Source organism: Ahaetulla prasina, chromosome 2, assembly GCF_028640845.1.
Source record: "Ahaetulla prasina isolate Xishuangbanna chromosome 2, ASM2864084v1, whole genome shotgun sequence".
Lineage (NCBI taxonomy): Eukaryota > Metazoa > Chordata > Lepidosauria > Squamata > Colubridae > Ahaetulla > Ahaetulla prasina.
The window spans coordinates 26,806,908-26,878,996 of record NC_080540.1 but is presented as its reverse complement, the minus strand read 5'-3'; the positions used below and the strand labels follow the sequence as shown (position 1 = coordinate 26,878,996).

At 44.0% G+C, this 72,089-nt stretch overlaps 2 protein-coding genes and 1 pseudogene across 11 annotated transcripts in view; 2 read left to right on the top strand and 1 right to left on the bottom strand.

Moving 5' to 3' along the window:
- The first annotated feature begins 16,691 nt into the window (after positions 1-16,691).
- LOC131193421 (zinc finger protein 595-like) lies at positions 16,692-37,347 on the top strand (annotated as a pseudogene).
- A 13,991-nt stretch (positions 37,348-51,338) lies between these two features.
- Positions 51,339-72,089, bottom strand: part of LOC131193422 (zinc finger protein 420-like) — a 24,696-nt gene continuing 3,945 nt past the window's right edge. The window contains exons 1-5 of one of the 6 annotated variants that reach the window (XM_058173554.1): positions 66,631-66,769; positions 64,410-65,839; positions 56,664-56,746; positions 54,264-54,390; positions 51,339-54,068 (exon numbers count right to left, since the gene is read on the bottom strand). In XM_058173554.1, the coding sequence (XP_058029537.1) occupies positions 51,778-54,068; positions 54,264-54,390; positions 56,664-56,738 (2,493 nt within the window). In that variant the 5' untranslated portion in view covers positions 56,739-56,746; positions 64,410-65,839; positions 66,631-66,769 and the 3' untranslated portion in view covers positions 51,339-51,777. Of the gene's footprint in view, positions 54,069-54,263; positions 54,391-56,663; positions 56,747-59,578; positions 59,700-59,920; positions 60,210-64,409; positions 66,468-66,630; positions 66,770-72,089 lie in introns of those variants that run through there. The other 5 variants (XM_058173551.1, XM_058173553.1, XM_058173548.1 and 2 more) reach the window with 5 other exon arrangements.
- The window catches only part of LOC131193415 (zinc finger protein 665-like), an 81,281-nt gene continuing 63,264 nt past the window's right edge, over positions 54,073-72,089 (top strand). The window contains exons 1-5 of one of the 5 annotated variants that reach the window (XM_058173531.1): positions 54,073-54,091; positions 60,786-60,906; positions 69,341-69,423; positions 70,112-70,238; positions 71,638-72,089. The exon at positions 71,638-72,089 is cut by the window's right edge and continues 2,486 nt beyond it. In XM_058173531.1, coding sequence (XP_058029514.1) covers positions 60,807-60,906; positions 69,341-69,423; positions 70,112-70,238; positions 71,638-72,089 — 762 coding nt within the window. In that variant the 5' untranslated portion in view covers positions 54,073-54,091; positions 60,786-60,806. Of the gene's footprint in view, positions 54,092-60,139; positions 60,582-60,785; positions 60,907-69,340; positions 69,424-70,111; positions 70,239-71,637 lie in introns of those variants that run through there. The other 4 variants (XM_058173530.1, XM_058173528.1, XM_058173529.1 and 1 more) reach the window with 4 other exon arrangements.

Below are 72,089 nucleotides of genomic sequence, written 5' to 3'. Positions count from 1 at the left end.
AGCTGAGGGAGGCCACTGTTCCTCAGATTGCCGGCTGTGAATCCCTCTATGTGAGGTGGGGCCATAGGAATCAGTTGGGCTTGTTGATCGCGTACCTGGCTCCTTGCTGCATGACCACAGCCCTGCCCGAGCTGTTGGAGGTACTTGCCGCGGTGGCGGTTGAGACCCCCAGACTTATAGTCATGGGGGATTTCAACCTACCATCAGCTGGCTTGTTATCGACTGCAGCTCGGGAGTTCCAGGCTTCCATGACAGCCTTGGACCTGATTCGAGTAAATGATGGCCCTACACACATGGGGGGAGGCACGCTGGATTTGATTTATATCTCTGGACAGTGGTTAAATGATCTGGAGTTAGGTGATTTAGTAACAGAACCTATGTCATGGTCCGATCATTTTCTCCTTCGCCTAGACTTCCAAACCGCCACTCACCATCGCAGGGAGACGGAACTTATACGTTGGTTCCGTCCCAGGCGCCTGATGGACCCTGAGAGGTTCCTGACGGAGCTTGGGCCATTCCCTGAGGATCTGGCCCATGGCACGACTGAGGAACTAGTCGCGGCCTGGGAACAGGCCGCGGCTGGGGCCCTGGACCATGTCGCGCCTTTGCGGCCTCTGACCCAGCGCAGATCTCGTCCGGCCCCTTGGTTCTCTGAGGGGCTGAGGGAGATGAAACACTGGAGAAGACGCCTAGAGAGCACCTGGAGGTCCAGTCGTTCCGAAGCTGATCGGACACTAGTTAGGTCCTATACTAGGACCTACCTAGTGGCAATGAGGGAGGCGAGGCGTTCCTACGCCTCCACCCTCATTGCGTCGGCAGATAACCACCCAGCCGCCCTGTTTCGGGTGACCCGCTCCCTCCTTCATCAGGAGGTGCGGGATGACCCTTTGCAGGGACGTGCCAAGGAGTTTAGTGGTTATCTATACGATAAAATCGCTCAGCTCCGGGATGGTCTGGACCGAAATTGGGATGATCCAAGCGAGGAGGAGGCACGTCTTGTTGAGCCTGTTTGGGATGAGTTTGACCCTGTGGCTCCCGAGGACGTGGACAGGTTGTTGGGGAGGCTTCACGCCACTACATGTTTAATGGACCCGTGTCCTTCCTGGCTGGTATTGGCCACTCAGGAGGTGACACGAGGCTGGCTCCAGAGGATTATCAATGCTTCTTTGTTGGATGGGGTTTTCCCTGCCGCCTTGAAAGAGGCGGTGGTGAGACCCCTCCTCAAGAAGCCCTCTTTGGACCCAGCTATTTTGGGTAATTACCGTCCAGTCTCCAACCTTCGCTTTGTTGCGAAGGTTGTAGAGAGTGCTGTGGCGTGACAGCTACCCCAGTACCTGGATGAATCCGTCTATCTAGACCCGTTCCAGTCCGGCTTCCGACTCGGATACAGCACGGAGACAGCTTTGGTCGCATTGGTGGATGATCTCTGGAGGGCCAGGGACAGGGGTTATTCCTCTGCCCTGGTCCTATTAGATCTCTCAGTGGCTTTTGATACCATCGACCATGGTATCTTGCTGCGCCGGTTGGGGGGATTGGGAGTGGGAGGCACCGTGTATCGGTGGTTCTCCTCCTATCTCTCTGACCGGGCGCAGACGGTGTTGACAGGGGGGCAGAGGTCGACCACGAGGTGCCTCACTTGTGGGGTGCCGCAGGGGTCGATTCTCTCGCCCCTTCTGTTCAACATCTATATGAAGCTGTTGGGTGAGATCATCAGTGGCTTCGGGGTGAGTTACCAGCTGTACGCTGACGACACTCAGCTGTATTTTTCCACCCCGGGCCACCCCAATGAAGTTGTTGAAGTGCTGTCCCGGTGTTTGGAAGCTGTACGGGTCTGGATGGGGAGAAACAGGCTCAAGCTTAATCCCTCCAAGACGGAGTGGCTGTGGATGCCGGCATCCCGAAGATTGATTTTCATCACTCCCTATTAGTGGGTGCTCCGACATGCCTTCCTCCTGGCCTTCAGCTGGAACCTGAGGCATTGCCAGAAAGGAGGGTCCTGGAGAGAGAGGCCTTGTCAACTCCTCCCCATCACTTTCAGAGTCATCTTCCTCCATGAGGACAGGTTCGGGAGCCAGAGTCACAACATCAAGGTAGTCTTGGAAAGAAGCAAAGGTTCTTAGAGATTTTTTCTTTTCTTTTTTAAAATTTGTTTTATTGAGTTTTTACAATTAAACAATTCTTATTCACATAATGGTCACATATCATCACACTAGTATTCACCTATACTCTATACATTTTCACTAAATCTACATTCTATTTTTCCCCCTTTTTTCTATTTTCAATGCAGTTGTACCATTTCTCCCATACTATGTAAAAATCCGAGTCCATCAATCCTTTCAATTCAAGTGTCAATTTGTCCATTTCGGCGCAATCCAATACTTTTTTTAATTATTAAGTCTTCAGAGGGTATATTTGAACCTCTCCAACATTGTGTGAAAGCCAAACTTGCCGAGTTGTCATGTGTAAAATGATATATGGTGTTTTTTTTTCATATTTCCTTTTTGTTATCCCTAGAAGAGACAATTATGATGTGTATTCTATCTGGGAGTCTGTTACCTCCTGTATCCAACTATGTATTTTCATCCAATATTTTTTTGTTTCGGAGCATAACCACCATGTATGAAAGAAGGTACCTTCTTTTGTCCGCATTTCCAACAGTTGGGATTTAAATTTAAGTATATTTTTGCCAATCTAGAAGGTGCCAAATACCAACGGTAAAACATTTGATATTGATTCTCTTTATATTTCGCCGATCTGGTTAATTTGTAATTTCTATTTCAAATTGTTTCCCAATCCTCTTATTCAATATTGTGCCCAACACTTTTTGCCCCCAAAAATGTTGGGCCTAGAGATCTTTTCTATGAAGCTTTTTTGTCATTGAAATATTTTTTCCTCTCCTTTCTCCCTCTTCTTATATTTAACTTCTCACCTTTTGGTCCTAACAGTCCTCCAGAGAAGGAGCAAAAAAAGACAGGAAAAATCCTCCAGAAAGCAAGACTTTTTGGCAAACAAAGCATGTCTTGCTTCAAACTCTTCTTCTCCCAGCTACCCTTTCTCTCTTGATCAGCTTTGATGACTTACTTGTGCAGGCAAGCCCTTACACCAACATGCTCTCATAACTCCTTCTCTCCTCCTCTCTCATACAATCAGACACACAAAGTCTTAGGTTTGAGTTTTCTGAGCTCAAAATATGACTCCCATACTATAAATTATAATTCCCACTATATAGATTTATGGAAGGTGTTACACTTGTGCTTTGCAGATGCAGACCACTGCACCAGATGTCCAGAAGATCAACATCAGAACAAGAACCGAGACCAATGTATCCCCAAAATCATCACCTTCTTGTCGTATCAGGAGAATTTGGGGGTCATCCTTACCTCCTTTACCCTCTTCCTAATCTTAACCTCCAGTTTTGTTTTGGGAATCTTCAGTAAATACCGAGAAACTCCCATCGTCAAGTCCAACAACCAGGATCTCTCTCATGTTCTCCTGGTCTCCCTACTGCTTTCTTTCTGCACGTCCTTCCTTTTCATTGGTCGGCCAAGGAGGGCCACTTGCCTTCTTCGACAAACAGCCTTCAGCATCATCTTCTCAGTTGCTGTCTCTTCTGTTTTGGCCAAAACAATCATGGTGGTGCTGGCCTTCCTAGCCACAAAGCCAGGGAACAGAGTGAGGAGATGGTTGAGGAAAAGTGTGGCCAATTCCATCATCCTTTCCTGTTCTAGCATCCAGGTCATCCTTTGTTCCATCTGGTTAGGAGTCTTTCCCCCCTTCCCTGGTTCTGACATGCATTCCCAGTCTGGGGAGATCATTCTGCAGTGCAATGAAGGCTCCACTGTTATGTTTTACATTGTTCTCACCTACATGGGCTTCCTGGCCACCATCTGTTTCATGGTGGCTTTCCTAGCTAGGAACCTCCCAGGGGCCTTCAACGAAGCCAAGTTGATCACTTTCAGCATGCTGGTCTTCTGCAGCGTCTGGATATCCTTTGTACCCACCTACTTGAGCACCAAGGGAAAATACATGGTGGCAGTGCAGGTCTTCTCCATCTTGGCTTCCAATGCTGGCCTGCTGGGATGTATCTTCATCCCCAAGTGCTACATTATTTTACTAAGACCAGATCTGAATGCAAAAAAGCAGCTAATATTGAAAAGTGAAATGGGAAACTGATTCTGATTTATTTATTTTATTTATTTATTTATTTATATTTTTATACCGCCCTTCTCCCGAAGGACTCAGGGCAGTTTACAGCCATATTAAAACAATTTTTACAAACACTAAAATGATTTAAAAAGAAATATTTAAATTTAGGCTGATTCCTTAAAACCCATTTAAAATTCCCAATTAAAACTATCAGGCCTGTCCTGCATGATGAAACAGCCATGTTTTCAGCTCATGTCTGAAAGTCCGGAGATCAGGGAGTTGGCGAATACCAGGTTCCAGAGGGTTGGGGCCCCCACAGAGAAGGCCCTCCCTGTGGGGGCCACCAGCCGACATTGTCTAGCCGACGGCACCCCGAGAAGGCCCACTCTGTGGGAGCGCACTGGTCACTGGGAGGCCGTCGGTTGCAGTAGGCAGTCCCGTAAATAGCCAGGTCCCATGCCATGAAGCGCTTTAAAGATGGTAACCAGTACCTTGAATTGCACCCGGAAGATCACCGGAAGCCAGTGCAGTCTACGCAGGAGTGGTGTTATATGGGAGCCTCGATTAGCTTCCTCTATCACCCGCGCGGCTGCATTCTGGACCAGCTGAAGCCTCCGGGTGCTCTTCAAGGGGAGCCCCATGTAGAGAGCATTACAGTAGTCCAGACGGGAGGTGACAAGGGCATGGGTGACCGTGCATAGGGCATCCCAGTCTAAAAAGGGATGCCCTATGCTGGCAGATCAGGCGGACCTGATAGAAAGCTCCTCTGGCGACGGCCGTCGTTTGATCTTCCAATGACAGCCGTGCATCCAGAAGAACGCCCAGATTGCGGACCTTCACCATGGGGGCCAATGACTTGCATCCCACAGTCAGCGATGGAATCAGCTGATTATACCGGGATGCCGGCATCCACAGCCACTCGGTCTCGGAAGGGTTGAGCCGGAGCCTGTTTCTCCCTATTCAGACCCGCACGGCCTCCAGACACCGGGACATCACTTCGACGGCTTCGTTGGGATGGTTTGGGGTGGAAATGTACAGCTGCGTATCATCAGCGTACAGATGGTAATCCACCCCGAAACCACGAATAACCTCACCCAGCAGCTTCATATAGATGTTGAACAAGAGGGGTGAGAGGACCGACCCCTGTGGCACCCCACATAGGAGGTGCCTCGCGGTCGACCTCTGCCCCCCCACCAACACCGTCTGCGATCGGCCTGAGAGGAAGGAGGAGAACCACCGAAAAACAATGCTTCCCACCCCTAACCCCTCTAGCCGCCGCAGCAGGATACCATGGTCGATGGTAGCGAAAGCCGCCGAGAGATCCAATAGGACCAGGGCAGAGGAACAACCCCTATCCCGAGCCCTCCAAAGATCATCCACCAACGCGACCAAGGCCGTCTCCATGCTGTACCCAGGTCGGAAACTGGACTGGAACGGGTCCAGATAGACAGTTTCATCCAGGTACCGGGGAAGCTGTCGCGCCACCACACTCTCGACAACCTTCGCCACAAAACGAAGGTTGGAGATAGGACAATAGTTCGATAAAATAGCTGGATCCAGGAAAGGCTTCTTGAGGAGAGGCCTCACTTCCGCCTCTTTCAAGGCGGCCGGGAAGACATTCTCCATCAAAGAAGCATTAACAATTCCCTGGAGCCAGCCTTGTGTAACCTCCTGTGTGGCCAGTACCAACCAGGAGGGACACGGGTCCAGTAAACATGTGATTGCTCTCAACCTCCTCAGTATCCTGTCCATGTCCTCAGGAGCCACAGGATCAAACTCCTCCCAGCTGACAACCTCAAAACCTGCCCCCGTCCACCCATCTGAATCTACCCAGTCTGTGTCCAGCCCCTCCCAAATCTGAGCGATTTTATTGTGCAGATACTGTCCAAAATCCTCAGCAGGACCTTGCAAGGGGTCCTCCCTCGCCCTATGAGAAAGAAGGGAGCGGGTCACCCTGAACAAGGCGGCTGGGCGGATGCAATTTTCTTAACAGTGTAATTCCCACCCAATGTTTTAAATAATTAATTATTATTCAGGGAAAAGTCTGTTTCTCTGGCTATTTTTCTAGGTGATTATCTATAGAGGAAGCCCTTACCCAAAAGCTGAACAATTACTATAGTACAACTTTATAAGGCCTTGGTAAGATCGCACTTGGAATAATGCATCCAGGTTGAGTTGGCATGATATAAATAAGATGTTGAGACCAGGGGTGGGTTGCTACCGGTTCACCCCAGTTTGGACGAATTCACTCCAGTTCAGGCGAAATAGTAGCGGCGACAGTGGGAGACTCCACCCATCCACTCAGACATCATCAAAAATTCTGCGCATGTGCAGAACCTTCTGTGCATGCGCAGAAGCACCACGCGCTTGCAAACTGAGCACGCACACCTCCTCGCTCCCAACAGTGAACTGGTAGTACCAGGATTTGAATCCCACTACTGGTTTTTTTAAATTATTATTTGCATTTATATCCCGCCCTTCTCCGAAGACTCAGGGCGGCTTACAATGTGTTAAGCAATAGTCTTCATCCATTTGTATATTATATACAAAATCAATTTAATTGCCCCCAACAATCTGGGTCCTCATTTTACCTACCTTATAAAGGATGGAAGGCTGAGTCAACCTTTTTTTTTTTTTAATTTGAATTTATATCCCGCCCTTCTCCGAAGACTCAGGGCAGCTTACATTGTGTTAAGCAATAGCTTAGGGCCCGGGTACTTACGGGACCGCCTGCTGTTACCTTATGCCTCCCACCGACCTGTACGCTCACACAGAGAGGGTCTTCTCAGGGTGCCGTCCGCCAAGCAATGTCGGCTGGCGGCCCCCAGGGGAAGGGCCTTCTCTGTTGGAGCACCTACCCTCTGGAACGAACTTCCCCCTGGTTTGCGTCAATTACCTGACCTTCGGACCTTTCGCCGTGAATTGAAAACGCACTTGTTTATCCAAGCGGGACTGGTTTAACTTTTTAAACTTTTGAATTTTAATAATTTTAATTGGGGTATTTTATGAATTTTATGGGTCAAATTTGACGGTTTTAAATTTTCGGCCATTTATAGAATATGTTATTTTAATTTTTGTTTTAATTTGTATATTGTACTGTTTTTTAATCTGGCTGTACACCGCCCTGAGTCCTTCGGAAGAAGGGCGGTATAAAAATCTAAATAATAAATAAAAAAATAAAAAAATAGTTGGGCCTTGGGCCTGGTGGGACTTGAACTTGCAGTAATTGCAAGCAGCTGTGTTAATAACAGACAGACTTAGTCCATTGAGCCACCAGAGGCCCCTAGAAGAGTGCAGAGAAGAGCAACGAATTGGGTATGTCTAGTTTAATGAAAAGAAGGACTAGGGGAGACATGATAGCAGCATTCCAATATTTAAGGGGTTGCCACAAAGAAGAGGGACTCAAGCTATTCTCCAAAGCACCTGAAGGCAGGACAAGAAGCAACGGATGGAAACTAATCAAGGAGAGAAGCAACTTAGAACTAAGGAGGAATTTCCTGATTGGGAGAACAATTGATCAGTGGAACAGTTTGCCTCCAGAAGCTGTCAACAAAAAATCCCCTGTGAAGTCCCGCTTTAGCCACGAAAACAAGGTGGGCGGGCTTGGGCCAGTCACTCTCTCTCAGCCCACCTCGCCTCACTGGGTGGTTGTTGTGATGAAAACAGGAGGAAAGTATGTTGAATAGGTGTGCCACCTGAGTTGTAAAAATAACAAAAGTGGGATATAAATGAGAGAATAAACACACAAACCAACCTGATTAGCTGGTCTTGTGAAACATTCATCTCTATTCATCTTGCCAAGCATTAACATTTTTGCAGATCATCATGAGACAACCTGGCATTTCCTGAGTTGCTAATTCTGATTGGGAGAAACGCTTGAGAAGGAAAAGTGTTGTTTCTCCTGATTGCACTTCACACACACAGGCGATATTCCTGCGCCAGCTTTTGGCATTTCTTAGCAGCAAGAGCCACTATTTACTGAATCTGCACTACTATTAATCGTTTCATAGTTCCCATCACCAATCTCTTTCCACTTATGACTGTATGACTATAACTTGTTGCTGGCAATCCTTATTATTTATATTGATATATTGATCATCAATTGTGTTGTAAATGTTGTACCTTGATGAACGTATCTTTTCTTTTATGTACACTGAGAGCATATGCACCAAGACAAATTCCTTGTGTGTCCAATCACACTTGGCCAATAAAATTCTATTCTATTCTATTCACTAGGGGGCTCCCTCTACCAAGATCAGAAATCCTGGCAGCCTTGGAGCTTCAGACCCTGGAAATTTTGCCAGAGCTTGTTGCATAGGGGGAATATTAAGGGTCGCCCCCTGGTGTTTGTGGAGGGGGCCAGGAGCAGGAAATGGGAGTCCGCATCCAGAGTTTGGCCTATCTGGGAGGAAGCCCTCATTCACCTTCACTTTTGGCTCCTAGAAATCAGAGGCCACCCGCAGGAGAATCTTTATTTTATTTCATCAAGCATGTATTAGGTAACAGATATAAGTATAGACATAATTATGAACACATGAGATGGATACGTATAAAAGGGAACATTAGGACAGGGATGGTAGGCACTTTGGTGCTCTTATGCACACCCCTTACCAGACCTCTTAGGAATGGGGTGAAGTCGACAGTAGACAGTCTAAGGTTAGAGATTTGGGGGTTTGGCAACTGGTGTTTTTTTTTTACTACCTGTTCTGTGGGCATGGCTTAGTGGGCGTGGTGTGGCTTGGTGGATGTGGCTTGGCGGGCTTGGCAGGGGAATACTGGGGATACTGCAAAATCTCCCTTCCCACCCACTCCTTGGAGAAGGATATTGCAAAATCCCCATTCTCACCCCACTCTGGGGCCAGCCAGAGGTGGTATTTGCCAGTTCTCCGAACTGCTCAAAATTTCTTCTACCGGTTCTCCAGAACCTGTTAGAACCTGCTGGAGTTCACCCCTGCTCCAAGGTCCCTTCCAACTCTGTTTTTCTATGTTTCAAATGGAGCAAAAGATATATATTTTTTATTGAAAAAGTTTTACAAAGATTTACCCTTCCTTCCCCTTCCCCCCTCCCCAGCCTCCCCTCTTCCCCCTCCCTCCCTCTCCCAAATCCCCCCCCCCCCCGGAACAAAATACAGGGTATTAAATCTAACAATCATAAGCTAAATTATGCTAACTATCTGTAAACTCCCATCCTCCCCTAGAACCTTAACTCTCCTTTTACAAAGAAAAAACATAAACATAATTCTTGTAAACTGTTCATTCAAAAGCTATTTGGTATTTCTTAGTCTGGCATCTATTTTGAATATAGTCAATCCATCTTCTCCATTCCAATATGTATCTTTCTTGTGAGCAGTCTTTCAGGAATACTGAGATTTTCGCCATCTCTGCTAAGAATATCCATTGTTCAATTGTAGGCAAATGTTCCTTGCACAACCAACAGTCTGGCTGCTGATGTTAAATTTAAGATCAATTTAGTCTCTATTTTCATACAATCCATAATTATACCCAATAAAAACAATTGTGGAGTAAATTTTATCTTCTTTTTCAAAATATTTTGTATAGTCCACCAAATTCTTATCCAGAATGGCTTAATTTTTTTACAAGTCCACCATATATGAAAGTAAGTAACTAAGTAAGTAGCATCATCCCATCACATGATCCCATCCCATCACCCCATCATCCCATCACATGCCTGGAATTTGAAACAACTTGAAACAGCTTTTGGAAGTTGGAGCCCTGCGGTGTTTGGGTGCCCAGTGGATCCCTTTTGGGCCTTGGAGTCCTGTTGTTGGGGGGTTGTTATTTCGGGGTGATGGCTGCATTTTGGACCATCTATGACGCCGGCGATGACGATACCCTTATGGGGACGGCGACAGCGGCGACAATGACAGTGGCTCCCCCCCCCCATGGAGCTTTGGTGGCCGCTTGGGGATTCCGTTGGAGGGTCCCGGAGGGCTCCTTGAGTGGTTGCTGGATGCCGAGGTGGTGATGGTGGCGATGGCAATTGCGCTATCGTGGATGACGTCCCGCGGCGGCGACGGTTGCTGCTCTTTTCCTTTCTCCATGAAACCTTCGTGAGACCCTGGGTGGCAGACCATCTTAGTTCCACCCAGGTCCCTACCATCTTCATCATGTACTATTAAGAACTTTCCGTTCTCAGCTGGTGGGCCATCTAGCCTAGATACTGTTCGTTTAACATCTCGACATTCCAGGACTCTACCATTCCTGAAGACTCTTATGACTTATACGTCAAACCAGCTTCTTGCACTGCAAGATGCCCCCCTCTCGCGGGTGTGGCCCTCCTCTCTATCGAGGGCCTACCTCGATGACAGATTTTGGAATCCCGAGAGGTGGCATGCTTCTAAGAGAGGGTTAAGGAGGTTTTTAAATGTATTTTTTAGAAAACTTTTAATTAAATCAAATAATGGGTTTAGGGGTGGGGTGGGTGGGGGAGGACACCCACAGGGGGTTAGGCTGGGCCCTTCTAAGGTTCACGATTTGGAGGTCTATAAAACAGAGGTACTTGAGGAGGTGAAGACTCGACCATGTATGGGCATTCCTATCTGCACAGTATGGGGGAGGGACAGATATGGCAGAAGTGGGGGCTCATATCATGTTCGGGGAGTGCGCTCTCGCTGTTTGCAAGCGATTGCGCACTCCGGGCCCCCAGACTTTACTCGGGCCCTGAGTGGCTTTTTTCCTCGGAGCCTGGACCTTCGGCTGATGCTATGCAATGCCAGGTCCATTATTTATTTATTTATTTATTTATTTATTTATTGTTTATATTTATATACCGCCCTATCTCCCAAAGGACTCAGGGCGGTTTACAGGCATTTAAAAAACAAAAAATACAATAAATACAATTCTAAAAACAATTAAAAAACTTATTCAAAAGCCTTAATTAAAAATATAAAAATTAAAATTAAAACCCAAGATAAAAACCACAAACTAAAAACTAACTCAGTCCTGCGCAGTTAAATAGATATGTTTTAAGCTCTGTTTTAAGCTTATTATGAATAAGGCCCCCCTCATAGCCGATCTTATTCAAGAGGGGGGTGCAGAACTAATGGGCATTATGGAGACCTGGTTGGGCGCAGAAGGGGGGATTCCCCTCACTGAGATGTGCCCACCAGGCTTCCATGCATTTCATCAGCCGAGGGCCCAGGGTAGGGGTGGGGGGGTGGCGGTTGTTATCAACGAGAGTCTGGAACTGAGGGAGGTCGCTGTCCCACAGAAAGCCGGTTGTGAAACCCTTCTAGTGAAGTGGGGCTGTGGGGTGCAGGTGGGCTTGCTGATTGCGTACCTGGCTCCTTGGTACGTAACGGCAGCCCTGCCCGAGCTGCTAGAGATGATAGCCGGGACGGCGGTTGAGACCCCCAGACTTATGGTTTTGGGGGACTTCAACTTGCCGTCGGTGGGCGACTCGTCAACGGCAACTCGGGAGTTCATGGCTTCCATGATGGCCTTGGACCTGACCCAGTTAGTTAACAGTCCCACTCACACTGGGGGTAACACACTAGACTTGATTTTCATCTCGGGACAGTGGCTAAATGATCTGGAGTTAGGGGAGTTACTATTTAAACCCTTGTCATGGTCAGATCATTTGCTCCTTCAGCTAGACTTTCGAACCGCTGCACCGCACCCCAGGGAGACGGAACCGGTTTGATGGTTCCGTCCCAGGCGCCTGATGGACTCAGAGAGGTTTCTGACGGACCTTGGGCCGTTTCCGAGAGAATTAGCCCATGGCTCAGCTGAGGAACTGATCGCCGCCTGGGAAGAGGCGGTGGCTGGGGCTTTAGACCGTGTCGTGCCTTTGCGGCCTCTGACCCGGCAATGAACTCGACCAGCTCCTTGGTATAACGAGGAGCTGAGAGAGATGAAGCGTCGGAAAAGACACCAAGAGAGCGCCTGGAGGTCCAGTTGCTCCAAACCTGACCGAACACTAGCGAGGTCGCATATTCAGACCTACCTAGTGGCGATCAGAGTGGCGAAACATAACTATTTTTCCGCTCTCATCGCATCGGCAGATAATCGCCCAGCACCCCCCTGTTTAGGGTGACCCGCTCCCTGCTTACGCAGGAGGCTCGGGAGGACCCCTTACAGGGGCGTGCTGAGGATTTTGTACAGTATCTGTCTGATAAAATCGCTCGGATTCGGGACGGACTGGACACTGATTGGATAGATCCGGGTGGGTTGGCGGGGACAAGTCTTGAGAGTTTTATCTGGGCTGGGTTCGATCCTGTGTCTCCTGATGACATGAACAGGCTATTGGGTAGGCTGAATCCCACCACATGTTTATTTGACCCGTGTTCCTCCTGGATGGTACTGGCCACACGGGAGGTACACGAGGCTGGCTCCTGGGAGTTACCAACACTTCTTTGTTGGGGGGCAGTTTCCCCACCGCCTTGAAAGAGGCGGTGGTGAGGCCCCTCCTCAAGAAGCCCTTCCTTGGACCCAGCTGTATTAGCAAACTACCATCCAGTCTCCAACCTTCGCTTCTTAGCGAAGGTTGTTGAGAGTGGGGTGGCATATCAGCTTCCTCAGCACCTGGAGGAAACTGTTTATCTGGACCTGTTCCAGTCCAGTTTCAGACCCGGGTACAGCACCAAGACAGCTTCGGTCGCGTTGGTGGATGACCTCTGGAGGGGTCGGGACAGGGGATGTTCCTCTGTCCTGGTCCTGTTAGATCTCTTGGCGGCTTTTGATACCATCGACCATGGTATCCTGCTGTGGCGGTTGGAGGGATTGGGAGTGGGAGGCACCGTTTATCGGTGGTTCTCCTCCTATCTCTCTGACCATTCGCAGACGGTGTTGGCAGGGGGGCAGAGGTCGACCCCAAGGCGCCTCACTTGTGGGGTGCTGCAGGGGTCTGTTCTCTTGCCTCTCCTGTTTAACATCTATATGAAGCCGCTGGGTGAGGTTATTCGTGGTTTCGGGGTGGATTACCATCTGTACGCTGATGATACGCAGCTGTACATTTCCACCCCGAACCACCCCAACGAAGCCGTCGAGGTGATGGGCCGGTGTATTGAGGCCGTGCGGGTCTGGATGGGGAGGAACAGGCTCCAGCTCAACCCTTCCAAGACTGAGTGGCTGTGGGTTCCGGCGTCCCGGTACAGTCAGCTTATGCCATCACTGACTGTGGTGGTGGGGGGAAATACTGACCCCCAGGGGAAGAGTGCACAACTTAGGCGTTCTCCTGGACGATCGGCTGTCCTTAGAAGAACACTTGACGGCCGTCGCCAGGGGAGCATTTTATCAGGTTCACCTGATTCGCCAGTTGCGCCCCTTCCTTGATCGGGACTCCTTACGCACGGTCACTCATGCCCTCGTCACTTCCCACCTGGACTATTTCAATGCTCTCTACATGGGGCTCCCCTTGAAGAGCACCAGGAGGCTCCAGTTAGTCCAGAATGCGGCCGTGCGGGTGATAGAGGGGGCACCGCGTTGTTCCCATATAACACCCATCCTGCGCGGCCTGCACTGGGTGCCGGTAGCCTTCTGGGTGCAATCAAGGTGCTGGTTACCACCTTTAAAGCGCTCCATGGCTTAGGACCGGGGTATTTGTGAAACCGCCTTCTGCCACCGATTGCCTCCCAACGACCTGTGCGCTCCCACAGAGCGGGCCTCCTCAGGATGCCGTCGACCAAACAGTGTAGGTTGGCGGCCCCCAGGGGGAGGGCCTTCTCTGTGGCGGCACCAGCCCTATGGAACGAGCTACCTCCGGGGTTACACCAACTCCCCGACCTCCGGGCCTTCAAACGTGAACTGAAGACATTATTATTTCACCAAGCGGGACTAGCCTAAGAACGTATTTTAGCAAAATTTTAATGGGTTTTAATCGGTCTTTGACCGTTTTAGTGATTCGGCCACTAAATATTTGCTTTTAATTGTTTTTAAATAGTGTGTATTTATTATATTTATATTATAGTGGTATGTGTATTTTAATATTGGCTGTATACCGCCCTGAGTCCTACGGGAGATGGTGCAGTATAAAAATGTAATTATAAATAAATAAATAAATAAACATCTGTTGGAAGAAATATCCATCTGGGTTCAGATCCAAGTGGGGACAAAGACACTGAAAACATGGAGGCTGCTTGAAAATTAAATTTTTACAAATTAAAATATTATTATTATTATTATTAAGATGGTTTAATGGTGGCCAGGATCACATGGCTTGAGTTCCTGAACAGAAAAGGGAGGAGATCCTGTGTGCTCCCTGGTTTATGCTTTTTCTGAGCTTTGAACTTTCTGGGACACAGGAAGAGTATCCTGATTGGTTGTCAAACTCCCAGGTGGTCTAGGGGTCTTAGCTAACGTTGTAGGTTGTCTCTCAAGCTTGCTTGAGCCTTGCCATGTGGTGAGTTTCTGTTGCTAGATGAGTCCTTTTGTGTTGCAAATGATGATGGCAAAGGTGGGGAGAATGAGTTTCTACCTCTGACCCATTGACAAAGGTGGGGGGAAATGAGTGAGCTTGGCTGAGGCTTTAATGGCCCATTGACAAAGGTGGGGGGAGTCAGGAAGCTGCTTTGTCTTTAAAACATGTTTCTCCATTTCTCATCCAGGGAAATATATTCTGCCTTTTAAATATTTTCTAAAATATTTCATTCTTCTAGGAGGTTGGTGGGTGCTAACTTCCTACAGTATAAAATAATGGCATGTTGGACAGTGAGTCAGCCTCAAGCCTTACTTTTTGACTGCATGTCCGATTGACCTTCATTGCAAGGTGGGTGTTGTGTAAGTACTTGCTGTTTGCCATAATTTGAAATTCAATAAACCACTTAGGATCCTTAATAAAGGATCCTAAGTGAGACGCCTTGGGGTGAACTGTCTGTTCAATTTCTTACAAGTGCAGCTCTGCTCAGAATCAGTTTTTTTCCCCTGAAACCCAATTCCAGCAACCGTTCTTGATGTGTTTAAGTCTCTACTCCGCTAAGCATCTTTGTTGCTCTTCTCTGCACTCTTGATCATCACAATCCTACCTGCATTGGAAGCTCAACTACTGTTAATCCTCCATTAGAAAGAACTGAGGTTCCAGGAGATGAAGATGAGGCCATGAGAGTGTCTAGGAGTGGGGGGGAAAAACAGCATTTGCTATCAAAGATCCTAACGATATTCTTGAGTGTACAATGAAAAGGCTGATTTTAGCTTATTTCTAGGCTAACTAGTGTCAAGGACTCAGATTTGGACGGAGGCTTGGAAAGACCTAGAAGGATTTCTTTAATGCTTTTGCATTGAACTGACATCAAGAGGAAATACAGCTGTTTGATTGACAGTAGATACAGTAAGGAAGGTACCAAAGTATTTGTGGCGAATTCCTGTCGCAATAAGGATTTTTAGCAAGCCTGTTGTGGTTTCTCTCTCACCCTTTCCCAGATATGAGACATAGGTCTTTATTTCAGTCACTTCAAGGTAAGAATATTGATCATCGGAATCCTGATTAAGGTGCTCCCTCACAGGAGGCTTTTAAGAAGAGACTGGACAGCTACCTCCCTCAAATAGTATGTGGACTCCTCCTCCTCAAGCAGGGGGTAGGACTAGAAGACCTCCAAGGTCCCTTCCAACTCTATGTATGTTCTTCTATCTTTCTATAATGTTCACCTTCCTTTATCAGATAGAAATTCTTTTCACAGCTGGGACTTGCCTGTTGGAAAAGCCTACTACAAAAGTGGGGAACTAGAGGCCCTTTTAGGAATGGTGGACTTCAACTCCCAGAATTCCTGAGCCAGCTGACTCAGGAATTCTGGGAGTTGAAGTCCACCAGTCCTAAAAGCCCCCTAGTTCCCCACCCCGGTTTACAGCAACGTTTCTCAATCTGGGAAGCTGTAAAATATGTGGACTTCAACGCACGTGGGAAATTCTGGGAGCTGAAATCCACATATCACAAAGTTGCCAAGGTTGAGAACCAACGGCCCACAGGAAAAGGGCGATACCTTTTTAAATGCATCCATGGCTTTAAAAACGCAGTTCAATTGAAGAATGAAAAGGAATCGAGGGATGAAAGCAACGAGCGCAAAGAGATTCAAAGGCTTCAGAAGGAGCCTTTATCCGATGCTCTCTCCGGAGGCGGCTCCTCTTGAGCAACTCCCCGAAACAACAGATCACGGGAGGGATCGCCCCTTTTTTCCCCCCGCCGCTTTCGGAGTCATTGAACTCCAAGCCTCCTGGATTTGAAACAGTAGCAGAGAAAAGGAAGTGACGGCAAACGACCAGGAAGGGCCAGCAAAATAATCATAATACTAATAATCTCCCCAAGGAGAAAGTGGGGACTGCAGGAGGGATCTTAGCAGCCCCCGAAGAAGCTGCATTGAAGGGTCTCCTGTCCGAGCATTCCACCAGATGGGAAAAAGGAAGTTAAGGGACGGAGGGAGGGGATGAAGCCCAGGGACAGGAGGAGGGGAGGGAAGGGAAGCGGAGCATGGGAGGAGCTGGACGGGGAGGGGAGGAGCTAGAAGAGCTTCCAGGTTGGGCTCTGCAAAGTCTTGGCTGGGGCAGTTCTGAGAAGGGCGATCCACGTGCGTGGCTGGGAAGGGAGGGAGGGAGGGAGGGAGCGTGGCCGGCGGGGCTGCGAGGAAAACGGATCGCGGATCTGCTCCTGCGCGCATCTTTTCGGGGAGCGGAGTCCGGGCGAGGAATAGAGCCTCCTCTTTCCTATCGAGCGCCAGGTAAGAAGCTCCTTCCTCCCTTCCTTCCTTTTTCCCACCTGGGGAAATGCTCGGACAGGAGACCCTTCAAGGCAGCTTCTTGGGGCGCCGCTAAGATCGCTCCTGCAGCCCCCACCTTCTCCTCGGGGAGATTGTTCTGCCGGCCCTTCCTGATCGTTTCCCGTCACTTCCTTTTCTATGCTGCTGTTTCAGAGCCAGAAGGTTTGGGGTTCAATGGATGCTCAGGCGGCCGGAGGGACCGGGGGCGATCCCCCCCAGGAGCCGTTGTTTCGGGGCGTTGCTCAGGACGAGCCACCTCAGGAGGGAGCATCAGGTAAAGGCTCCTGCTGATGCCCTTGAATCCTCAGGATTGACTTTGCCCGAGTGAATTTCATTCCTGAATTCCTTTTCATTGTTTAATTCAACTGTGTTTTTAAAGTCTTGTGTCCATTTAAAAAGGTCTCACTCTTTTCCGATAGGCCAGCCTGTCTCAGCCTTAGTGACTTTTAAGATCTGTGGACTTCCACTCCCAGAAATCTCCGGCCAGCATAGGATGGCTGGCTGGGGAATTCTGGGAGTTGAAGTCCACATATTTTAAAACTGATATGGTTGAGAGACATTGTTGTAGTAGGGTATTCCAAAGAGCAAATCCCACCTGTGAAAATAGTTTTCGCTTCTCCAGATGATCTGATGGGAAGGGTGAATATTATGTGGGTCGGGATTGTGATGATCAAGAATACAGAAAAGAGCAACAAAGATGCTTAGCGGAGTAGAGACTTAAACACATCAAGAACAGTTGCTGGAATTGGGTTTCAGGGGAAAAAAACTGATTCTGAGCATAGCTGCACTTGTAAGAAATTGAACAGACAGTTCACCACAAGGCTCACTTAGGATCCTTTATTAAGGATAATAATTTATTAAAGATCCTAAGTGGTTTATTAAATTTCAAATTATGGAAAACAGCAAGTACTTACACAACAACCACCTTGCAATGAAGGTCAATCGGACGTGCAGTCAAAAAGTATGGCTTGAGGCTGGCTCACTGTCCAACATGCCATTATTATATACCACAAAGCACAAGACTTTCAAAATTCTGCCACCTTGTCACAGCAACTGAGGCACTTGGTTGTTTCTTTCCAAATATTCCAATAAATTTACAATTTGTCTCATATTGTATCTCATTTGTCTCCCTCTAATAAATCCTGATTGATCACTATGAATCATTTGGCTCATAACTGGCATTAGTCTGTATGCTAATATCTTAGCAAAAATCTTATAATCAGTATTTAAAAGCGATATTGGCCTATAATTTTCTGGTTTACTAAAATCTTGTTCTTCCTTCGGTATCAGCGAAATAAAAGCCATTCTCCACGAAGGGGGCACTTCTCCTCCAGATTGAATTCTATTAAATAGTTCCTTAAGTGGCTCTACCATTTCAGCTTGTAAATTTTTATAATAAACATCCGTTAAGCCATCTGTTCCTGGTGTTTTACCCATTTTCAGCTGTTTAATTGCTAAAATTATTTCCTCTGAAGTTATAAGTTGATTCAACTCTTCCCTTTGCTCCAGTGTAAGTTCACAAATGCCTCCCTCCTATAAATATCTATCTATATCTGTATCTTTAATTGATTCTCTAACATATAACTTTGTGTAAAATTCTAAAAAGGCTTTCTTAATCAAATTCTGTTGATATACTTCTTTACCTCTATAGTCTACCTTACCAATAGTGCGTAATTTCTGTTTCTTCTTTATTACGTAAGCTAACCACCTTCCTGGTTTATTAGCATTGCTGAATGTGTTATGCTTAACATATTGTAAGTTAGTTGCCACCTGGTCTGCCATCATTATATTAAACTGCCCTCATAGTATATTTATTGATTCTTTTATTTTCTTATCTCCTGGATTATTTATAAGTAGTTGCTCTCTTTTTTTAATTTACCACATGCCTCCCACCGACCCGTACGCTCTCACAGAGAGGGACTTCTCAGGGTGCCGTCCGCCAAGCAATGTCGGCTGGCGGCCCCCAGGGGAAGGTCCTTCTCTGTGGGGGCTCCCACACTCTGGAACGAACTTCCCCCGGTTTTACGCCAAATACCTGACCTTCGGACATTCCGTCGCGAACTGAAGACACATCTTTTTATTCGCACGGGGCTGGCTTAAATTGAATTTTATTAAATTTTAAATTCTTATTAACTAATTTTAAATGGGGTTTTTAGTTCATTGTATACTTTTCAGGCCAATTTTAAAATAAGTTTTTTAATTGCATTTTAAATTGTATATTGTACCATCTGTTTTATTTTGCCTGTACACCGCCCTGAGTCTTTCGGGAGAAGGGCGATATAAAAATCAAATAAATAAATAAATAAATAAATAAATAAATAAATTTCCTCCTCTAATTCCATTCTCTTTTTCTGCAGTCTATTTCTATGTTTATTATTCATGTGTATAAAAACTCCCCTCATATAAGCTTTACTTGCATCCCAAACCATCTCTATAGGTGTGCCCTTATGCATATTCGTAACAAAAACTTCTCTCATTTGTTTTTTACATTCTTTTACATTTTCTTCATATCTAAGCAAATTTTCATTCAACCTCCATGATCTCCTAAGTCCCTTTTCCTGATCAAGTTCTATCCAAACCAGACTATGATCAGTCAGAGTTCTTGGGCATATCTTGGTCTTCTTCACCCTAGAAAACAAATCATTAGTAATTAATATAAAATCAATCCTAGAAAAAGATTGATGTCTGTCAGAGAAAAAAGTAAAATCTTTTTCTTCAGTATTCCGTTCTCGCCAAATATCTCTTAATTCTAAGTATATATCTAAGATATGATGAATTAATTCTTAATTCATCATATCAAAAAAGGCTCTAGGCAATTTCGCACGGCTTGAAATGTTTTGAGATACATCTTTTTTATCTTTTCGAGTATCCAGTACTCCATTCCAATCAGCCATTAATATATACGATTTGTAATCCCAGTGTATTATTCTATTATGTAAAAATTTAAAAAAAAATTCTTGTTGTTGGTTAGGTGCATAAATTCCAATTAAAAGTATCTTCTTCCCTTCTATTAAAAGTTCAATTGCAATATATCTTCCTTGAGTGTCCAACTCAATTAACTGTGCTATTAACCCCTTCTTTAAATATATAACTATACCATTCTTTTTCTCTGGAGCCGATGCAACAAAATGTATGCCAAGTCTTGAGTTTATCAAATATTTTTGATCTGATGTTCTAATATGTGTTTCCTGTAGACAAATTACATCATTTCTAAATTGTTTCAAGTAATGAAATATCTTCCTTCTTTTCTGTGGTGAATTTAAACCATTGACATTCCAGGATAAAATTCTAGTTGCCATTTTTGGCAATCGGAAGCTTTTGGAACATCAACTGCAAATTCTCCTGGATTTTAGTTTTCGGCCTAGCTCCTCCCACTGCTTCTGTTTTGGTAATATCTTGAGTTACTACTTGAATTTGTTGAATCTTTGCTTCTTGTTCCATCTGTTTGGTGGCTGCTCTAGTCTGCCTTTGTTCTTTTGCACCTTCTAACCCTGAAACGTTAGCAGTATCCAACACTTGCAACAACTGTTCCTCCATAATTATGGCCCCAACTTGATCTTGTGCCTGCTTCGCCTCTTTTCCCTTCTTGCCTGCCTCATCCAGATCCATTCTCCTCCTTCCTTCTGGACTTCCAGCTTTAAGCACATTAACATAATAATCTCTTACTTTCCAGACTGTATTGAGACAATGTACTTTTCCTGCTTGGAACACTATTATCCCAGCTGGAATATCCCATCTATACTCTATCTGTCGTTTTTTAAGTTCATTTACCAAAAATACAAACTCTTTTCTACTTCTCAGCATTTTAGGAGGGATTTCTTTCAATGTTAAGATTTTTTGACCAGCTACTTGAATTTTTTCCTTGTAAGATGCTTGTAAGACTTCATTTCTAACTCTCCTAGTTGTAAAATAAATGACCACATCTCTTGGTAGCTGTTTTTGTCGGGCAATCCAAGAATTCATACGATAGATTTTATCAATTTGAAGTGCCAGATCTGCTGGTTGCTCCCCCATTATCTGTGCGAAAGCCTCAGAAAATATTTCTCTTAAATTCTCTTGTTTATTTTCCTTCAACCCTCTGATTCTTAAAGCAAATTCCATGGCTCTATATTGTACCAAAACAATTTCATCATCTGCTTTCTCCACCTTAATCTGAACCTCCTCCATTTTTTTTCAGATTTAAATTAGATTGCTTAATTTCCTCCACACTTTCTTCCAACTGAATCAGATTTGATACCAAACTTTGAACTGCTATCATAATTCCTTTTCTAATTTCCTTATTTCCTTATTTAATTTCTGACATCCCTTCTACCATTTCTTTAAATTTCTCCTCAATGAGAGAAGTTTGCAAACTTATAGCATCAGTCAGGGAATCTTTCAAAAAGTCCTTCAAATTTTCTTGTAATGCTTCTAAATTTAGTGCTTTCGAATCAGCTGTATGAGCTGGAGATACTCCAGCACTCTTAGTAGCATTTGCTTTTATTTGTTTAGCTGCCATCTTCTCTTAAACTTATATTTTAGTATAATTAAAGTCAATAAAAGTTCTTTTTAAATCTTCCACAAACACAGTCTTAAGATCTTTTCCCTTTTTTCCTTTTGTATCTATTCATTTAAGTATAACTTACAGCAGTCTCTGGCAGCTCTACGCATTAAACAATAGCAGCTTTCTCACTTTTGTTTTCTGAGCCTATTAAGTCAATGGCGCCATTTCCATTCTTGTCTTCAAAAGGAAACAAAATGTCTAGAGAGTTAAGAATTCTTACTTTCTATTGCTGGTGCTCCTGTCTCTGCTCCATCTGGTGTGGAATCAATTTATAATCCAATATTGGTCCCAGAGATGGTTGCAGTTATTAATTCTGCTAAAAATGTGCCATCTTGGCCTTTCCAAGATGGCGCCAATGAAGGCTGCCTCAGTGAAATACTCTCTAATGGTTTCTTTATTTTTAATTGTTCTCTGTGACTCACTACGGATTTCCTACTCATGAGACAATCTGCTAAAAATTAAACAATATTTCTTTAAGGAGCAGCTTTCTTTGATCTTACCCCCGCCTGTCTTTACAAACACGGAGGAGATTCCAACACAGGAGGAGGCAATTCCCACGGAGCCATGGATTACTAAAAAAACCAAATGACAAAAGTGAAGGAAGAGAGGTAAACGATGTGGGATCTTAAACAGGCTAAGAAATTGCATTAAAACTCCTCTACCTTCAATTTTCCTAACAAATATACGCTCACTTGCAAATAAGATGGATGAAATACTCCTCTTAAACAAATACTATTCTGATTTTCGCAATTCAGCAGTCCTATGCTTCTCTGAAACCTGGTTAAATGAATCAATTGAAAATAGCAGCCTGAACATTCCAGGGTTTCAGACTGAACGATCAGACAGGGTTCCAGAAACATCTGGTAAAAAGAAAGGAGGAGGCTTATGCCTATATATTAACAGCAACTGGTGTCTAGATTTTAAAATAATTTACAAATTCTGTGACAACAATTTAGAAACTTTAATTATCAACTGCAAACCATACTATTCGCCTCGTGAATTTTCCTCATTTCTTCTAATTGCTGTTTATGTCCCACCACAAGCCTGTGTAAACAAGGCATTACGAACTCTAGCTGACCAAATCATGGAGGCTGAAGCCAAACACCCTGATTCACTGGCCATTGTTTTGGGAGATCTAAACAAGGCAAACTTAAGGAAAGAGCTACCAAAGTAATTTCAGCATGTCAATTGTCCCACCAGAGGCAAGAATACTCTAGACCATTGCTACACAACACTAAAAGATGCTTATCGGTCTTTACCACGTGCAGCTGTAGGACACTCTGATCATTGCATGATTCACCTTGTACCTGCTTACAGGCAAAGACTTAAAACCACAAAACCAACAATTAAATCAGTGAAGACCTGGACGGAGGAGGCAAAATCAAAGCTGCAGGCATGCTTTGACTGCACTGATTGGAATATCTTTGAAGATACCTCTGCAGACCTGGATGAACTCACAGATACTGTAACATATGTCAGCTTCTGTGAAGACCTATGTGTACCTACAAGGAACTTGCGAATATACAGTAACAACAAACCTTAGTTCACAGAAAAGATGATAAAATGCTGTACAATCAGGCCAGAAATGCAAGGGAGATCAGAGCAGCAAAAAGAAGCTACTCTGAAAAGCTAAAGAATCAGTTTTCAGCAAATGAACCAGCAAACATGTGGAAAAGTCTTAAAAATATCACCGGCTATGGCAAACCTCCTTCCCAGGCTGAAGGTAATCAACAACTGGCAGATGACCTGAATGAGTTTTTCTGCAGGTTTGAAAGGAAATTACAGCTACCTATCTCCACAACACTCATCTCAGACACACCAACAACAGCCAAGCCTCCTACAACTGACCCCATTTCATTGGGTTCACAACCCCTAGTGATCACAGAAAAGGAAGTGCAGGATCTATTTCACAGACAAAAGCCAGGAAAAGCTCCAGGCAAGCCCCAGACAAGATAACTCCTTCTTGCTTAAAAGTCTGTGCTGACCAATTGGCCCCCATCTTCACCCATATTTTCAATAAATCACTAGAACTGTGCTATGTTCCTTCTTGCTTCAAACGCTCTACCATCATCCCAGTGCCGAAGAAGCCCACTATCAAGGAACTGAATGACTACAGACCAATTGCTTTAACATCTGTAGTCATGAAAACCTTTGAAAAGCTAGTGCTTTCCTACTTGAAAACCATCACGGATCCGCTGTTGGATCCCTTGCAATTTGCATACCGAGCAAATAGATCAACAGATGATGCTATTATGGCTCTGCACTACATCCTACAATATCTTGAGTCTCCAAAGACCTATGCAAGGGTCCTTTTTGTAGACTTTAGTTCAGCATTCAATACCATCATTCCAGACATTCTTCTAACTAAGCTAAACCAGCTACAGGTACTGGAACAGACTTGTACGTGGATCACAAGCTTCCTAACAATGAATGAATGAATGAATGAATGAATGAATGAATGAATGAATGAATGAATATGAATATTAATTTAATTAATTAATAACAAACAGGAAGCAGCAGGTGAAGCTAAGCAAGATCACATCAAATACCTGTACAATTAGCACAGGGGCCCCCCAAGGCTGTGTGCTCTCCCCACTTCTCTTCTCTCTGTATACCAATGACTGCATCTCCAACGATCCATCTGTTAAGCTACTGAAGTTCGCAGATGACACAACAGTGATCGGTCTCATTCGAGACAATGACGAATCCGCATATAGACGAGAGGTCGAACGACTAGCCTTGTGGTGCAACCAAAACAATCTGGAACTGAACACACTCAAAACCGTAGAAATGGTGGTAGACTTTAGGAGAAACCCTTCCATACTTCCACCTCTCACAACACTAGACAACACAGTATCAACAGTAGAAACCTTCAAATTTCTAGGTTCTATCATATCGCAAGATCTAAAATGGACAGCTAACATCAAAAACATCATTAAAAAAGGACAACAAAGAATGTTCTTTCTGCGCCAACTCAGTAAGCTCAAACTGCCCAAGGAGCTGCTGATTCAGTTCTACAGAGGAATTATTGAGTCTGTCATTTGCACTTCTATAACTGTCTGGTTCGGTTCTGCAACCCAACAAGAAAGACACAGACTTCAGAGGATAATTAGAACTGCAGAAAAAATAATTGCTACCAACCTGCCTTCCATTGAGGACCTGTATACTGCACAAATCAAGAAGAGGGCCGTGAAAATATTTACAGAACCCTCACATCCAGGACATAAACTGTTTCAACTCCTACCCTCAAAACAACGCTATAGAGCACTGCACACCAGAACAACTAGACACAAGAACAGTTTTTTCCCGAAGGCCATTACTCTGCTAAACAAATAATTCCCTCAACACTGTCAAACTATTTACTAAATCTGCGCTACTATTAATCTTCTCATCATTCCCATCACCAATCTCTTTCCACTTATGACTGTATGACTGTAACTTTGTTGCTGGCAATCCTTATGATTTATATTGATATATTGACCATCAATTGTGTTGTAAATGTTGTACCTTGATGAACGTATCTTTTCTTTATGTACACTGAGAGCATATGCACCGACAAATTCCTTGTGTGTCCAATCACACTTGGCCAATAAAAATTCTATTCTATTCTATTCTATTCTAAAAAGTAGAAAAGCCTCGGATCCGGAGCTCTTTGGGCTTTCCGCAGGGAGTTCTACCCTCCAAACCCCTGGAATCGTCCCAGGGATTTTTGGGGAGCTCTACCTCCACCCTTTTGCTCACCTTTCCCTCTTTTCTCGAGGGAAAGGTTTCCAAGCCACTAGACAGCTGATTTGCACTGTCTTAGCGGTTCTACACGATCCAGAGGCTGGCAGTCTAAAAGACCGTCGCCATCACCCACAGAGCCACCGGAAGTCTTCAGGTTACAACTTTTTGATAGACACATCATTAGTACTGAATACAATGATTTTAAACAGATTATACAGATTAATATTGAGTACAATAAACCTTGCCAAGAAATATCAGGTCAATAGGCAGCTATCAAGAAGCAAAGGCCTACATTATGATGAGTTTTCTCTCACACTAGTTTAATGAAAAGGAGGACTAGGACTGACGTGATAGCAATATTCCAGTATTTGAGAGGTTGCCACGAGGAAGAGGGAGTCAATCAGTGGTGGGATTCAGCTGTTTCGCACCTATTCAGGAGAACCGGTTGTTAGCTTTTTAAGCAGTTCAGAGAACCAGTTGTTGGAAGAAATCTCATTTTGTTCTTTTTTTCCACTTTACAGAGCTAATCCGGTAAGGAAGGCTGGAAGGAAACATTCTGGTGTTGTTTCTAGCCTAATCTTTATCGCCCTGCTTACATAAACTGCCTCTCTAGTTAACCCTTATTACATTGTAACAGCTAAGGTGAAGCAGCCATCGTCGTTAGTGATGTTAAGTTGGCCATGCCCACACGGTCACATGACCACCAAGCCACGCCTACCCAGCTGGTCATTAGGACAGAGAACCCGTTGTTAAATATTTGAATCCCTCCACTGGAGTCAACCTATTTTCCAAAGCACCTGAAGGCAGGGTAAAAAGGAATGGGGGGAAAGTAATCAAGGAGAAAAGCAACTTAGAACTAAGGAGAAATTTCCTGACAGAACAACTTGCCTCCAGAAGTTGCTCCAACACTGGAGGTTTTCCAGAAGTGATTGGACAACCATTTGTCTGAAATGTTATAGCAGGGGTGTCAAAACGGCGGCCCCCAGGCCGGATGCGTCAGAGGGAGGCCAGGCTCAACCCAGATCCACGAAGGGGAAAAAACTTGTAATGTCACGTGACGTGGCGAGTTTGAAACCTGTGGTATAGGGGTTAGAAGACCTCTGTTATTCTGTATTCTGAAATGGCTGAAATAAAGGAGGTGTGTGGGGAAGGGTGATATGCAAACCACAGCAGTTGTTAAAAATTCATCGCTACAGGATGTGGGCATAGCTACCTGGGTACTTTCCTTATTACGTCTTACTGTCAGAAAGGCAGCTGTATTTCCTGCTTGGGTAACTAAGTAAAATACAGAAGCGTGCTGAAAAAAAATTTGCCAGCTCTTTCCCAGCCTTATGGGAGGACCTACCTTTGTCCAAATCTCAATTCCTTGATTTACAACTGCAATTGAGCCCAAAATTTCTGTTGCTAAGCGAGACAGTTGCTGAGTGAGTTTTGCCCCCTTTTACGACCTTTCATGCCCCAGTTGTTAAGTGAACCACACTATAGTTGTTGTTGTTGTTGTTGTTTTGCCCAAATTTTTTTTATTTTTATAGAATCACACACACACACACACACACACACACACACACAAAGACACATATTGTCAGCCTCCACTCCAATCTTCATATACTTCCGTGCGTCGGAAAAGATAGCACAATTCTATAAAAAATATCCTGACAAACCCTAACTTCTCTTTTTCTTTTTAGGACTGACGTCCTTGTTGCAGGAGGGCCGAATGTCAGCCTCCACTCCAATCTTCATATACTTTTGAATGATTATATCAGTAGATAGAATGTGAAATGTTTATTTCTGTATTATAAAACTATTAAGGAAATGAGATGTATCATACCACCGTACAGGGTAAGGGAAAGGAGCCTATTAAGAGTGTCAGCTGACATAACAGTGGGGGAGGGATGATTAACGACTGAGTGTTATCAGCGCGGGTTTTCCTAACAGACACTGCATTCCTAAGATGACTGACATCTAGAGACCTGTGGAAGAAGATTACCACGAGGGGCCGAGAAGGAGCTGGCATTGGACCAGACCAGCCTGACCTCCTGGAGGAGGAGGGACAATTGGGGGGATATGATATGTTAGCTATATTTTGTCTCAGATCCAACTTAGCTTGGCTGCTATCAAGACTGTAAAAAGTAAAAGTACTTGTCTTTATTCCAAATGAAGTCAAGGTGAATTCTTTCCTAATTATAGTCGGAGGTAGCCTGACACATATATATAAAAAAACATCTTTGTGAACAGATTGTCAGTCGGGTACATCCCTAAAGACATTTCAAATTTCATCTATACAATATATTTCCTTCTCCTTCATTCAAATTAATAATTTTTGCATCTTTCTCTTAAAAATTGTATCCAATGTCAATAAAATTTAAATGAAATCTATTCCCCAATCCAATACTCATTTCCTTCCTCCCCTTCTTAGCCTATGATCTTTCCTTCATTCCCCAAAGTATCTCTAAAAAATTTCCCGTAGTCATCATCTTTATTTTATATAAATACCATTCTCTTTTTTTAAAAAAACTTTTGATATCGATCTAAAGGCAGCCATTAATATCCTTTCTTAGAGCAGTCTGCATGGGAATAGTCGTAAAATAAGAACTATTCAGTTCCTGCTATCCTCCTCTGCCTCTAGAATCACTATCTAGTATCATTAAAAATCATGAATAACAATATTTCTTTTAAAAATTTCAAATCCAAAAATAATTTTCTATAGTCTTTCCCTCATTCCCCAAAGTATCCTTAACAATTCTATAATTATCGTTTATATTTTGCATAAATACAATTTATCTCTTAAAACCTTTGATATAGATTTGAAGACAGCCTTTTAACATCCTTTCTTAGAGCGGTCGTGCAATCACATCAACCTATCCATCTACATGGGAATAATCTTGAAATAAAGACTATTCAGTTCCTGCTATCTTCCCCTGTCTCTAGAGATCACTATCTAATATAATTGAAAATAATAAATAATATTTCTTTTAAAATTTCATATCATCAAAAACAATTTTCTATAATCTTTCAGTCATTCCCCAAAATATCCTTAAAAGTTCTATAGTAGTCATTTATATTTTACGTGGATCAAATTCCGGGGGATAAAGGAATTTAAAATATTCCATTAAGATCTAAAATAGAGTTCCCTACAATCTCTCTTTTCCGTTTTTCTTCTATCGTTGAGTATCTTTTAAATCACAGTCACAGTTAACATGGTCTCCATCTTAATTCCAAGAAAAATAAACCACGCCTTCCCTTTGTCTCCATCTATTTTCCTTTTCCTTTTTCACTTTTTTTTAAAAATTTGAATTTATATCCTGCCCTTCTCCGAAGACTCAGGGCGGCTTACATTGTGTAAGGCAATAGTCTCATCCTATTTGTATATTTATATACAAAGTCAACTTATTGCCCCGCCAACAATCTGGGTCCTCATTTTACCTACCTTATAAAGGATGGAAGGCTGAGTCAACCTTGGGCCTGGTGGGACTTGAGCCTGCGGTAATTGTAATTGCAGGCAGCTGTGTGTTAATAACAGGCTGCATTAGCCTGGTGAGTCACTTCCCAGCCCAACTTATACCAATTAATAGTTTCTTTGTCTTTCTTCTAATCACAGGTTTCAGTGGGAAAGGGATTTAAAATATTACATTAAAGTTAAAAGTAGAATTCCGTTTAACATCACTTTCCTGTTTCTTTTATATCTTAAATAGACCATCAGAATTCCAGGGATCTCAAAACATATTTAATTGAGAAATGTTTATTCTCCTTTCTTGTTTGATTAGTTAGGGCTCTTAACTTCCATTCCGAGCCCTCTCTTTTCAAAATTTAATATTTTTTTTCATTAGGTAGGGCTCTAAACTTTCACTCCAAGCCCTCTCCTTCAGAATTCAAAATACCCTTAATTATTTCCTTCCATTTTCTATTCCAATTGCGTTTAGCTGCTAGTTACCATTTTCTTCAATGCTTGTGCATTTTTTTTTCCTTCGTGAGCTGATAATAACTCACCCGATTTTGACTTTCTATTCTTTTAAAAGTGCTTCTTCCTCCTGCCCAATTCTTGTGGCCGTCTCCAACTTTGTGGCAGATGATGGCAGCTGCCTTCCTCCCCGATGGGTCGGGGGGGAAAAACTGGCGGCTCCCCCATTCTTCGCTGCCTTCTACGAGGTAGCTATAGTCCGCGATGGACCCCCATTTCGGGGGGATATCAGCGCTCACCCCAGAGCTGTCGGGGTGAGCGACCGTTCCGTCGCGATGCTGGTCACGCCTCCCCACACTGCAGTTGTTGAGATAGTAACGTGGTTCAGTGAATCAGTCTTCTCTATTGGCTTTGCTTGTCAGAAGTGTCAGGGGAAAAACCTGATTATGAGCATAGCTACAATTAATAACAATTAAACAGACAATTAATAACAATTAAACAGTGACAAAAAATGTCATTTTAGGATTCTGAGGTTTATCAGAATTTAGAGCATAATAAACATAAAGGACTTACATTAAGTAGGGATGCAATGGCTCAGTGGCTAAGATGCTGAGCTTGTCGATCGAAAGGTCAGCAGTTCAGCGGTTCAAATCCCTAGTGCCGCATAATGTGGTGAGCTCCCGTTACTTGTCCCAGCTTCTGCCAACTTAGCAGTTTGAAAGCACGTAACAAATGCAAGTAGAAAAATAGGGACCACCTTTGGTGGGAAGGTAACAGTGTTCTGCTCATCTCTGGTATTTAGTCATGCTGGCCACATGACCATGGAGAAGCCTTCGGACAGTGCTCGCTCTTCAGCTTTGAAACGGAGATGAGCACCGCCCCCTAGAGTCAGGAACGACTAGCACATATGTGCGAGGGGAACCTTTACCTTTACCTTACTTCCATGAATCGCATTGCAATGAGGGTCAATCAGACAAGCAGTCAAGGGGACGGGACAGCTTGAGACTGATTGAACACCTCCCATTCTCCACCCTTGCCTTATATACCTGAAGTCCACAAAGGCACATGACTTTCATGATTTTGACACCTTGCCATAAGCAACAGGACAGTTGCTCATTACTTCAGCCTAAATGTCACAATGTAATTATTTTTATATATGTGACCAACATATATTTTTCCCAGAATCTTAGCCCACCACCATCTTGCCAGCTAAGCAGCTATCCTGCTTGCAAAGAACATTTTCAACACACACGGCACAATTTTTTTTTTAAAGTTTTTTTAAATTAAATATACAGTTAAAAACATTGGACATAATGCGACTTTTCTGGTTCAAACATTTCTGTCAAATTTTACTTTAAAACAAATACGATTTGTATTCGATATATAAATACTGTATGTACAGTCAATCAAAATTCAGAGACATAAATCTCTTCATCTGTGAAAATTAATCTCACTGTCAATGCAATTCCTACCTATCACATAATACTATCATAATTTTCCAACTCTCGATTTATCAATTTTTCTTTATCCCGACCTTCCTCCTCTACAACCACTGATACATTTTGTTCCAGATTTCATGATATTCCGTTTCACTCTTGTCTTTGAGTTCCAGAGTCAGCCTGTCCATTTCTGCGCAAGTCAGTATCTTATTTATTATCTCTTCGTCAGGGTGTATGTGTCTCTTTACTCTTCCAATTTTGTGCAAAGACCAGTCTCGCTGCCGTTAATAAATGCAACATTAACTACATTGTTCCTGTATTATATTTATCCTTTGGGATACCCAGTAGGAAGAGTTCTGGCTTTGAATCTATTTTTTGATTTAACATCTCTTCAAGCCATCGTTTTATCTGATGCCAAAAATCCTTAGCTTTTGGACAGACCCACCACATATGATAGAAGGTTCCCGGCACTGCCTTACATTTCCAACGCATCAGAGAGAGGTTTTTCTTCCTTTTAGATAATCCTGTGTGTGGGAGATGCCACCTGTAAAACATTTTTAAAAAGGTTTTCTTTGTAGGTAGTCGATAAAGTTAATTTTCTATTCCTCTCCCATAATTCCTGCCATTTATCTAAGAACACAGCACAATTTCCACATACTCAGGGACACAAGTCCATCACACACAAGTGCACCACTGACTTTTCATAAGTTCATCAAAGCTGTTTTGTGTGCCGGGTCCACGACCCCCCAAAACCTTCATAAATACAGCCATTCCTTGATTACGATATATGAGACGTGTTAAAATAGGTTTTAATATTCCTGAAGTATTGCAGATAATTTCATATTAATGCTGGACCTAGTCCAAATTCCCTGAGATAACAGCAACCCAGGAAACTGGATCATGGAGAGCACCAGTAATATTTAGGTACTGCTACCCGTTTTGCAAGTTTCTCACAGAAGATTGCAAAAGGTGATCACATGACCCCAGGACACTGCAACCATCATAAATATGAGCCAATTGTTGCCAGCTGCCTGAATTTTGATCATGTGACGATGGGGATGCTGCCAATGGTCTTAAGTGTGCAAAACAATCGTCATTTTCTTCAGTGCTGTTGTAACTTCGAACAGTCACTAAATGAATGGCTGTAATTCGAGGACTACCAGCATATGTGTGACTCAGAGAGAATTGGACTCTTGTCTCTTTGTTTGTGCCAGGCCAGACCTAGTATTTCTGATTAACAACTCAGCACAGCTCCCTGGATATGGGATGGGATCTACTTGAGGCCTCCAGAGTGAAGTTCTATGCTGCCTCTGAATCCATTCCTTGGTCCTTCCACACCTTTCGGTTTTCCTCTCACCCAATGTTAGCAGCTTCTATGTATTATTGTTCTGTCTGCAAAGTACTCAAATAAACAGATTCCCTAGTTAGCATAAAGGTATGTAGAATCGCCCTTCTGCACTGTAGCTTCTAGAATATGGTTAGGATGTTTGATAGCCAATTATTCCTTTGCTGTTTTTCCCCCCACTCCTAGACACTCTGATGGCCTTGCCTTCATCTCCTGGAACCTCGGTTCTTTGTAGCAGAGGATTAAGAGCTGTTCAACTTCCAACTCAGGTAGGAGGATTCTCCCCTCCCTTAAAGTGTCCCAAAGGTGCTTTTTCAGGAGGCAACTAGACTTTCTTGTTTTTTCCTTTGAAGACATTTTGCTTCTCATCCAAGAAGCTTCTTCAGCTTCTTTAATTATCCTAATTTCTCTTCTCTGCACTTTTTCCAAAGTCTCCACATCTTTTTCTAACATGGTGACCAAAACTGGATGCAGTACTCCAGGTGTGGCCTTAATAAGGCTTTATAAAAGCACTACTAATACTTCACACGAAACCTCAAAGTAAAAAGTAAAACCCAAGGTTTCCTTTTACACAGAAATTAAATGTTGAACCCCACCTTCCTTGATTTGGCCTGATTCATTGGCTCATTGCATGGGGTAAAATTAACTCAATGTTGGATTGGGCCAAGACATCCAAGCTCTAGCCCATCAGTGGAAAGCAAAGGAAGATGGGCTTGCTGCTCCTGCGGAATTGGCCAAACCAATAACATATTACCTAGATGTATCTCTAGCCAGAGGCTCTTGGCACTTTATGTTTTTGGAAAGGTTCTCTAGAGAAGATTCAAATTTTCCCTCTTTGGAAACTCTGCAGGTGGAATATGTTCATCAAGAAGAGGACTTGCAAGTAATTCATTGAAGTGTTCATTGTTAGGAATGCTCATGGAATACATTGTGTTTTTTCCCCCTCTCTGTGTCAGGAATTGATATCGCTTGAGGATGTAGCTGTGTTTTTCTCCGTGGAGGAGTGGGCCCTGCTGGATTCAAAGCAAAAAGCCCTGTACCGGGAGGTCATGCTGGAAACCGAGAGGAACATGGCTTCCTTAGGTAAGGAATTCTGTTAAGCAATTGAAATTTAGTAGCTGGAACAGTAGAATTGTAGAGGGAATCAGAACACTCAGTTACAGCTGATTGGTTGGAGAGAGCTGTCCCCTGCATGAGGCAGTCTCTGCTGTGATTGGTTAGTGTGAGTGTAAAGGGGGAGTGTCCTGTTTCCCGCCTTTTTCCTCTGTGGGCTTGGTAATTTTACCTCATGGTGATGCTGTAGTGTTGGTTAACCTCATGATGCTCCTGTTAGCCTGACTTTCTCGTTTACTGTAAATATTGATGTAAAATATATTAATTGACATAAAACTAGGAGCTTGTGTCCGCATCTCTGACCTTTTTGGACACCTGCTGCACAATTCCCTGACTGATTCAGGATGGCACTTAAGAGCCCAATAAGAGTCCACTCCACAGGTTGATCATCAGGATGCAACTACTAGAGAAGTGATCTGTCTGATCTGCCAGGTCCTCTGCAGATGGGATCTTCCAACCGTATCCCCTCCCATTTTCTCCAATGCTTCCCTTTTTGTAGTGCTACCTGTAAATGCAGGAACCACTAAAGATGAATGAATGTTTATGAAGATTCTCAGTCATCCATGTCTTGGTGGCCCAGAGGAGCTTTTTCAAACAGCACCTGGATTTTCTTCGTCTTTGCCTGAAGACATTTCATTTCTCATCGAAGAAGCTTCTTCAGGTCTGACTAAATGGTGGAGAATGGAAGGATTGATATTTCTTGCAGTCATCTGGTCCGAAACAGTTCCAATGACCAGTTGACTGCAAGGAATATCAATCCTTCCATCCTCCACCATTCAGTCAGAACTGAAGAAGCTTCTCGGATGAGAGTCGAAATGTCTTCAAGGGGGAGAAAAAAGCACCTGTGGGACAAAGATGAATGAACACACCAGAGTGACAACCTGTTTTCTTCAAGGGAAAACCTCTTCATGGATATGAGGCTGAAGCTGAGTTCCAGGTCCAATTTCTAACTTCTCACATTAAACTTAAACCACTAGGCTCTCCATCAAGTCTATTATCTTTTAGTTAGGATTGGGTATTTGTTTTTTTATAATATTTTACTTTATTGTGTATAGGTTTTATGTACTTTTTATCATTTTAATATCATAAGCCATCCAGGGTTTCCCTATGGCAAGCTGAGAGGCCAATATATTAATGAAGGAATGAAGGAACGAACAAAATGAACCACTAGAGGCCACTTTTAACTGTCTCTTCTGCTGCCTTGAAACTAAATATGAAGCCCCCCCACAAAAGGTTCAAAGATCTTATCCAAAATCTTCAGGTTTTTATTCTGTACCATTGAGAAGAAGAGAGACCCAAAGGCCAAAATGTATATTCCTTTAATACCAAGCATAGCACCATGTTTGGAACAAATGGGGTTTGGGAGGAAGTTTGATATTGTTCAAAGACAGTAAACGGTGCTTGATCCCTTTTGCACTTCAGTTTGTGTTAACTTTTCTATTCTTTCTATTCCAAGCAGGCGACGGATGGGAGATGGAGGATTCTGGCCAAGAGGCAGCAACACCTTTGCCAAAAGAGAAAAAGGAAGTTGCAGAAAAAATGTATGGAAAGCAAAGTTTGGAGGAAAACCAATTAAGGGTTGAGCTGGAGAATTGCTCTGGTTTACCTTGTCCAGATACCAATGTCTTATTGGGTACAGATGATTGCCAAGAAAAAGAAGTGTGTTCAAGGTGTGCGAAAACCCTTCGAGATGGATCGGGATTATGTGACTGTTGCCAAAGGCCTACTGGAGAGAAACAAGATGAAAGCAGGCAACACTTCAGAAGGAGCCTTCCTCCTCCTTTACATGAAAGAAGACAAGAAGGAGGGGAAATATACAAATGTACGGATTGTGCAGAAAGCTTCAGTACAAGCCGCTCCCTTGCACTGCATAAAAAGATTCACAAAGCAGAGGATCCACACAAATGTCTGGATTGTGGAAGAACCTTCAGGCAGAAAAATCATCTTAATTCACATAAGAAGGTCCACGAAGAGAGGAAGCAGCATCAATGCATTCATAGGGGAAACAGCTTCGGAAGCAGCGCCTCCCTTACTTCCCATCAAAGCATCCACAGAGAGGAGAGGTTTCAGCAACGCAGGGAGGGTAGAAGGAGGTTTATTGGGAGCAAGGAACCGAATTCCCAGAAAAAAAGCCCCACTGGGAAGAAATCATGTAAATGCCTGGAATGTGGGAAGAGCTTCCATTCTGCAAGTGATCTCACTTCCCATAATAGGATCCATACAGGGGAAAAGCCATATCATTGCACGATCTGTGGAAAGAGCTTCAGGACGTCCAGGGCCATTACTTGCCATAAGAGGATTCACACAGGGGAGAAACCATACAAATGCCTGGAGTGTGGAAAGAGCTTCCGTAAATACGACCACTTAACATCCCATAGAAGAATCCACAGTGGAGAGAAACCATATCAATGCACTGAGTGTGGGAAGCGCTTCACTATTCCACAGAGTCTTACTCGCCATAAAAGGACCCACACGGGTGAAAAGCCTTATAAGTGCACTGAATGCGACAAATGCTTCACCAGTTCGAGATCCCTCACTTCCCACAAAAGGCTCCACACTGGGGAGAAACCATATGAATGCCACACGTGTGGAAAGAGCTTCAATGACAAAACAACCTATATCATACATAGCAGGACCCACACTGGGGAGAAACCATATCAGTGCCAGGAGTGTGGAAAACGCTTCAGTATTTCTGGAGAACTGACGAAGCATAAAAGGATCCACACAGGGGAGAAACCCTATAAGTGCACAGAGTGTGGCATGAGTTTCAGAACGAGTAGTATCCTTGGTATGCACAAGAGGATCCACACTGGGGAGAAACCGTATACATGTCATGAGTGCGGAAAAAGCTTTAGTCAAAGTTATGCACTCAAGAACCACAGAAGGCTTCACTCAGGGGAGAAACCCTATAAATGTCTGGAGTGTGGGAAATGTTTTATTGCGAGTAACAAGCTTACCTCCCACAATAGTCTCCACACCGGAGAGAAGCCATTTAAATGCATCGTATGTGGAAAGAGTTTCCGAGACGGGGGGAATCTTACACTCCATAAAAGAATCCACACAGGGGAGAAACCCTATAAGTGCACGGAGTGTGGCATGAGTTTCAGAACGAGTAGTGGCCTTTATATCCACAAGAGGACCCACACTGGGGAGAAACCACATACATGTCATGAGTGCGGAAAAAGCTTTAGTCGAAGTTATTCACTCAAGAACCACAGAAGGCTTCACTCAGGGGAGAAACCCTATAAATGCTTGGAGTGTGGAAAATGTTTTAGTACGAGTGCCCCACTTACCTCCCACAATAGGCTCCACACTGGAGAGAAGCCGTATCATTGCACAGAGTGTGGAAAATGCTTCAGGACCTCCGGTGAACTTACTTCCCATAAGAGAATCCACACAGGGGAGAAACCCTATGAATGCTTGGATTGTGGAAAATGCTTCAGGACCTCCAAGGCCCTTACTTGCCATAAGAGGATCCACACAGGGGAGAAACCCTATAAGTGCACAGTGTGTGGAATGATTTTCAGAATGACTAGTAGCCTTCGTATCCACAAGAGGACCCACACTGGGGAGAAACCATATACATGTCATGAGTGCGGAAAAAGCTTTAGTCGAAATCATTCACTCAAGAACCATAGAAGGCTTCACTCGGGGGAAACCCTATAAATGCTTGGAGTGTGGAAAATGTTTTAGTGTGAGTGATCAGCTTACCTCCCACAATAGGCTCCACACAGGAGAGAAGCCATTTAAATGCATTGTGTGTGGAAAGAGTTTCCGAGTCAGGAGGAATCTTATATTCCATAAAAGAATCCACACAGGGGAGAAGCCATATGAGTGTGTGGAGTAAAAAGAAATTCAGAACTGGGAGTGACTTTAATCTCCATAAGAAGACGCATAGCAGGAAAAGACGACGCTAATTGGCTCATGTTGATTCTCAAAATTTTCTTTATCCCCACAGAAGTGTCCCAGGAGAATCTGTAGAAATACATGGCATATGGGAAGGGCTTCCAAAGCAACAGAACCTTTTCAACCCATTAAAAATAAGAGTTGCATTGTATATTTTGTATATTGCCTTCCATTGAGGACCTGTATACTGCACGAATCAAGAAGAGGGCCGTGAAAATATTTGCAGATCCCTCGCATCCTGGACATAAACTGTTTCAACTCCTACCCTCAAAACGACGCTATAGAGCACTGCACACCAGAACAACTAGACACAAGAACAGTTTTTTCCCGAAGGCCATCACTCTGCTAAACAAATAATTCCCTCAACACTGTCAGACTATTTACTGAATCTGCACTACTATTAATCGTTTCATAGTTCCCATCACCAATCTCTTTCCACTTATGACTGTATGACTATAACTTGTTGCTGGCAATCCTTATGATTTATATTGATATATTGATCATCAATTGTGTTGTAAATGTTGTACCTTGATGAACGTATCTTTTCTTTTATGTACACTGAGAGCATATGCACCAAGACAAATTCCTTGTGTGTCCAATCACACTTGGCCAATAAAATTCTATTCTAAAATTCTATTCTATTCTATTTAAATCACACCAGAACAAAGAGAAGCAGGATCTTCAGTGAGCACTTCAGTGGGAGAAAAGAATGAAATATTGAACCAATACAATGCTCAAGTATTTTTGTCAAAAATAAACACTAGACAATTGTCGTTGTGTCTTCACCATCTAAAATTGGTTGGCTTTAACTGATTTCTAGTCTGAAATACGATATTGATTGTGTTTATTTTTTGTTAATGCCCTAACTTGTACAAGTAGCTAAAGGCTTAGCTTACACATCTCAGATATGCCGGTTCAGGAATTCTGGAAGTTGAAGCCTACAAATCATAAAAGGTCCAAGGTTCACCATCCCTGGTCTAAATAGAAGGATCCTTGGAGATTCAATTAACTGGTTAAACTTAGAATAAAAGCGTAAATGCTTCTGCTTGCTAAATCATAACCCCAAATGTACTACAGGACAAGACAAAAGGCACAAACAGGAAAGATTTGCACCTGTACATCTCTAAAAAGAAGAAGTATGCTGTTAGAAAAATAAGAAGTATCATTGAAAGCTATGCTATAGTACTGATGAAGTGACATTTATGAAAGTGTTGCGGTTACTCTGTGTACATGTTAGGATAGCTTTGCTGAGCTTTGCATTATGTACACTATGGTTAAACTGTTAGTGTAAAAGAGGCAGGAATTACTGTAAAGGTTGGCCTCTCCCCTCTTTGGAAGAGCTTTATAACTCCTGCTGCCTTAAGGAAGTTCAAAACATTCTTAAAGATCCATCTCATCCTGGGCACCCTTTCTTTGAACTATTACCATCTGGCAGACGGTACAGGATAATAAAAAAAAGGAGAAATAGGCTGAAAAACAGCTGCTATCCCAGGGCAATAACTATATTGAATTCTACGGTATAGTGCCATGATGGCAAACCTATGGTACACGTGCCACAGGTGGCATGCATAGCCATATTGGTGGGCACCTGAGCTCAGCTCCCAGCTGATTTTCCGCCCTTCTGCGCCTACCTGCAATGGGGAAACAGCCTGTTTCCTACCTCCGGAGGGCCTGGTGTGAGTGAGGAAGGCCCATTTTTGCTCCCCTCATGCTCCAGAGCTTTCTAGGAGCCTGGGGGCAGGCAAAACGGCCTTCCCCACCCCTTGGAGGCCCTCCAGAGGCGGGAGACAGCCGGTTTGCCAACTTCCGATACCGGAAGAGGAGGAGAAGGCCATTTTCTCCTCCCCAGTCTCCTAGAAAGGCTCTGAAGCCTGGTGACAGCAAAAAACGGACCTACCAGGCCCACCGGGTCAAAAGGGGGGGAATGTGAGGGGTGTCCAATGCGTGGGGTGGGGCGCATAGAATTAAGGGTGTGGGCACACGCATGACCCCCCCTCCATCCTCCCCCCACATTTGGCACACTATGGCAAAAAGGTTCGCCATCACTGGTATAGTGCAATATCGGGTTTTCAGTTTCAGTTATATAGAATATAAAGGATGTATGTTTGTGTTTTTATTTTTATCGTTATAATGTACACTGACAATAAAATAAAGTAAACTAAACTAAAGGGAGGTGAGGAAATACCTTTGACTCTGACTTGTAAACGGTGGGAAATGCTTTGTAAAACGGTGGGATAAACAGGTTTTGAGCGAGATCTTTGTGCGCCACTTTTTCTGCAGAATAAAGCTTTTGCTCACTGTACAACCTCCACCTCCATGTGTTCAGTTTGAGGCACGGGCACATCTGGTAACACGAGTGGAGCAGGAAAGGTAACAAAAACCCAAAGTCAGTTTGAGTCCAGAAGGATCTCTTTCCTTCTTTCAACCAGATGGCAAGAGCAACTCTTGAGGAGGAAATGGGGAATACGCCAGGAACCCTCTTTCTGAGGTAACCTTCAATTACGCTTGAAGCTACGTAACTAGGAGAAATTCTTTTGTACTCTGTAGGGTAGTTTTTCTTCTGAATTTCATTTAACACATTGTTAAATGTATTAGATATTTCTCAACTCAGACCTTTTAAATAGTTTTTTTTTAAAGTTTTTTTATTTTATAGACAGACATACATTTAAAACAGTAATTCCTTCTGTGTGACGTCTCGGTGTTTCTTCTTTCTTCACTCCAATTTAAACTATTACCATTTTTCCACAGATGCATTATTATCATTTTCTTACATAATTATCCATTGCTCATCTATACCTTTCTTCTAACCAATGGTAAATTTATCCCATATCTTAAAATATTCTGAATCCTTTCTTTCTTTAATCCTCAAAGTTAATCTATTTATTTCTGCACAGTGTAAACTTTTTCTAATCATTTCTCTTTCCAGGGGTATTTTCTCTGTTTTCCAATTTTGTGCAAAAACAATTCTTACTGCTGTAATTACCTGTATAATCAAATAAATATTTTCTTTACTAATTTTCTCTGATAGGATCCCCAATAAAAAGAACTCTGGTTTTGAATCAATATGTTGTTGGGTCATTTCTTCTAACCAACCCTTTATTTTCTCCCAATAGTTTTTGGCTTCCGGACATGTCCACCACATATGATAATAAGATCCTGGTAACTGATGACATTTCCAACGTTTAGCTGATTTATCTTTAAACATTTTTGCCAGTTTCTCAGGTGGCACATATCATCTATAAAACATTTTCTATTGATTTTCTTTATATGTAGTGGAAATTGTTAATTTATAATTCCTCTCCCATGGCTGTTGCCATTTGTCTAGGTCTATTGAAAATCCAAATTTTTTACCCCAAGCTAACATATTTTCCTTTACTTGTTCCTCTTCTAACTCAATCCCCAACAAAAAGTTATATTTTTTTTAATTAATTTGTCCTCCATTCCTGAGAGAATCCTATCCACCTCAGTCTTTTCTAAATAAAAACCATAGAGTTTAACATCTTTCTGATATCTTACTTGTATTTGCATATACATATACCAATCTACCTCAATCCCGTTCTTCCAAATATTGTTTCTGTTTCAATTCCCCCCCCCATCTGTTAACAAGTCCTTATACCTAACAATATTTCTAAGATTGAAAGTATTTGGCTGTATTAAAGCCTCCATTGTTGATAACCATGTTGGAATTTTCATACAGTATTTATCTCTGAACTTCTCCCATGCCAATAGCAGTGCATTTCTTATGTAATGTCTATGAAAATACATATGTATCTTACTTCTCCCATACCATAAAAAGGCATGCAATCCTAGTTGCAAATTATAACATAACAATAGAGTTGGAAGGACCTTGGAGATCTTCTAGTCCAACCCCCTGCCCAGGCAGGAAATCCTACACCATTTCAGACAAATGACTATCCAACATTTTCTTAAAAATTTCCAGCGTTGGAGCATTCACAACTTCTGCAGGCAAGTTATTCCACTTATTGATTGTTCTCACTGTCAGGAAATTTCTCCTTAGTTCCAAGTTGCTTCTCTCCTTGATTAGTTTCTACCCATTGCTTCTTGTTCTACTCTCAGGTGCTTTGGAGAATAGTTTGACTCCCTCTTCTTTGTGGCAACCCCTGAGATATTGGAACACTGCTATCATCTCTCCCCTAGTCCTTCTTTTCATTAAACTAGACATACCCAGTTCCTGCAACCGTTCTTCATATGTTTTAGCCTCCAGTCCCCTAATCATCTTTGTTGCTCTTCTCTGCACTCTTTCTAAAGTCTCAACATCTTTTGTACATCGTGGCGACCAAAACTGAATGCAATATTCATATTTTGAGCTCAGAAAACTCAAACCTAAGACTTTGTGTGTCTGATTGTATGAGAGAGGAGGAGAGAAGGAGTTATGAGTGCATGTTGGTGTAAGTGCTTGCCTGCACAAGTAAGTCACCAAAGCTGATTAAGAGAGAAAGGGTAGCTGGGAGAAGAAGAGTTTGAAGCAAGACATGCTTGGTTTGCCAAAAAGTTTTGCTTTCTGGAGGATTAGTTTTACATACCGTGTTTCTATTTCTGTTTCTATTCTATATCTGTTTCTGTTCCATCCCATCCCACTCTATTATTATTATTTTTTTATTGAAAAAGTTTTAACAAGCAAAAACATTTCCCCCCTTCCCCCCCCCCACTCCCCCCACAAGCCGCCCCCTCCCTTCACCACCACCACCACCACCCCGGCTTCCCGGGTCAATCACAAGGTATTGTTATACATAAACCAAACAGAGAGTAAAATTTTCCCTTCTAATCCAATTAACCTCATCCAAATCTTTTCATTACCCAAACCCTCCCTTACATAAAATAATACTTCCTAATTATTCAAAGGCAATCTGATATTTCTTAATCTGATATGTTTTGTAAATAATCAATCCATTTTTTCCATTCAATTAAATATCTTTCCTGCGTGTTGTCTTTCAAAAAAGCTGAGATTTTAGCCATCTCAGCCAAGTTAGTAACTTTCAATATCCATTCTTCTATTATAGGTAACTCTTTTTTCTTCCAATATTGTCCAATCAACAGCCTTGCTGCTGTTATTAAATTCAAAATCAATTTAGTCTCAATCCCTGTACAATCCGTTATAATTCCCAAAAGGAAAAATTGCGGCAGGAACTTTATCTTCTTCTTCAGGACATTTTGAATAATCCACCAAATTCTTATCCAAAAGGCCTTAATTTTCTTGCAAGTCCACCAAATATGAAAATATGTAGCGTCATCACAGTCACACCTCCAACATTTCGCTTGGATATCAGGATACATACATGATAATTTTTTGGGATCTAAGTGCCATCTATAAAACATCTTATAAAAATTTTCCCTTAAATTCTGTGCTTGTGTAAACTTAACATTTCTAACCCAGATTTTCTCCCATGTTTCCAACATTATTGGTTCCTGAATATTCTGTGCCCATTTTATCATACAGTCCTTTACCAAATCCTTTTCCGAATCTATTTCAAGCAACACATTATACAATCTCTTTATATGCTCCTGGGTCTGATTTCTAATTTGCTTTATTAAATTTTCCTCCCTTTGCATTATACCAATTTTTTGATCTTCTTTCCATCTAGCACTTATTTGCCCATATTGAAACCAAGTATAATTCCTCCCTTCTTCATTTAATACCTGTAATGATTTTAATTGCAATCTACCTCCTTCAGCATACAAAAGTTCTTTATAAGTAATCATTTCCTGTTTCTGTTCTATATTTATATTCTCTATTGCATGTCTGGGGCTCGCCCATATAGGAATCTTATAGTCTAGTTTATAAGAATATTTTTTCCAGACCCGCAAAAGAGCACTTCTCAACACATGATTCTTAAAAGCCCTATCCACTTTTTTTCATAAAATAAATATGCATGCCATCCATATAACAAATCATAACCTTCTATATTCAAAAATCTTTCCTCCGTTAAATTAAATCAGTCACTTATTACTGAAAGGGCTACTGCTTCATAATATAGTTTAAAATTAGGCATTTTTAGGCCACCTCTTTCCTGTGAGTCCTGAATTATTTTCATTTTAACCCTCGCCTTTTTACCTTGCCATATAAATTTATTAATCCCAATCTGCCAATCCTCCAAATTTTTATCTTTCTTAATTATTGGTATCATCTGGAACAGAAACAAAAATCTAGGTAACACATTCATTTTGATAGCCGCAATCCTCCCCAATAGCGATAGCTGCAATTTTTTCCAAACACTCATATCATACTGAACTTTTTGTCAAAGCAAGTCATAATTATTCTTATAAAGTTTCTTGTTCGACGAGCTAATATAAACCCCTAAGTATTTAACCTTTTTTACCACCTCAAATCCTGTTATTTCCTCTAGTTTTTGTTTCTGTTGTTTAGACATATTTTTGATTATCACTTTTGTCATTCTGATTTATTTTAAATCCTGATACCTTTCCATATTTATCAATTGTTTCCAACAAAGATCTACTTGAATTTATAGGATTTGTTAAAGTAACCACTAAGTCGTCTGCAAAAGCTCTAACTTTGTACTCATATTGTCTAATTTTAATTCCCTCTATTTTCGTTAACTCTCGTATTTTATCCAATAATGGTTCCAGAGTCAAAACAAACAATAGTGGTGATAAAGGACATCCCTGTCTCGTTCCTTTCGCAATCTTAACAATTTCTGTCAGACTACCATTTATTATAATCTGAGCTGTTTGCTCTCCATAAATCGTTTTAATTATTCTAACAAAGCAATCTCCAAATTGCATTTTCTCTATTAATTTAAATAAAAAATCCCAATGCAATCGATCAAAGGCCTTCTCCGCATCCAAAAAAATAAGTGCTGCTGAAGTATTCTTCTTTTCCAAATATTCCAATATATTAATAATCTGTCTAACCTTATTCCTCATCTGCCTCCCTTTTATAAAACCAGATTGATCAGTATGAATTCTGTGTTGTAAAACTAACATTAATCTATTTGCTATTTTAACAAAAATCTTATAATCATTATTAAAAGTGAGATCGGCTTGTAATTACCGGGTTTAGAGCAATCTTGCTCCACTTTTGGTATCAGTGAAATAAAATATGTTTTCCATGACGGGGGTATTCCCCCTCCTAGTTGTATCTGATTAAATAATTCTTTAAGTGGGCCTAGTATTTCATCCTGTAATTTTTTATAATAACTTGCTGTAAGTCCATCTGTACCGGGGGTTTTCCCCATTTTTAATTGTTTAATTGCCTCCACTATTTCTCCAGTTGCTATCGGCCGATTCAACTCCTCCCTTTGTTCTAATGTTAGAGTATTAACCTTATAATCTTTCAAATAATCATAAATGTCCCTATTCGGTATTTTATCTTTTGCATATAAAGTAGTGTAAAATTCTGAGAAGGCCTTTTTAATTTTATCCTGTTGATATATCACTTTTATTTATTTATTTATTTATTGTTCACACTTTTATACCGCCCTATCTCCCTAGGGACTCAGGGCGGTTTACAGCCATATAAAAACATATATATATACAGAGTAAAACATTAATTTAAAAAACTTATTACATAAGGCCGAATATTTAAAATAGAGATATAAATAATAAAACCCCATTAAAACCAGATTTAAAATTTAAAAATTTAAAAATTCTAGTCCAGTCCTGCACAAATAAATAGATGTGTCTTAAGCTCGCAGCGGAAGGTTCGAAGGTCAGGAAGTTGGCGAAGTCCTGGGGGAAGCTCATTCCAGAGGGTGGGAGCCCCCACAGAAAAGGCCCTTCCCCTGGGTGTCGCCAGTCGGCACTGCCTGGCCGACGGCACCCTGAGGAGTCCCTCTTTGTGAGAGCACACGGGTCGGTGAGAGGCATTCGGTGGCAGCAGACGGTCCCGTAAGTAACCCGGCCCTATGCCATGGAGCACTTTGAAGATCATTACCAAAACATTGAAGCGCACCCGGAAGGCCACAAGAAGCTAGTGCAGTCTGCGCAGGAGAGGTGTTACATGGGAGCCACGAGGGGCTCCCTCTATCACCTGCACAGCCGCATTCTGAACTACCTGGAGTCTCCGGGTGCTCCTCAAGGGGAGCCCCATGTAGAGAGCATTGCAGTAATCCAGACGAGATGTCACGAGAGCATGAGTGACCGTGCATAGGGCATCCCGATCTAGAAAGGGGCGCAACTGGCGAACCAGGCGAACCTGGTAAAAAGCTCTCCTGGAGACGGCCGTCAAATGGTCTTCAAAAGACAGCCGTCCATCCAGGAGGACGCCCAAGTTGCGCACCCTCTCCATTGGGGCCAATGACTTGCCCCCAACAGTCAGCCGCAGCTGCAGCTGACTGTACCGGGATGCCGGCATCCACAGCCACTCCATCTTGGAGGGATTGAGCTTGAGCCTGTTCCTCCCCATCCAGACCCGTATGGCTTCCAGACACCGGGACAACACTTCGATAGCTTCGTTGGGGTGGTCTGGTGTGGAAAAGTACAGCTGAGTGTCATCAGCGTACAGCTGGTACCTCACACCAAAACCACTGATGATCTCACCCAGCGGCTTCATGTAGATGTTGAACAAGAGGGGCGAGAGAATCGACCCCTGAGGCACACCACAAGTGAGGTGTCTCGGGGCCGACCTCTGCCCCCCCGTCAACACCGTCTGCGACCGATCAGAGAGATAGGAGGAGAACCACCGATAAACGGTGCCTCCCACTCCCAATCCCTCCAACCGGTGCAGCAGGATACCATGGTCGATGGTATCAAAAGCCGTTGAGAGGTCTAATAGGACCAAGGCAGAGGAATAACCCCTATCCCTGGCCCTCCAGAGATCATCCACCAACGCGACCAAAGCTGTCTCAGTGCTGTATTCGGGCCGAAAACCGGACTGGAACGGGTCTAGATAAGACGGTTTCCTCCAGGTACTGGGGTAGCCGACATGCCACCACACTCTCTACAACCTTCACCGCGAAGCGAAGGTTGGAGACCGGACGATAATTACCTAAAACAGCTGGGTCCAGGGAAGGCTTCTTGAGGAGAGGCCTCACCACCGCCTCTTTCAAGGCGGCCGGAAAGACCCCCTCCAACAAAGAAGCATTCGTAATCCCCTGGAGCCAACCTCGTGTCACCTCCTGTGCGGCCAGCACCAACCAGGAGGGACACGGGTCCAGTAAACATGTGGTGGCGTTCAACCTACCCAGCAACCTGTCCATGTCCTTCGGGAGCCACAGGGTCAAACTCATCCCAAATAGTCTCAACAAGACGGCTCTCTGACATCTCGCCTGGATCTACCCAATTTTGGTCCAGGCCGTCCCGAAGCTGAACGATTTTGTCGTATAGATAACCACTAAACTCCTCGGCACGTCCTTGCAACGGGTCATCCCGCTCCCCCTGTTGAAGGAGAGAGCGAGTTACCCAAAACAGGGTGGCCGGGCGGTTATCTGCAACGTCTCGCTTCCCTCATTGCCACTAGGTAGATCCTAGTATAGGACCTAACTAGTGTCCGATCAGCCTCCAAATGACTGGACCTCCAGGAACTCTCTAGCCGTCTTCTCCAGCGTTTCATCCCCCTCAGCTCCTCAGAGAACCAGGGAGCTGGTTGAGACCTACGCCGGGTCAGAGGCTGCAAAGGCACGACATGGTCCAAGGCCCCCGCCGCGGCCCGTTCCCAAGCCGCGACAAGTTCCTCGGCCGTGCTGTGAGCCAGACCCTCAGGAAACGGCCCAAGCTCCGTCTGGAACCTCTCCAGGTCCATCAGGCGCCTGGGACGGAACCAACATATTGGTTCCGTCTCCCTGCGATGTTGAGTGGCGGTCAGAAAGTCCAGGCGAAGGAGGGAGTGATCTGACCATGACAAAGGTTCGATGACTAAATCCCTCAAATCCAGATCCTTCAACCACTGACCAGAGATGAAAATCAAATCCAGCGTGCCACCCCCACTGTGAGTAGGGCCATCAACTACTTGAGTCAGGTCCAAGGCTGTCATGGAAGCCGTGAACTCCCGAGCAACTGTTGATGACATGCCGGTTGATGGCAAGTTAAAGTCCCCCATGACTATAAGTCTGGGGGTCTCCACCGCCACTCCAGCAAGCACCTCCAGGAGCTCGGGCAGGGCTGCTGTCACGCCGCAAGGAGCCAGGTACGTGACAAACAAGCCCATCTGACATCTATGACCCCACCTCACAAAGAGGGATTCACACCCGGCAATCTGAGGTACAGTGGTCTCCCTCGGCTCCAGACTCTCTCTAATCACAACCGCCACCCCCCCACCCCTACCCTGGGCCCTCGGCTGATGGAATGCTTGGAAACCCGGTGGGCACATTTGAACAAGGAACACGCCCCCTTCTGCGCCCAACCAGATCTCAGTAACGCCCATAAGGTCCGCAGCACCCCCCTGGATAAGATCATAAATTAGAGGGGCCTTATTGACCACGGACCATGCGTTGCACAGCATCAGCCGAAGGCCCGGGCTCTGAGAGTCTTGACAATCTGGGAAACGGGAGAAGTCTGAGGGCTCGGGGCGCGCGATCGCCTGCAAACATCGAGCGCGCGCCCCCATAGAATGATGGGAGCCCCCACTTCCGCCATATCTGCCCCTCCCACTTACCGTACAAATAAGACCACCCTCAACAGACGGAACGCAATCCCCCCCGTGACCTTCGAACCTATTAACTTACCGCCGCGAGCACACGCAGGAACTGGACCCCCTCCCGACGGGCTTCCCCCAACACCCGCCCTTACCCTCCCACCCCTTAAAAATGCCCTATCTAAAAAACCCCAAAGGCTCTTTCTCTTCGCATGCCACCTCTGTGGGTCCCAAGACCCGTCATTGAGGCCGGCCCTTGGTAATGAAGTGGGCCATTCCTGCGAGGCGGGGGCACCTCGCAGGCGCAAGAGTTCCGGCACTGAATATCGCATAAATGAATAAAATGAAGATAGAAGTCGCCGAGAGGTGATACTGTCCCAGGATGGCAGAATATTACACAAAGTTCATCCGATGGATAACCATTATCTGGTGACACTTCAAATGGTGGCTGGCTTGGAGATGGAAGGTGGTATAAACTAGGCAGATAGCATCCATGATAGCAAAGGTATTGCTATTCCGCCCAAAGCTCAGTCCTAAAATCCATAAGATGAAAAAAGGTGGCACTTCTGTCACCGCCAGCGGTGTCCACAGATATTTCCAAGTAGTTCTTTCCAGGTAGGTCTTTCCAAGTAGATCTTTCCAAGTAGGTCCAAGTAGGTCCCCCAGCAGATCATAAGCTGGTTTCCAGCATCTTCCATAGCAGTTCCAAAAACCCTCATAGCCGAAGAGTCCCATAATGGCCAAACAGAATGCAGATGACGATGCAAATGTTACAATCAAAGGAAGAAGCAGGCCAAACTAGGCTGGGGAGCCTCCACGCCCACCACGCCACTGCTTTCAGCCAGAATAGTCCAAAAAATAGTCCAAAAAACTAGGAACCTCTCCAGGCCAGCCATCCACTCCTAAAGCTCCTAAGGCTCCGGGACTTGTCCAAGGTCTGCCCACTCCCCAGGGCCAGACCTTTCCAGAGAGCCAGGCCCAGCACCTCCAAAGCAGGCCTACACGCCTGCATGATGTAAAAATGCCGCCGATCTCACCGCAGCAAGGAGCTGAACCTCTCATCCTGGCCGAGGGTCTCAAACAGAGAGGCCCCTAGAGGGACCATTCACAGCCCTTCGCTCCCACACCACTCCAAAGAAGGCTTTAACTTTATATTCTATTTTTTCTATGACACGTGCTTTCTGTTTTTTCCTTAAGTTATATGCCAGCCACCTCCCAGGTTTATTTGCATTACAAAAGGTATTGTTTAGCATATTGTATATTCGTTGCCACCTGGTCTGCCATTAACATATTAAATTGACTCTGTAATATCCTTATAGCCTCTTTAAGTTTGTGATCTTGTGGGTTTTGAATTAATAATTGTTGTTTCTTTTGAATTTCTTCTTCCAAGTACCTGATCTACGCTGCCTTTGTTTATTATTCCTCTGCCTATTGTCCAAATATATCAATATATCTCTAATAAAAGCTTTACTCACCTCCCACACAGTTCCTATAGGTATCCCCTTGTGCATATTAAAATCAAAAAATTCCTTCATCTGTTTCTTACATCGATTTACATTATCCTCATATCTAAACAAATTTTCATTTAGCCTCCATGTTCTACCACCTTTTTTCCCTTGTAATACCGTATATACTCGAGTATAAGCCGAGTTTTTCAGCACATTTTTTGTGCTGAAAAACGTCCCCTCGGCTTATACTCGAGTATATACGGCTTATACTCGAGGTTTGTTTTCTTTTTCACATTTTACGGACTGAAGCCCTGCCGGTGCAGTGAGAGGCGGGCGGGAGCCGCCAGCCTTCTCAGCTGAGGGAGGAGGTTTCAACCGTAGGTGCCTCATTTCCCACCCTCGGCTTATACTCGAGTCCCCAGTTTACCCCAGTTTTTGGGGTAAAATTGGGGACCTCGGCTTATACTCGGATCGGCTTATATTCGAGTATATACGGTAATTCCATCCATACTGGGCTACGGTCAGTTAAACACCTCAGAAATATCTTCATTTTCCTCACCCTAGAAAGCAAATGATTAGAAACTAAAAGTCAATACGTGAAAAAGATTGATGCCTATCGGGAAAAAAAGTAAAATCTCTCTCATCTGGATTCTGTAACCTCCATATATCTCTAAACTCAAAGTCTTTCATCATTTCAAAGAAGGATTTTGGTAGTTTTGCATGTATAGGTATCTTCTTGGAAGAGGTTCTCTTATCATTTCTTGTATCAATTACTCCATTCCAGTCTCCTAATAAAATAAACGAACTGTAATCCCAGAGGATCAGCCTCTTGTGTAACATTTTATAAAACTTTCCTTGTTGCTGATTAGGTGCATAAATGCCTATCAGCAAAGTCTTTTTTGCATCTATCACCAGTTCAATAGCAATAAATCTTCCTTGAATATCTGCCTCAATTAACTTAGCTGGTATATCCTTCCTGATATATACAACGATTCCATTTTGCTTCTTATCCAAAGCTGAAGCAACAAAATATTTACCTAATTTTGAGTTTATTAAGTATTTTTAGTCTGATAATTTGATATGTGTCTCTTGCAGGCAAATCACATCATTTTTAAATTGTTTCAAGTAGTGAAATATTTTCCTTCTTTTCTGAGCTGAATTCAAACCATTAACATTCCATGACAAAATTCTATTTGCCATTACTGGCCTCCTGAAGCTTTGAAGCAGACAACAGAAGATCCTCCTCCGGTATCTTCCGTCTAGCTCCTCCCACAGCTTCCATACTGGGGTCCTGACTTTTACTTTGAAGCTGTTGCTCTTCTTTACGCTTAAGAGCTCCTCTTGTCACCCTTTGCTCTTGTGGCTCCTCTGATGCTGGCAGCAATGAAGCCTCTTGGATCACCACGCCTTCTTGGATCTCTTGAAGTTTTTCTATCATTTCTATTTCAACTTTCAAAACTGTAGAAAGAAAATCCTTTGCCTTTAAAACAGTGTCAATTCTATATCTCCTTCCTTGATAAAATACTGTCAGACCAACTGGCACCTCCCATCTAAATTGAATCTGGTGTTTTTTAAGTTCTTGTGTAAAAAAAGCAAATTCCTTCCTACCTCTTAACATCTTGGAAGGAATCTCTTTCAGCTCCTGTTCTCCAAAGTTGTCTGATATGCAGCTTGCAAAATCTGATTTCTCATAGTTCTTTTCACAAAATAAACCACAATGTCCCGAGGAAGCTTTCTCTGTCTTGCGATCCAAGAATTAACTCTATATATTTTATCAATTTGATAAGCTACCTCTTGGGGTTCCACTTCAATAAATTCAGCCAATGCTTCTGATATGATTTTTCTTAGGTCCTCTCCTCTCTGTTCCTGCAGACCGCGGATTCTAAGAGCTCCTTCCATAAATTTATACTGCAATATCACAACCTGATCTTCATTTTCATCCACTTTTTTCTGAACACCTTGCATTTTGTCTTCTAAGTGCTTATTTGACTGAGAGATCTGTTGCATCTCTTCTTCCAATCCCTCAACCTTTTTACTCAAACCTTGAACAGCCATCATAATATCTTCTCTTATTTTTGCATTAAATTTTTCCATCATCTCTTTTTGCCTCTCTTCAGAAAGTTTTAATTGTTCTTTAAGTATATCCTCAAGATTTGCTTCAGATCCCCTTCTTCCAGAGGGCTTTAAAGGTTTAGCCATCATTCTGTCTTCAAAAGAATCAAGAATTTAAACTTAAAAACTTTCCTTTACTCCTTTCAGTATAGGAGAGCTATAACAATCCACAAATAACGCTACTTTGTTATACTAAAAAAATCACTTTCGCTTTCAGACACCATTTTAAAAGTCAATTAAGCAGAGACAAAGAAAAGTTTCAAATTTCAAAAGGGGAAGTCAGTATACTTGCGTGTTGTTTCTACTTCAAAGATCGAATGCTTGTGAAATCCCCATCTGCTTAGAAAATCAATCAATTTGACAAGTCCTTTTGAACAGAAGTGACTCCTACTCCCTTTTCCTGAAAAAACAGGAGCACGTTTGAAGTCGGAGTACAATGAGGTTCGATGGGACTCCAATCCAGAAAAATTCACTCTTAAGAGCAAACCCCCTGGAGAGATCTACCACTCCCCCACAGCTCTGCACACCCCCTTTTGCCCAAGGGGTATGCTAAGGTCAGTGAACAGTGATTTATACTGTTTCACTGACTTTTCCGATCTTCTAACGCGGAGCGCCATCCCACTCTATTATTATTTCTATTCAATTTCTATTCTATTTGACTCTAGCACAAAGATCTAATGTCCAAAAGTTAGTTCCTAGTTATACAAGCCAACTCTTATTTTTAATGAATCAAAAAGCTTCTCCTGCTTCGGAAGCCCTTCCAATACTCCAAGGGTTTCTACAGATTCTCCTGGAACACTTCTAGGGGCGTTAAGCAAATGTTGAGAGTCAACACAAACCAATTCAGGTCATCTTTTCCTGCTGTGCGTTTTCTTATGTTGAGTAAGGTTACTACCGGTTCTGAATTTCTTTCCACATTCCACACACTGATACGGCTTCTCCCCTGTGTGGATCCTCATGTGGGAGGAAAGATTGCCACTCTGATTATAACATTTTCCACACTCCAGGCATTTATAGGGTTTCTCCCCTGTGTGGATTCTTTTATGGAGTGTAAGCTTCTTCCCTTCTCGAAAACTCTTTCCACACACGATGCATTTAAATGGCTTCTCTCCTGTGTGGATCCTCATGTGGGAGGTAAGACTGCCACTCTGATTATAACATTTTCCACACTCCAGGCATTTATAAGGTTTCTCCCCTGTGTAGATTCTTTTATGGAGTGTAAGATTCTTCCCTTCTCGAAAACTCTTTCCACTCACGATGCATTTAAATGGCTTCTCTCCTGTGTGGAGCCTATGGTGGGAGGTAAGGTGGCCACTCATACTAAAACATTTTCCACACTCTAGGCATTTATAAGGTTTCTTCCCTGAGTGAAGCGTTCTATGGCTTCTGAGTGTATCATTATGTCTAAAGCTTTTTCCACACTCATGACATGTATACGGCTTCTCCCCAGTGTGGATCCTCTTGTGGGTACCAAGGTTACTAGACTGACGGAAACTCATGTCACACTCTGTGCACTTATAGGGTTTCTCCCCTGTGTGAACCCTTTTATGGTTCGTCAGTGCTCCAGAATCCCTGAAGCGTTTTCCACACTCCTGGCACTGAAATGGTTTCTCCCCAGTGTGGGTTCTGCTATGTATGATATAGCTTTTTTTTTCATTGAAGCTCTTTCCACATGTGCTGCATTCATATGGTTTCTCCCCAGTGTGGAGCCTTTTGTGGCAAGAGAGATGCCCCAATTGAGCGAAGCATTTGCCACATTCGATGCACTTGTAAGGCTTTTCACCCGTGTGGCTCCTTTTATGGAGAGTAAGACTACTTGGGTGACTGAAGCACTTTCCACACTGCAGGCACTGAAAGGGCTTCTCCCCCGTGTGGATTCTGTGATGGGAAGTAAGGCTTGTTGAAGTACGGAAGCTCTTTCCACACTCCGTGCATTGAAATGGTTTTTCCCCTGTGTGGATCCTCTCGTGTGACTTTAGACTACCTTTTTCACTGAAGCTCTTTCCACAGTGCAGGCATTTATAAGGTTTCTCCCCTTTATGCCTCCGATTATGTAAGGTTAGAGCACCATGTCTATTGAAGCTTTTTCCACACTCCAAGCATTCATAGGGTTTCTCCCCTGTGTGAATCTTCTTATGGCAAGTAAGGTTACTGGAGGTCCTGAAGCATTTTCCACACTCCTGGCACTGAAATGGTTTCTCTCCAGTGTGGATCCTATTATGTAAATTAAAATGGCCTTTTAGGGTGAAGCTCTTTCCACACAAAATGCAATGATATGGCTTCTCTCCAGTATGGATCCTATTATGTAAATTGAAATAGCCTTTTCGGGTGAAGCTCTTTCCACACACTGTGCAATGATACGGCTTTTCCCCTGTATGGATCCTATTATGGTAAGTGAGCTTACTTGGAGAGCAGAAGCTCTTCCCACATTCCAGGCATTTATATGATTTCTTCTCAGTGGGGCTTTTTTTCTGGGAATTCGGTTCCCTGCTCCCAGGAAACCTCATTCTACCCTCCCTGCATTGATGCAACCTCTCCTCTCTGTGGATGCTTTGATGGGAAGTAAGGGAGGTGCTGCTTCCGAAGCTGTTTCCCCAATTAATACATTGATGCTGCTTCTTCTCTTCGTGGACCTTCTTATATGAACTAACATGATTTTTCTGCCTGAAGGTTCTTCCACAATCCAGACATTTGTGTGGATTCTCTGCTTTGTGAATATTTTTATGCAATGCAAGAGAGAGGCTTGTACTGAAGCTTTCTGCACAATCCGTACATTTGTATATTTCCCCTCCTTCTTGTCTTCTTTCATGTAAAGGAGGAGGAAGGGTCCTTCTGAAGTGTTGCCTGCTTTCATCTTGTTTCTCTCCAGTAGGCCTTTGGCAACAGTCACATAATCCAACTTCATCTCGGAGCATTTTCCCACACCTTGAACATTCTCCTTTTTCTTGGCAATCATCTGTGTCCAATAAGACATTGGTATCTGCAGAAGGTAAACTAGTGCAGTTCTCCAGCTCAACCATTAATTGGTTTTCCTCCAAACTTTGCTTTCCATACATTTTTTCTGCAACTTCCTTTTTCTCTTTTGGGAAATGTGCTGCTGCCTCTTGGCCAGAATCCTCCATCTCCCATCCGTCACCTGCTTGGAACAGAAAGAATAGAAAAGTTAACACAAACTTAGGTGCAAAAGGGATCAAGCACCGTTGCTGTATTTGAAGAATATCAAGATTCTTCCCAACTCCCCTTGGTTCAAAAGATGATGCTATCCTTGTTATTAAGCTGATATAAGATTTGACCTTTGGCTACTAAATTTCAAGATCTTAACAGAATCCCTTACCTAAGGAGGCCAAGTTCCTCTTGGTTTCCTGCATGACCTCCTGGTACAGGGCTTTTTGCTCAGAATCCAGCAGGGCCCACTCCTCCACGGAGAAAACCACAGCTACATCCTCAAGCGATATCAATTCCTGACACAGGGAGAGGAAAAAAACACAACATATCCCATGAATATTCCTAACAATGAACACTTCAATGAATTACATGCGAGTCGTTTTCTTAATGAACAAACTGTAGAATTTCCAAGTAGGGCAAACAAGCATGTAGGATATTGAATTTAGTAGCTGGAACAGTAAAGTGTACAATAGGGCACAACACAATTGTAATTGAGTAGTCAGAGTGTGCTGACTCATGCATGATGCAATCTATGCTCTGATTGGTTGCCGTAAGTATAAAGGGGGCGTTTCCCTTCTTTCCCTCCTTTTATCCTTCTGTGTCTTCTGCATGATGTTTTCGATTTACCTGTGTGTGGAGACAATAACTTGGTCCTCAACACCAATAAGATCAAACAGCTTATAGTGGACTACAGAAGGAATAGATCAGACATCCATCCCTTGCTTATGAATGGAGGCAGAGTGGAGCAAGTGACCATTTTCAAGTTCTGGATGTTATCATAAAAGAGGACCTGGGGCACTCGCATTGCAGCCCTGGTCAAAAGGGCCCAGCAGAGATTATGCTACCTGAGACTTCTCAGGAAACAACAACTGAATGAGAAACTGGTGGTGACCGTCTACCGCTGCACCATGGAGACTATTTTAGCTTACTGCACCTGTGTATGGTTTGCCAATTGCACAACAGCAGATAGGACAGCACTCCAGAGGGTCAACATCATGGCTTAGGGCCCGGGTACTTACGGGACCGCCTGCTGTTTCCACATGCCTCCCACCGACCCGTACGCTCTCACAGAGAGGGTCTTCTCAGGGTGCCGTCCGCCAAGCAGTGTCGGCTGGCGGCCCCCAGGGGAAGGTCCTTCTCTGTGGGAGCACCTACTCTCTGGAACGAACTTCCCCCCGGTTTACGCCAATTGCCTGACCTTCGGACTTTCCGCCGGGAACTGAAAACTTATTTATTTATACAAGCGGGACTGGCCTGATTTTTTAAATTCTAAATTTTAAATTTTAAACTTTTAATGGTAATTTTATTGGGTATTTTATATGGTCAATTGACGGTTTTAATTTGGCCTTTTATTGAATAAGCTTTTTAATTGTTATTTTAATATGTATATTAACTGTTTTAAATGAAGGCTGTACACCGCCTTGAGTCCTTCGGGAGAAGGGCGGTATAGAAGTTTGATTAATAAATAAATAAAAATAAAATCATTGCCCTGAGGATCATTGGTTGCCCTCTCCCCTCTTTGGAAGAGCTTTATAGCTTCCGCCGCCTTATGGAAGTTCAAAACATTCATAAAGATCCATCTTATTGTGGGGACCCTTTTTTTGAACTATTACCATCTGGAAGACGATACAGGATAATAAAAACAAGGACAAGTAGGCTGAAAACAGCTTCTATCCCAGAGCAGTAACTATATATGAACTCTATTGTACAGGGAAATATTAATGTGATATAAGGGGTTTTCAATTCAATTGTATGGAATGTGAAGGATATATGTCTGGGTTTTATTTTTATAGTTCTAATGTACACCGAAGATGGCATTTAAGTTCATTATACGAGGTGCAATGACAATAAAGTAAACTAAACTAAAGTAAGGGTGATGGCAGTGGATAGAGACTCGCTCCATATTCCAGAGTGGGAGCGAAGCTCCCCTGTACTTGCCTCTTCTTCCGGCCCTTGTTGGTGCTCTGCGCACCTCGATCACTCAGGAAGACGCATAACTTGCTCTCTGCCCCGAGATACTGGCCTGGCTGCGGTTGATGCCACTTCTCTTGCCGCCTCCATGGCCTGCTCACTGCTCTTGCAGCACCTTGCGCAGCACACTTAAATTTAGTGCCTTTCACAATCGACGTCCCTTCCTCCTCCTGGAGCCCATTACGACACAGAGCATTGGTGCAGCCAGGCCGGGCCAGTGTTTCGGGGCATTGAGTCACATGTGCTAATCTCAAAATGCAATCCATGCATGTCCCCTGCTCATGCATACCTGCACATGTGCCCGACCCCCCGAAGAGGTGCATGCCTCCTGACCCTGTGCAAGTGTGTCAGAGACCCAAAGATAGCTGGACAGTGGGAGGCACATGCCCATGAATGGCGGAGTTGAGCTGGGGCGACAGCTGGCGTGCCCACCGAGAGGGCTCTGTATGCACTCGTGCCATAGGTTCGCCACCACTGGTATAGGGTCTCCTGCTTGAAACAGGGTTGGACTAGAAAATTTCCAAATTCCCTTCCAACTGTGTTATTCTGTTATTGGGAGATTGGCACATTTGGGGAGGTGAGGGGAGAATCTTTCTACCTGCATTGGAAGCTCAACCGCCGTTAATCCTCCATTACAAAGAACTGAGGTTCCAGGAGATGAAGACGAGGCCATGAGAGAGTCTAGGAGTGGAAAAAAACAGCATTTGCTATCAAACATCCTAATGATATTCTTGAGTGTACAATGAAAAGGCTGATTTTAGTTTATTTCTAGGCTAACTAGTGTCAAGGACTCAGATTTGGACGAAGGCTTGGAAAGACCTAGAAGGATTTCTTTAATGCTTTTGTATTTAAGTGACATCAACAGGAAATTCAGCTGTTTTATTGACAGTAGATACAGTAAGGAAGGTACCAAAGTAGCCACGGCGAATTCCTGTAGCAATAAGGATTTTTAGCAAGCCTGTTGTGGTTTCTCTCTCACCCTTTCCCAGATATGAGACATAGGTCTTTATTTCAGTCACTTCAGGGTAAGAATATTGATCATCGGAATCCTGACTAAGCTGCTCCCTCACTGGAGGCTTTTAAGAAGAGACTGGACAGCTCCCTCCCTCAAATAGTATGTGGACTCCTCCTCCTCAAGCAGGGGGTAGGACTAGAAGACCGCCAAGGTCCCTTCCAACTCTATGTATGTTCTTCTATCTTTCTATAATGTTCACCTTCCTTTATCAGATAGAAATTCTTTTCACAGCTGGGACTTGCCTGTTGGAAAAGCCTACTACAAAAGTGGGGAACTAGGGGCCCTTTTAGGAATGGGGGACTTCAACTCCCAGAATTCCTGAGGCAGCTGATTTAGGAATTCTGGGAGTTGAAGTCCACCAGTCTGGGAGTTGAAGTCCACCAGTCCTAAAAGCACCTTAGTTCCCCACCCGTGACCTGAAGCAAAGTTTCTCAATCTGGGAAGCTGTAAGATATGTGGACTTCAACATGCCTGGGAAATTCTGGGAGCTGAAATCCACATATCCCAAAGTTGCCAAGATTGAGAACCAACGGCCCATAGGAAAAGGGCGATACCTTTTTAAATGCACCCATGACTTTAAAAACGCAGTTCAATTGAAGAATGAAAAGGAATCGAGGGCTGAAAGCAACGAGGGCAAAGAGATTCAAAGGCTTCAGAAGGAGCCTTTACCCGATGCTCTCTCCCGAGGCGGCTCCTCTTTTTTTTGTATAAATAATTTTTATTTCCATTTTCAAACATCATATTTATGTACAAACTATTATCCATCATTAATCATTAATTTTTATTTATTACTGATTCAGGCTTGCCCGATTGCCACTTCCTTTCTACACAACCTCCCTCTCTACTCTCTACTACTTTCACATCCTTCATCTCCTTCACTTTACTACTTCCTCTCCTCCTTCTCCACTCCTCCCTTCTTCCACCCTATCTAACCTTCTTATTCCCCTCCTCCTTCTCTACTCATTCCTACCTACTTTCTTCCCTCCTTCTACTCCTCTCTCCTTTTCTTCCTGAAATGGCAGTCGAGCATCCCCAATATCATTTAAAAAATTTTAATTTCATATCTTCAAAAATTACTGTACATTAATAATCAATCCATGTATCATTTTCCCCCCCTTTCCCCCCTCCTCCCCCTTCCCCCCCCAAACTTCCCAGAGCAAATACCGGGTATTATGACCAACAATCACAATCTAACGTAAACAAAATATACATAACCTCCCACCTTTAAAAATTTAAAACTTTAGATCCCCTCACAATAAAAATAAAAAGTTAGGAAAGAATAATTAAAAAAAAAAAGAAGAGAAGCAATACCAACTTCACATATTACTTCTTCTTACAGTCCAATCTTAAAATTAATTCATCTTCTCAAATTCAATTTTTTTCCACTTGTATATTCCTTCAAATTTCATAAGTCCATTTCTCAAATTACTGTCCATCTTCTCGAACTCAAATTTTTATCACTTATATATTTCTTCAATTGCCATAACATTTAATGTCCGTTCTTCTTACAGTCCATTTTAAAAATTAGTCCATCTTCTAAAGTTCAATTTTTTTTTCAACCACTTGTATATTCCTTCAAATTTCATAAGTCCATTTCTTAATTTACAATCCAGCTTTTCAAATTCAAATTTTCATCACTTATATATTTCTTCAATTATCATAAGATTTAATATCCAATCTTCCAATACTACTCCATCAATCAAATATCATTTCTAATAAGATCTCTCAAATATAGTATTCATCCCCAATATAACAGTAAGCAGTTAAAATCATTACATCCACATTATCTAAATTCATAAATTTCACTTTCCATCCTTCACAATGAATAATATCATCCCATAGATTTATACCATACGAATAGCAAATAACAAAAATCCTATAATTTATATCCTAAACATATCAATTCCAAAAATTAACCATAATCATTATATTCCATTGAGGACCTGTATACTGCACGAATCAAGAAGAGGGCCGTGAAAATATTTGCAGATCCCTCGCATCCTGGACATAAACTGTTTCAACTCCTACCCTCAAAACGACGCTATAGAGCACTGCACACCAGAACAACTAGACACAAGAACAGTTTTTTCCCCGAAGGCCATCACTCTGCTAAACAAATAATTCCCTCAACACTGTCAGACTATTTACTGAATCTGCACTACTATTAATCGTTTCATAGTTCCCATCACCAATCTCTTTCCACTTATGACTGTATGACTATAACTTGTTGCTGGCAATCCTTATGATTTATATTGATATATTGATCATCAATTGTGTTGTAAATGTTGTACCTTGATGAACGTATCTTTTCTTTTATGTACACTGAGAGCATATGCACCAAGACAAATTCCTTGTGTGTCCAATCACACTTGGCCAATAAAATTCTATTCTATTCTATTCTATTCACATCTTAAACATTCTTCCCCTCTCCCATTCTATTTTCCATCATTTCCAAACCAATTAACTTAGCATCTAACAACTTCAGAAGGAGCCTTTACCCGATGCTCTCTCCGGAGGCGGCTCCTCTTGACCAACTCCCCGAAACAACAGATCCCGGGAGGGATCGCCCCCTTTTCTCTCCGCCGCTTTCGCAGCCATTGAACTCCAAGCCTCCTGGATCTGAAACGGCCGCAGAGAAAAGGAAGTGACGGGAAACGATCAGGAAGGGCCAGCAAAGAATAATACTAATAATCTCCCCAAGGAGAAAGTGGGGACTGCAGGAGGGATTTTAGCAGCCCCCAAAGAAGCTGCATTGAAGGGTCTCCTGTCCGAGCATTTCCCCAGGTGGGAAAAAGGAAGGAAGGAAGGAAGGAAAAGGAAGAAGGGAGGGAGCTTCTTACGAGGCGCCCGCAGGGAAAGGCGGCTCTGTTTCTCGGTCCAAGAGATGCGCGTAGCTGCCTTCCTTCCAGGCGTCGCACATGGATCCCCCTCCCCGGAACGACCCCAGCCAGGAAGTGCTTGTAGCTCCTCCCCTCTCCGTCCAGCTCCTCCCATTCTCTAAAGGGCGGAGAGCGCCGCCCACTCGGGGGTCTCCCTGCCTGCCCCCCCCTCCGGGTGGGATGCTCAGCTGGGCATCGAGTCCGTTGCTTCTTTGCCCCAGGCAGTCAGAGAAAGAGGGGAGAGAGGGAGGGGAGGGAAGGGAAGCGGAGCAGCAAAGTTGGGAAGGAATCGCCCTTGAGCAGAATAAGGGTTGGGGGGACCTGATTGTCTCCAAGGGTCCTGCAAACTCTGTTTTTCTCTTCAAGGGAGATTCCCTTCTAACTTTGCTGCTCCGCATCCCCTTCCCTCCCCTCCTCCCGTCCCCGGGCTTCGGAGCAGGGAGACCCCCAGAGAATGGGAGGAGCTGGACGGAGAGGGGAGGAGCTACAAGCACTTCCTGGCTGGGGTCGTTCCGGGGAGGGGGATCCATGTGCGAGGCCTGGAAGGAAGGAAACTTAGCCGGCGGGGCTGCGCGCATCTCTTGGACCGAGGAACAGAGCCGCCATTCCCTGCGGGCGTCAAGTAAGAAGCTCCTTCCTTCCTTCCTTCCTTCCTTCCTTCCTTTTTCCCACCTGGGGAAATGCTCGGACAGGAGACCCTTCAAGGCAGCTTCTTGGGGCGCCGCTAAGATCGCTCCTGCAGCCCCCACCTTCTCCTCGGGGAGATTGTTCTGCCGGCCCTTCCTGATCGTTTCCCGTCACTTCCTTTTCTCTGCTGCTGTTTCAGAGCCAGAAGGTTTGGGGTTCAATGGATGCTCAGGCGGCCGGAGGGACCGGGGGCGATCCCCCCCAGGAGCCGTTGTTTCGGGGCGTTGCTCAGGACGAGCCACCTCAGGAGGGAGCATCAGGTAAAGGCTCCTGCTGATGCCCTTGAATCCTCAGGATTGACTTTGCCCGAGTGAATTTCATTCCTGAATTCCTTTTCATTGTTCAATTTAACTGCGTTTTTAAAGTCTTGTGTCCATTTAAAAAGGTCTCACCCTTTTCCGATAGGCCAGCCTGTCTCAGCCTTGGTGACTTTTGAGATCTGTGGACTTCCACTCCCAGAAATCTCCGGCCAGCATAGGATGGCTGGCTGGGGAATTCTGGAACCTGATGTCCATGTATTTGAAAACTGCTAAGGTCGAGAAACATTGCTAGAGGCAGGGCACATCCCAGCTGTGGAAATAGTTTTGCTTTCTCTCATTATCTGATGGGGAGAGTGAATATTATGTGGGTCAGGATTGTGATGATCAAGAGTGCAGAAAAGAGCAACAAAGATGATTAGGGGAGTAGAGACTTAAACACATCAAGAACGGTTGCTGGAATTGGGTGTCAGGGGAAAAAAACTGATTCTGAGCATAGTTGCACTTGTAAGAAATTGAACAGACAGATCACCCCAGGGCGTCTCACTTAGGATCCTTTATTAAGGATAATAATTTATTAAGGATCCTAAGTGGTTCATTGAATTTCAAATTATGACAAACAGCAAGTACTTACACAACAGCTACCTTGCAATGAAGGTCAATCGGACATGCAGTCAAAAAGTAAGGCTTGAGGCTGGCTCACTGTCCAACATGCCATTATTATATACCACAAAGCACAAGACTTTCAAAATTCTGCCACCTTGTCACAGCAACTGAGGCAGTTTTCTCTTCCTCTAACCACAATGTCACAACATCGTTATTTTTACGTGCTTTATAGCCTGATAGTTCCTCTTTTTTCCTTTATCTCAGCTCGCCTCACTCTGCAAACTTCTCCTACCAACAGTATTGAGACATACTATTTCAACATACTTGCAGGTTACAACTTTCTAATGGACACATCATTAGTATTGAATACAATGAGTTTAAACAGATTATACAGATTAATATTGAGTACAAAAAATGTTGCCAAGAAATATCAGGTCAATAGGCAGCTATCAAGAAGCAAAGGCCGACATTATAATGAGTTTCCCCTCACACTCGTTTAATGAAAAGAAGGACTAGGACTGACGTGATACCAATATTCCAGTATTTGAGAGGTTGCCACAAGGAAGAGGGAGTCAACCAGTGGTGGGATTCAGCCAGTTCGCACCTATTCGGGAGAACCGGTTGTTAACTTTTTGAAGCAGTTCGGAGAATCGGTTGTTGGAAGAAATCTCATTTTGTTCTTTTTCCACTTTACAGGGCTAATCCTGTAAGGAAGGCTGGAAGGAAACATTCTGGTGGTGTTTCTAGCCTAATCTTTATCGCCCTTCTTACAGAAACTGCCTCTCTGGTTAACCCTTATTACATTGTAACAGCTAAGGTGAAGCAGCCATCATCGTTAGTGACGTTGAGTTGGCCACACCCACACGGTCACATGACCACTGAGCCACGCCTACCCAGCTGGTCATTAGGGCAGAGAACCATTGTTAAATTATTTGAATCCCTCCACCGGAGTCAACCTGTTTTCCAAAGCACCTGAAGGCAGGGTAAAAAGGAATGGGGGGAAAGTAATCAAGGAGAAAAGCAACTTAGAAGTAAGGAGAAATTTTCTGAGAGAACAACTTGTCTCCAGAAGTTGCTCCAAATCTGGAGGTTTTCCAGAAGTGATTGGACAACCATTTGTCTGAAATGTTATCGCAGGGGTGTCAAACCGGCAGTCCCCGGGCCGGATGCATCAGAGGGAGGCCAGGCTCAACCCAGATCCACGAAGGGAAAAAAAATTGAAATGTCACGTGACGTGGCGAGTTTGAAACCTGTGGTATAGGGGTTAGAAGACCTCTGTTATTCTGTTTTCTGAAATGGCTGAAATAAAGGAGGTGTGTGGGGAAGGATGATATGCAAACCACAGCAGGCTTGTTAAAAATTCATTGCTACAGGATGTGGGCATAGCTACCTGGGTACTTTCCTTATTACGTCTTACTGTCAGACAGGCAGCTGTATTTCCCGCTTGGGTAACTAAGTAAACTATAGAAGCGTGCTGAAAAAAATATGCAAGCTCTTTCCCAGCCTTATGGGAGGACCTACCTTTGTCCAAATCTGAGTACACGTATTCCTTGATTTACAATTTCGTTTCACCCTTGTCTTCGAGTTCTAGAGTCAACCTGTCCATTTCTGTGCAAGCCAGTATCTTATTTATTATCTCTTCTTCAGGGTCTATGTATCTCTTTACTCTTCCAATTTTGTGCAAAGACCAGTCTTGCTGCCGTTAATATATGCAACATTAAGTACATTGTTCCTTTATTATACTGTATTTATCCTTTGGGATGCCCAATAGAAAGAGTTCTGGCTTTGAATCTATTTTTTGATTTAACATCTTTTCCAGCCATCGTTTTATCTGATGCCAAAAATTCCTAGCTTTCAGAGAGACCCACCACATATGATAGAAGCAGTGGTGGGTTGCTACCGGTTCTCTGGTCACTGGTGCTGCCACCCGAGGTCTAGCCGGTTGAATGAAACCCCGCTCTAAATTTTTGTCAATAAATTTACGTAGTTCCCCCAATTCCTTTTGGGTCATGGGGTAAGCTTTTGGGGTTTTTTTATTTATTTATTTGCATTTATATCCCGCTCTTCTCTGAAGACTCAGGGCGGCTTACACTATGTCAAGCAATAGTCTTCATCCATTTGTATATTATATACAAAGTCAACTTATTGCCCCCAACAATCTGAGTCCTCATTTTACCTACCTTATAAAGGATGGAAGGCTGAGTCAACCTTGGGCCTGGTGGGACTTGAACCTACAGTAATTGCAAGCAGCTGCTGTTAATAACAGACTGTCTTAGCAGTCTGCGCCACTCAAGGACCCTTTTGGGAGCTTTACCCCTGGGAGTATGTCTATTGCACAGTCAGTAGGCCTATGGGGGAGGGTCGAGCATCGGAAGCTTTTTCACTAAATACTTCTCCTAAGTCCCAATATACTTTGGGGATTTTTTCCTCCCCTTCTATCTGTTCCGTCATTGCTCCATCACGTCATGGGGCACGGCAGGCTCGTCCCTAGTGTCTCTTTTTTTCACTTTTGGCGCTTTAGAGCGAAAACGTAGAACCCCCGTCTTCCAGTTAATACGTGGGTTCCATTTTCGGAGCCATGAGAGGCCTAGCAGCAGAGGTTGGTCCATTCCTGGGGCTACTATAAAATTTAGGACCTCCCGATGGTCTCCCATCATCATTTCTATGGGTTCCGTAACAAAGTGGGCGGGGCCTCCCTCTGCCACAGAGCCATCCAACTGGCAAAAAGCTATAGGCCGACTCAAGGTTTTTAGTTTTAGTTCCATTTTCTCTACTATCTCGGGGCTGATGATGCACCTGGTACACCCGGAGTCTAGGAGCGCTAACATTTCACCTTTATTCCCCGAGGAACGGACATGCAGTTTGACCAGGATTGTCAAGGGGCCCCTTTTCCAACTCACCAAAAGGTCTTCATCGGAATTGGATGTGGTTTCGCTGTCATCGGACTCAGTCAGCGTTCCACGCTCCTTGATGGGAGTGGCCTTCTTGGTGACGCCTACTCCTGCCTTTGCCGGCTCTCGCGCCTTCTTAGTTGGCTTGCCTGGTTCCTTTCCACCACCAGGGGTTGTCTTCGACACCAGCTTCACTCGGCACTCAGCTGCTCGGTGGCCTTCTTTTCCACATCTGAAGCAAGCGGTGGAACGTTGCCTCCCACTCTCCGTAGTAAGGGCGTCCTTTGGAGGGCCTCTAGAGAAATGGGCGGGGGTTTGCCTTCCAGTGCGCTCTGCTCGACTGCGATCCTTTGCCAGCTCGATTTCCATCTCCGCTGCCAGGGTATGCCAGCCGTACAATGTGGTTGGAGAGGCCCGTGTCCGGCATAGTGTATACAGATCTCCATTCAGGCCATCTTTGTAAATGTCCACAAGGGTCACCTCCGACCATCCTCTCATCAAGGGAACCAGATCACTGAACTCCTGGTTGTAGTCAGCCACTGGTCTCCTCCCTTGCCTGATGGTTTTCATCCGGCCTTTGGCCTTCTGCTCTGCCAGGGGGTCCTTGAACCTCCTCTTCAGTGTAGTCATAAAATGCTCATAGTTTTGCAGTAAGGGGGAGTGCCCGCTGTATAACGACACAAACCACGCAGCTGCTCTTCCAGTTTCCAGTTTTGGGTCACAGCTCTAACCTGCGCCGCCTGCGACCAATATTCTTTCCCCCAGTCCATCGTATGGTTATTCACTAACGCCAGGAACTCCTTGGCATCTCCATTGAATTTTCCAGATATGGGGGGAATTTTAGGCTTTTTCCTTCCTCTGCGCAACCTTACTTGGCCAGCAGGTGGAGTACGCCCTCCATCAGACTCAGCTGCCTCTGGGAAGGGGATTTCTGGTTCTGGTTCTTCCAAAATCCCCTACGCATTGGGAAACTCCCCCAGTTGCTCCCCTGGCAATTTCTTCATCCTCTTCTCCCTCCCCCTGGAGGACCGAATAGGGGATTCATACCTCTGGCGGGCTGCTTGCCTTACTTTCACCTCACGGTAAAGATGCAATGCCTCGTCCAACTGGAGCCTGTCTCAGATTTCCTGCTCTTGTTTCCAATCTGAAAGTCTGACCTTCCCCTTTTTCCTTTTAGTCACTCCAGAAGGAAGCCCTTTTTCTTCCAGCTGCAATTGTTCCATCCACCGGGCTCTGCAATCCTCCAGTTCAGGGTTAAAACTAACAGAAGAAATACCTCCGGGCGGCTCCTCCAGTTCAGCAGCTGGCTGTCTTCCCATCAAAGTTTTCATTTCGACCGCCGGGGTATTTAGGTTTAAATCCTGGTTGGTCGACATGGTGTGAGATCCAATTTAATGTCAGGCTGCCTCTGATTATATTTAGGAAAGAATACACCTTGACTTCATTTGGAAATAAAGAAAAGTACTTTTACTAAATACATCCGGACAACAGCAGTGTAAAGTTGGATCTGAGACAGAATATGGCTAACATCCTATATCCCCTCGTTAGTCCCTCCTTCCCACAAATGGTCAGGCAGGCCTGGTCCAATGCCAGCTCCTTCTCGCCCCCTGTGATAATCTTCTTCCGAAGGTCTCCAGCAGTTTTTTATCTCAGGAATGCAGGGTACGTTGGAAAGCCCGCGTGTCTGCCGTTTATGCTGATTCAAACATTTGCTGCCCCCTCCCTTCCTTTTATGTCAGATGACACTCTTAAAGGGCCCTCTTCTGCTAATCTGAATAGGATAGTATACATCTTAGGTTCATGGCTATTTTACATTAACATACTGACACTGCAATCTAACTACTGAATACAAATTGCACACATGTAACACAAATAGAGGGAAGCTTGGAGTGGAGGCTGACAACCGATAGTAAAAATATTTAGTAGTTCGCAGAACCGGTAGTAAAAGATGGCTTGCCACGTCCCCAAACCGGTGGCCGGTTGCTTGCCCTGGCCGCCATGTTTGTTGCCGCCCTGCCACCACCTCTGCCGCCGCCACTGCCACCGCCCCCCCCCTCCCGCTGCTGCCCCACTGCCTCCAGGCATCTTCAAACTTGCCTCCTTTAAGACTTGTGGACCAATCAACTCCCAGAGCTTTGCTGGCTGAGGAACTCTGGGAGTTGAAGTCCAGAAGTCTTAAAGGAGCCATACACCCCTGCCGCCTCCCTTGCTCTTTCTCTGCCTCACTCACTTGCTGCTCAGCTGGAGGTCGCTTGCTACGCCGGAGCCGACGTGAAGGGCAAGCGCGCCGTCATGAGGTGACACTTGAGCGGGGGCTGCCCTTCTGAAGCGTCAGGGGGTTTCCGCGGAGGGGGGCCCTCGGGGGCTGCGCTGATCCGGGAGGCGCACACAGCGCTGCTCCCCTTCGCTCAAACAGCTGGCCGGGGTGGGCGTTGGGCTGCGGGGAGTGGCTGGTTCCGGAGGGCATCCCTGCCTCTTGCCCCGCCGGGGGGGGCGAGCGCCGAGCGAGAGGCTCTGGGAGCTCCTGGAGGCCGGGCGGAGCAGAGCCAAGCCGGCGGCCTGTTGGGATGTGGCAGACTCTGGCCCTGGGCTTGGTCTTCTTCCCGGCTCTCTTCGCCGCTTCCATCCACAGCCTGTGGTGGCTGGCGCCGGAATGGAGCCTCAAAGACCGGATCCTTCTCAGCGGCAGGTACCGGCTGGCACCGGCCCCTGAGGGGAGGGCGGGAGGAAGGCGGGCAGCATCTCGGAGGAAGGTGGCGGGAGCTCCGCGTAGCCCACCTCTCCCTCCCCCGACCCGGATCTGCTCAGGAAACCGGGGAAGGGAGCCGTGCAAAAGGAGCCAGCGGGTGTGGCGGGTGCAGCCAAGAGAAGTGCCAACTCCGAGAGAGTTTTCGCAGGGGTAGAACCTCTTGCTTGCGCAAGAAAAGCTGAGTTGCGGAAGGGTTGGGGGGGTGAGGGGCTGGGGAAGCTACTGCTCACCCGAAGTCCCGATGTGCCAAAGGACTGCAGGCTTTTGGCTTGGCGTGGCCAAGGTTCGGTCCTTCTGCACGGAGAGAGGGAGGGAGAAAGAGAGAGAGAGAGAGAGAAAGAAAGAGAAAAAGGAGGGAGAGGAAGAAAGAAAAAAGGGAGGGAGAGAGAAAGAGGGAAAGAAAGAAAGAAAGGGAGGGAGAGAGAAAGAGAGAAAGAAAGAGGGGGAGAGAGAGAGAGGAGGGAGGGAGAGAGAAAGAACGGAGAGAGAAAGAGAGATAGTGGGAGGGAGGAAGAGAGAGAAAGAAAGGAGGGAGGGAGAGAGAAAGAAAGGGGGAGAGAGAGGGAAGGAAGGAGGGAGAGAGAGAGTGGAAGAGAAAGAAAGAGAAAGGGAGGGAGGAAGAGAAAGAAATAAATATAGAAGGGAGGGAGGATGAGAAAGAAAGAGGGAGAGAGAGGGAAGGAGGGAGAGAGGGAAGGAGGGAGAGAGAGAGAAAGAGAAAGAAAGGGAGGGAGGGAGAAAGAAAGAGGGAAAGAAAAAGGGAAAGGAAGAAAGAAAGAAAGAGGAAGGGAGAGAGAGGAAAGAGAGAGAGGGAAGAGGAAGGAAGGACCACAAACCCTGGCAATAGACTTGGCTTCAAAGACGCTTTGAAACAGGACAGCAATCTGGGGCTGGAAGGAACCTTAGAGGCCATCTAGTCCAACCCACTGCTCCAGCAGGAAACCTTCTATCGTCTGGATTATTTTGGTGCCTCTAACAGAGAGAAAAATTGCCAGAAAGGAGAAGGAGTTTACTAGGACAAGGCTGCCATGCAGAGGAAGGCAGAGATAGTCCTTGTCTTATGACCAGAATTGAGTCCAAAATTTTGGTTGCTAAGCAAGAGCGTTGCTAAGTGAGTTTCACCACATTTTACTCAATCCATGATCTCTCCTGGCTCTAACAGTCATGCGCAAGTTAGGGAAGAACATCTGAAGTGTGTGTAATATTCTAAATGTACAGAAGTTATAGTTAAATGTGTGGCAGAAAGTGGACTCTAGGTGTGTTTTTCCAAATGTAGTAAGTGAGGTTCAATGTGTATAGTTTTAGAAGAGGGGTGTGTGTGTGTGTGTATGTACATACAGTGTATATATATATATACATATATATATGTATCTATATATATATATAGATAGATAGATACATATATATATATATATATCTTATATATATATAAGATAATGTATCTTTTTGTGTGCCTATACACGCTATACTATGTAATATGTATGTACACATATGGCATATATACATAGGATTTAATAGTATATTTTGGATGTTCAGTAGTAGTAAATAAATAGACAGGGACATCAACCTTTGACGTGAGTGACATCAAGTTGGCCACACCCACCCAGTCACATGATTACCCTGCTATGCCCACCAATATGAGACAGTTCTTGGCAACTGTCTGAATTTTGATCCTGTGACCATGGGGATGCTGCCAATGGTCTTAAGTGTGCAAAACAATCCTGTCATTTTTTTCAGTGCTGTTGTAACTTCGAACAGTCACTAAATGAGTGGCTCTAATTCGAGGACTACCAGCATATGTGTGACTCGGAGAGAATTGGACTCTCTTTGTTTGTGCCAGGCCAGACCTAGTATTTCTGATTAACAACTCAGCACAGCTCCCTGGATATGGGATGGGATCTACTTGAGGCCTCCAGAGTGAAGTTCTGTGGTGCTTTAATGCGTAAATTCATGGCTGAGATAATCTGCCTCTGAATCCATTCCTTGGTCTTTCCACACCTTTCGGTTTTCCTCTCACCCAATGTTAGCAGCTTCCATGTATTGTTGTTCTGTCTGCAAAGTATCCAAATAAACGGATTCCCTAGTTAGCATAAAGATATGTAGAATCACCCTTCAGCACTGTAGCTTCTAGAATATGGTTAGGATGTTTGATAGCCAATTATTCCTTTGCTGTTTTTTCCCCCACTCCTAGACACTCTGATGGCCTTGCCTTCATCTCCTGGAACCTCGGTTCTTTGTAGCAGAGGATTAAGAGCTGTTCAACTTCCAAGTCAGGTAGGAGGATTCTCCCCTCCCTTAAAATGTCCCAAAGGTGCTTTTTCAGGAGGCAACTAGACTTTCTTGTTTTTGTCTTTGAAGACATTTTGCTTCTCATCCAAGAAGCTTCTTCAGCTTCTTTAATTATCTTAGTTTCCTCTTCTCTGCACTTTTTCCAAAGTCTCCACATCTTTTTGTAACATGGTGACCAAAACTGGATGTAGTACTCCAGGTATGGCCTTAATAAGGCTTTATAAAAGCACTACTAATACTTCACACGAAACCTCAAAGTAAAAAGTAAAACCCAAGGTTTACTTTTACACAGAAATTAAATGTTGAACCCCACCTTCCTTGATTTGGCCTGATTCATTGGCTCATTGCATGGGGTAAAATTAACTCAATGTTGGATTGGGCCAAGACATCCAAGCTCTAGCCCATCAGTGGAAAGCAAAGGAAGATGGGCTTGCTGCTCCTAAGGAATTGGCCAAACCAATAATGCATTACCTAGATGTATCTCTAGCCAGAGGCTCTTTGCACTTTATGTTTTTGGAAAGTTTCTCTAGAGAAGATTCAAATCTTCCCTACTTGGAAACTCTGCAGGTGGAATATGTTCATCAAGAAGAGGACTTGAAAGTTATTCATTGAAGTGTTCATTGTTAGGAATGCTCATCGAATACATTGTGTTTTTTCCCCCTCCCTGTGTCAGGAATTGATATCGTTTGAGGATGTAGCTGTGTTTTTCTCCGTGGAGGAGTGGGCCCTGCTGGATTCTGAGCAAAAAGCCCTGTACCGGGAGGTCATGCTGGAAACCAGGAGGAACATGGCTTCCTTAGGTAAGGGATTCTGTTAAGCTATTGAAATTTAGTAGCTGGAACAGTGGAATTGTAGAAGGAATCAGAACACTCAGTTACAGCTGATTGGTTGGAGAGAGCTGTCCCCTGCATGAGGCAGTCTCTGCTGTGATTGGTTAGTGTGAGTGTAAAGGGGGAGTGTCCTGTTTCCCGCCTTTTTTCCTCTGTGGGCTTGGTAATTTTACCTCATGGTGATGCTGTAGGTTAACCTCATGATGCTCCTGTTAGCCTGACTGTCTCGTTTACTGTAAATATTGATGTAAAATATATTAATTGACATAAAACTAGGAGCTTGTGTCCGCATCTCTGACCTTTTTGGACACCTGCTGCGCAATTCCCTGACAGATTCATGATCGCACTTAAGAGCCCAATAAGAGTCCACTCCACGGGTTGATCATCAGGATGTAACTACTAGAGAAGTGATCTGTCTGATCTGCCAGGTCCTCTGCAGATGGGATCTTCCAACCGTATCCCCTCCCATTTTCTCCAATGCTTCCCTTTTTGTAGTGCTACCTTTAAATGCAGGAACCACTAAAGATGAATTAATGTTTATGAAGATTCTCAGTCATCCATGTCTTGGTGGCCCAGAGGAGCTTTTTCAAACGGCACCTGGACTTTCTTCGTCTTTGCCTGAAGACATTTCATTTCTCATCCAAGAAGCTTCTTCAGGTCTGACTGAATGGTGGAGAATGGAAGGATTGATATTTCTTGCAGTCATCTGGTCCGAAACAATGCCAATGACCACGTCTTCAAGGTGGGCGGGAAGCACCTGTGGGATAAAGATGAATGAACACACCAGAGTGACAACCAGTTTTCTTCAAGGGAAAACCTCTTCATGGATATGAGCCTGAAGCTCAGCTCCAGGTCCAAGCCCCTCAAAATTTCTACCTTCTCAGATTAAAATTAAACCACTAGGTTTATTAATTTTTAGTTAGGACTGAGTATTTCTATTTTTATAATATTTTACTTTATTGTGTATAGGTTTTATGTACTTTTTGTCCTTTTAATATCATAAGCTATCCAGGGTTTCCCTATGGCAAGCTGAGAAGCCAATATATTAATGAAGGAACGAAGGAACGAAAAAAATGAACGAACATAGGCCACTTTTACCTGTCCCTTCTGCTGCCGTGAAACTAAATATGAAACCCTCCCACAAAAGGTTCAGTGATCTTATCCAAAATCTTCAGGTTTTTATTCTGTACCATTGAGAACAAGAGAGACCCAAAGGCCAAAACTTATATTACTTTAATACCAAGCATAGCACCATGTTTGGAACAAATGGAGGTTGGGAGGAAGTTTGATATTGTTCAAACACAGTAACGGTGCTTGATCCCTTTTGCACTTAAGTTTGTGTTAACTTTTCTATTCTTTCTGTTGCAAGCAGGTGACGGATGGGAGATGGAGGATTCTGGCCAAGAGGCAGCAACACCTTTGCCAAAAGAAAAAAAGGAACTTGTAGACAAAATGTATGGAAAGCAAAGTTTGGAGGAAAACCAATTAACGGTTGAGCTGGAGAATTGCTCTGCTTTACCTTCTGCAGATACCAATCTCTTATTGGACACGGATGATTGCCAAGAAAAAGAAGTGTGTTCAAGGTGTGGGAAAACACTCCGAGATGGATTCTCTCCTACTGGAGAGAAACAAGATGAAAGCAGGCAATGCTTCAGAAGGAGCCTTCTTCCTCCTTTACATGAAAGAACACAAGAAGGAGGGGAAATATACAAATGTACGGATTGTGCAGAAAGCTTCAGTACAAGCCGCTCTCTTGCATTGCATAAAAAGATTCACAAAGCAGAGAATCCACACAAATGTCTGGATTGTGGAAGGACCTTC